This window comes from Triturus cristatus, chromosome 3_2 (assembly GCF_964204655.1).
Source record: "Triturus cristatus chromosome 3_2, aTriCri1.1, whole genome shotgun sequence".
In the NCBI taxonomy this organism is placed as follows: domain Eukaryota; kingdom Metazoa; phylum Chordata; class Amphibia; order Caudata; family Salamandridae; genus Triturus; species Triturus cristatus.
Window position 1 is genome coordinate 1,214,011,919 of NC_140584.1, and position 71,784 is coordinate 1,214,083,702.

At 48.5% G+C, this 71,784-nt stretch overlaps 1 protein-coding gene across 1 annotated transcript; it reads left to right on the plus strand.

Annotated features, from left to right (window-relative positions):
* The first annotated feature begins 13,826 nt into the window (after positions 1 to 13,826).
* On the plus strand, positions 13,827 to 39,453 carry LOC146859479 (uncharacterized). The gene is made up of 3 exons (XM_085650207.1): positions 13,827 to 14,025; positions 26,157 to 27,473; positions 38,310 to 39,453. The coding sequence occupies exons 2-3, from the start codon at positions 26,360 to 26,362 to the stop codon at positions 39,218 to 39,220; spliced, it is 2,025 nt and encodes a 674-aa protein (XP_085506333.1). The 5' UTR covers positions 13,827 to 14,025; positions 26,157 to 26,359; the 3' UTR covers positions 39,221 to 39,453.
* Positions 39,454 to 71,784: the final 32,331 nt, after the last annotated feature.

Here is a 71,784-nt window from a genome sequence, read left to right on the forward strand (position 1 = left end):
GATGCGCAAATGGGCTAGAGTTTTATTATACATGCAGCAAAAGCGTAATCCTTTCAAGCAAACAAAAGAGCTGTTTACAGCAGAGATGCTGATCTCACATATTCGAAAGTGCTCTCATATATTTAAATACAGAAAAAGGCGACTAAGTGAAATAAAATATTTGCCTAGGATCACACAGTTTGAGATGAGTTTATGGGTCACGTGCTTTATATTGAAGTCGAATAGAGTATTCAAGTCCCTAGACCTGCGTCACACTCCTAGACGCATTTACATCGTATCAGCTGCGAGCTGCTGCCCCTTCCCCCCACATTTCAGGTACCTGAGGGTACTCTCACGTGCCTCTACCTGCGCAGACTAGGATCTATGCCGGAATGCTGGAGATGGCGACGGTCCGGGCACCTGGTGCCCCACAGGCGTGAGCCAATGCTCTTGAGGTCCACATTACAGAGGGGCAATGGAGATTCTGTTGCACTCCATCCCGGGCGATCTCGCACAGTTATCACCTGCGCTTAGTACATTTTAAGTGCCGCACACCCGAGTAACTGCATAGATGGGCCTTGGTGGGGATGCGCGCCCCGTGCGCTGCGCGGCGCCTTGCGCCCATTTCCTGCCCTCGGCTTGGGATTGTCCTGCTGTGGGACACTTTCGGCTCACTGTGTGTGATCCTTCTGAAGAAAGTATTGGACACACACTGGAGCACTCCCTGAGTCACGCTGCTGGGCTATTTGAAAGAGGTTCCCTCTGAGGTGCGCAACAGCCCTTTTGCTCTGGCTTGCTCAGTGCCAGGTTGAGGTTGCTATGCATTGGGGCCGTCGCCCTGTACTGCGCAGAGCTGGATAACTCAGTGAGCCAGCCTATTATCAGGAGCTGCTGACTGCCTGCTGGGAGCTGATGCCTGCCAGATCTCGCCCAAAGGATATTTGGTCTCGTCTGGAGATGTACCTGATTGCGCATGGGTGGGAACAGGTGGATGCCGAGGAAACGGTCGGTTAATGCGCGATGTGCGCTGCCTCGAGGCGGGCCACCCCAATGGAGGTCCGTGTTTGGTCATTGGTGTGCTCACTGCTGTGCCTGCATATGAGCTTGTGGGATTCCCTCCATGGATGTTCTCCACTTGTGTCCTTCCTGCTGAGTGGCTTCTCTCCCCATTGTTTCTAGCTCCCTTCCTCGCCCTTCCTCACTTTGTTGCGGCATACAACATGTGCACTGTAGTCGTATAACCCTCGTAAACCAACTATGCTTCTTTGTCCTCATTTGTTTATGGATTTGTGTAAATCTGTGTCCTGTTTTTGTCATTCTGACTAAAACCTAATAAAAGGAATTTTTAAAAAAGTATAAATTATATGTTATTCCAGTACCTTATACCCTCATTGTCTTATGTAACATTTCCTCTACATTGACTTACACGTGTATAAACCCAGACACACAGATAAAACTTGCATTCTGACAGTGCTTCCACATCTCTTTTAGGAGGGGGTGAGGGGGTAGTTGAACAAAGTCAAAAACCTGCCTCCAAGTCCTAGATTCTCCGAAACACTTGTGAAGTGATAACATGCTGCGTGTGTTTGTTTCCTTCCATTGCATTGGCGTCTAGGTGTTAGGATCCAGATGGCTCCCAGCCAGGGAGATACTTGAACAAAAGGAGGGCTGATGGTCCTTAAATCAGACTTTTGGTTTGGGCCCAGCTACATGTTACTATAAGAATGCCTGCATGTTGCTGCTCTAAATGGAATGCAGGCAACGTGGGGGCACTGCTGAATTATGTCTTGGTGTCTGAAAATTACATCAAGACAAATTCAGCAAGTTTCCATGTGTCCCGGATCCCACATCTGGAAAAAAATAGCTGCTGGAACAGGAATCTGGTGGGATCCACCTACTTTCCAGCACTGCCCATATCCTACTTGTAGAGCTCTTGAATTACAACAGTGAGTGCTTTGATTTACTCACGGTTGGATATTTCAAACCTTGCATACACTGGACTCTCAGATCAGGGCTTTAAATGGAAATATAGGAGTGCAGGTACTCAGTATTTAGAATACTTGTGTGCTCCTGAGAATTTCCGGTACTCTACCCACTGAAAGTACTGCAGCAGTGCTGAAAAATGCTGTCACTCTCAATGGAAGTACTGTACCAGTGCTGAGAAGTGCTGGCACTCTCCCATTGAATTATTGCAGCAGTGCAGATAAGTGCTGCCACTCTCCCACTAAAAGTACTGCAGCAGTGCTGGAAAATGCTGTCACTCTCTCACTGGAAGTACTGCAGCAGTGCTGAGAAGTGCTGGCACTCTCCCATTGAATTATTGCAGCAGTGCAGATAAGTGCTGCCACTCTCCTACTAAAAGTACTGCATCAGTGCTGATAAGTGCTGCCACTCTCCCACTGAAAGTACGACAGCAGTGCTGAAAAATGCTGTCACTCTCTCACTGGAAGTACTGCAGCAGTGCTGAGAAGTGCAGGTACTCTCCCATTGAATTATTGCAGCAGTGCAGATAAGTGCTGCCACTCTCCTACTAAAAGTACTGCATCAGTGCTGATAAGTGCTGCCACTCTCCCACTGAAAGTACGACAGCAGTGCTGAAAAATGCTGTCACTCTCTCACTGGAAGTACTGCAGCAGTGCTGAGAAGTGCTGGCACTCTCCCATTGAATTATTGCAGCAGTGCAGATAAATGCTGCCACTCTCCCACTAAAAGTACTGCAGCAGTGCTGATAAGTGCTGCCACTTTCCCACTAAAAGTACTGCAGCAGTGCTGATAAGTGCTGACACTCTCCCACTAAAAGTATTGCAGCAGTGCTTAAAAGTGCTATAATTCTCCCATTGGAAGTACTGCAACAGTGCTAAAACGTGCTGGCACTCACCCACTGAAACTATTGCAGCAGTACTGCGAAGTGCAGGCATTCTCCCATTGAAGGTTTTGGAGCAGTGCGGAGAAGTGCAGAGCCTGTTTCACTGAATGCATTGCAGCAATGCTGAGAAGTACAGGCACTCTTGCGAAGTGCAGGCACTCTCCCATTGAAAGTTTTGGAGCAGTGCTGAGAAGTGCAGAGCCAATCTCACTGAATGCATTCCAGCAATGCTGAGAAGTACAGGCACTTTTGCGAAGTGCAGGCACTCTCCCATTGAAAGTACTGCAGCAGTGCTGAGATGTGCAGGGACTCCTCCACTGAATGTATTGGAGTAGTGCTGAGAAATGCAAGTACTGTCCCATGAGTAATGCATCTGTGCTATGAAGTGCCAGCACTCTCCTACATACAGTATTGCAGCAGTGCTGAGTAGTGCCGATACTATGACATTAAATGTTTTGCAGTTGTGCTGAGAAGTGCAGGAACTCTCCCTCTCAAATGAAAGAAGTGCAGGTACTCAGTACCAGAGAGCAAACTACATTTAAAGCACTGCCTGAGATAGATGTTTATTCTGTTTGGAACAAATTCAGACATTGTTGCTGGCGCCACCCCTGCCTTTACAGAGCTCAATTAACGCCAGCGCTAGGATACCCGTGGGGTGACAGTAGCGCTTTACAAGAATAAAATACAAATACAAATACAAATACAAATTAACTGACCGCCAAGGAAAGTCACTAAAGAGGCTTTGTGACCAGAAGATGATCTGCTTTCAGTGGGGTGACCGGACACCCCAGCTATGCTGGGACAGTCCTGCTTTTTCACCACCTGCCCTGGACATTTCAGCAAATGTAGCACCTTTGCCAGAAGTCGACGTGGGCGGGGTCAGAGGGGCACAATATGCACAATCATTTTTAATTTATGATAAAATCGTTCTCCTACTTTTTGTGAAAAGACAACTGTCCCGGGTTGGTTAATTCTGATAGTTTAAATGCTTCAGCTGAAGTGTCATTCAAGGAGTCTTCTGTGCTGTGAAACGGGCGGGCAGAGAGCTACATAAGAAACAAGCCTTCCTGCCAGGGTGCTGCTGCCTGAAAGAAATATATACATGTTTGCAACTTGTTAATCTGTAAAAGGAAAGGGTGCTTGAAAGCCAGAACTGTCATTAATTGATGGAATCACTTAAAGCTTTGTGATTACAAAGATTTATTCATTTTGAGGGCTCCTGGAACCCCACCACCTTCAGTCACGAACGATACACGAACCAGTCTTTCACTGGTAGTGCCACTAGAACCTGGAAATCTCCGCCTCCCTCACTCCGTCTAACCACCTGCCTAGCTATCTTCAAAAAGGCGCTCAAGCTCCTCCAATTTAAGACACTTTGGTTAATTCACCCTCGACCAGACTCAGATCCTCGCGCCACTGCGCCTGATCTGCCTTCGTTATATGATTCAACCATCTAAATCGATGCTTCAACTGTGTATGTCCTCTGCGCAATGTTTGTGGTACTCCTGTACACATCCACTGATGTAAACATCCGAGTTTAACTACTGTTAACGTAAACCTGTATCCTTATCCTGTCTGTTCTAAAATGCTCCGATGCCTTCGGGGCATGTCGGCGCTATATAAAATTGCAAAAATAAATAAAAAAGTAGTACAAGGGAGTTACCAGCTGAGCTGTGAAGTACTTGCTTTCAAGGGACAGTTATATAAAATAAATTGCATTATGTACAGACTGGGTACTACTAAAAGCTATATTTTGGAAGCACCATTTTATCTTAAACATTTTTGTGCGTTTTGAAGCACCCTATCTTATACTGTGTGTAATGCAAGGTTAAAATAATGACTTCCATACAGTGCTTTTTGCCACAGGCTGTGACCTCTTAGAAATAAAAATACATAAGCCACTATTCTCCACTGCACCAACCTAGATCTAATTTTGTGGCTCTCTGGTACACCCACACCCCTGCAGTGCATTAACTAATAGAGGCCTCATAATGTACTATAGTGCATTTCCCACTGATTAACCTTTTTTTGTTTATTTCCCATTTAAGCTGTGTGTTATTTTATACGTAGCTACCTGAAGGTGAATGGCCGTAAAACATCCAGAATATTTTTTTTTACCCACGCCACACGTTCACTGACCCCGCCCATGTCCCATCACATGCAGAGTCACAGTTCCAATACTATTTTTTATGCACCTCAGCCATTGACCTGTGACGGTTTTCAGAGAGGGCTGAGTGAACCGGGGAGAAGGGCTGACTTGACTATGTTATTGAGGCTCTGTGGTGGGAGAGGGCTCCTGGTGTCAGCATGTGGTTTTTGTGTGGGCGAAGTTGACTGTGTTACTGAGGGTCTGTGCTGGCAGAGGGCTTCTCCTGTCTGAAAGTGTGGTTTGTGTTGGGGGAGAGGGTTTATGTCATTGAGGGTCTGTGATGGTAGATGGTTCCTGTTGCCAGGAAGTGTGGTTTGTGTGGAGGTGGTGAGTATGTCACATACATTCCAATAGACCCGATTCAGGCTTTATTTTGACAGTCTCCCGCCTGGTATTGCCTCTGCTTCAATAGAAGTCAGTGGGGAAAAATACATTCTCCCGATTATGTTTTCAAAACCTCCCGCATTCCTCTTCTAAAATGTAGGCATGTATGTGGGTCTGTGCTGGTAGAGGGCTCCTGGTGTCAGTAAGGGAGCTTTGTGTGGGGGCGGATGTCTATAGCACTGAGTGTTTGTGGTAGTGGAGGGTTACTGCTGTCAGTAAGTGTGGTTTGTGTGGTGGAAGGTGACTACAGAACTGAGGGTCTGTGGTGTGCAGGGCTCCTACTGTAAGTAAGTGTTTTTTGAGGGGTGAGGGTGTCTATGTCACTGACGGTCTGTGGTGGGGGAAGGTGCCTATGCCACTGATGGTCTGTGGTAGTGGAAGGCTCCTGCTGTCAGTACGTTTGGTTTGTGTGGGGGAAGGTGTCTATGTCAATGAGAGTCTGTGTTGGTAGAGAGTTTCTGGTGTCAGCAAGTGTGGTTTGTATGGGGGAGGGTGACAGTCACTAATGGTGTGTGGTTGGAGGTGACTGCCACTGATGGTCTATGGTGCTAGATGGTTCCTGCTGTCAGTAAGTGTGGTGTGTGTGGGGGAGGTGACTATAGCACTGAGGGTCTGTGGTAATGTAAGGACCCTGCTGTCAGTAAGTGTGGTTTGTGTGGGGGAAGGTGACTATGCCTCTGATGGTCTGTGGTAATGGAGGGCTCCTGCTATCAGTAAGTTTAGTTTGTGTGGGGAAAGGTGTCTATGTCAATGAGAGTCTATGGTGGTATAGGCTTCCTGGTGACAGCAAGTGTGGTTTGTATGGGGGAGGGTGACTGTCACTGATGGTGTGTGGTGGGAAGGTGACTATGTCACTGATGGTCTATGGTGCTAGAGGGTTCCTGCTGTCAGTAAGTGTGGTGTGTGTGTGTGGGAGGTGACTATAGCACTGAGGGTCTGTGGTAATGTAAGGACCCTGCTGTCAGTAAGTGTGGCTTGTGTGGGGGAGGGTATCTATGTTAATGAGAGTCTGTTGTGGTAGTGGGCTCCAGGTGTCAACAAGTGAAGTTTGTTTGGGGGGTTGACTATGTCACTGAGGATCTGTGGTGGGGGGGGGTGGTGATTATGTCACTGATGGTCTGTGGTGTTAGAGAGTTCCTACTGTCAGGTAGTGTGGTTTGTGTCGGGGAGGGTGACTATATCACTGATGGTCTCTGGTGATAGAGGGATCCTGGTGCCAGGAAGTGTAGTTTGTGTGGGGGTGACTATGTCACTGAGGGTCTATGGTGGGGGAGGGTGACTATGGCACTGAGGGTCTGTCGTGGAGGAGAGTGACTGTGCCCGGAGGGTCTGTGGTTGGGAGGGCGACTATGGCACTAAGGGTCTGTGGAGGGGGAGGGGGACTGTGTCACTGAGGGTCTTTGGTAGGGGATGGTGACTATGGCACTAAGGGTCTGTGGTGGGGGAAGGTGACTATCACTGAGGTCTGTGGTAGGGGAGTGTGACTATGGCACTAATGGTCTGTGGTGGGGAAGGGTGACTGTGTAACTAAGGGTCTGTGATGCACTGAGGGTCTGTGGTGCACTGAGGGTCGGTGGTGGGGAAGGGCCTGTGGTGCACTAAGGGTCTGTGGTGGGGGAGGGTCTGTGGTGCACTCAGGGCCTGTGGTGGTGGGAGGGTCCGAGGTGCACTGAGCATCTGTGGTGGGGGAAGGGTCTGTGGTGGGGAAGGGTCTGTGGTGGGGAAGTGTCTTTGGTACACTGATGGTCTGTGGTGCACTGAGGGTCTGTGGTGGTGGGAGGGTCTGAGGTGCACTGAGGGTCGGTGGTGAGGTAAGGGTCTGTGGTGCACTAAGGGTCTATGGTGGAGAGGGTCTGTGGTGCACTGAGGGTCTGTGGTAGGGACAGGGTCTGTGGTGCACTGAGAGACTGTGGTGGGGTCAGGGTCTGTGGTGCACTGAGGGCTGTGATGGGGAGGGTCTGTGTTGCACTTTGGGTCTGTGGTGGGGGCAGGGCTTATCGTGGGTGCACTGAGGGCCTGTGGTGGGGCAGGGTCTGTAGTGCGCTGAGGGTCTGTAGTGGGGGAAAGTCTGTTGTTGGGAGAGAGTCTGTGGTGCAGTGAGGGTCTGTGGTGGGGGAGGGTCAGTGGTGTACTGAGGGTCTGTGGTGCAGTGAGGTTCTGTGGTGCAGTGAGGGTCTGGGGAGGGGCAGGTTCTGTGGTAAACTGAGGGTCTGTAGAGGGGGAGGGTCTGTGAAGGGGAGAGTCTGTGGTGCACCGAGGGTCTGTGGTGCACTGAGGGCCTGTGGTGGGTGAGGGTCTGTGGTGCACTGAGGGTCTGTGTTGAGGAGGGTCTGTGGTGCACTGAGGGTCTGTGATGGGGAGGGTCTGTGGTGTACAGAGGGTCTCTGGTGGTGGTTGGGTCTGTGGTGCACTGAGGGTCTGTGGTGGCGGGAGGGCCTGGCGTACAACGAGGGTGTATGGTGGGCGGGGTCTGTTGTGGTGCACTGAGGGTCTGTGGTGCACTGAAGGTCTGTGGTGGGGGAGGGTCTGTGGTGCGCTGAGGGTCCATTGTGGTGCACTGAGGGTCTGTGGTGGGGGAGGGTCTGTGGTGCACTGAGGGTCCATTGTGGTGCACCGAGGGTCTGTGGTGGGGGAGGGTCTGTGGTGCACTGAGGGCCTGTGGTGGTGGGAGGGTACGAGGTGCACTGAGCATCTGTGGTGGGGGAAGGGTCTGTGTCAGGAACTGACGGATTGCGCCTACCTTAGTGGCTAGCACAGAGGACTACGTTTCCCAGCAGACCTCCCTTATGGGAGGAGCCAAGGGCATATACTCGCGTACGGCGTTGGGAACGTTGTACGTGATTCTGACCCGTCCGTCACCGTGGCGCTGGATTCTTGCCAGGGTGTGTTCGTTGGATTGTGGTGTTTCTCGAGAGAGACGCGAAGATTGGCAACCGTCGATTACGGGCTCCTTTTCCGAAGCCTATTGACGCGCCCGCTCGGCCGAGCGAGACGCGATAGCTCCGTGCCCTAGCTGTGAGCCGTTGGCGGCTGCCGCGGACTCCATTATTTCCCACGGGTGTGAAGGACTCCGTCCGAGCCCGCACCATTGTCCCGCTTGATCGAGACGAATCGCCAGGGGGAGGCCTGTTCCCAGTGGGGGAGCGAAAACAGGGTGGTTCCTGGAACCGGTGGATTCCTGCGGAAAACCGGTAAGCCACCTGACGTCCGGTGAGGAGGTCAGGAGAAAAGACTATTCCTTCGTTTTGTTCGAACTTCCTTGCATCCCAGACTAACGACCTAAGAGGTCATTCCTGCTGATGGTGTCAGGGGCTCTGCTGCTTTGAGACAGTCGGAAAGAGGATCGTCCTGGGACTGCCCAATCCGTTTCCGCATTCCAGCGGCTAAACTTATAATTTGCATTCCGTTCTCCATCGTGGTGGGGACCTCCTTCTCCTTTCCTGGTTCACGGAGTTTGGCCATGTTCTCTTATGATTTGTAGGGGTTAGGACTGTGGTACGTATGAGGAGGAATGTGAGTCTGTCGATGCTAGGGACTTTGGAGGAACGAGTTGCTAATGTATGCTTTGGCTTTTAGGGTTGTCAGATTCCCATTGGTGAGAGACGCATCTTACCATAAGCAAGACAGAGAGAAGGGTTCACCTCCAGAGAAAGACAAACTACTTTAGGTACGAGATTGGCATAGCGAGAATTGTATGAGGGTAGACAGGGAGCTGTATATGGTTAACCTTTTGTTTATCTCGTTTCAGGTATCCCTTGCCTTGCTGTTCCTACCCTACCCTATCCCTCGCTTGATTACCTCTATGCTCTGTGTAGGTTTGCCTAGTCAGAGTGTTGGGAAATCAGGAGGTGGAACCCTCTGAGCATCACCCTGATCCTGAGGAGCTTGGATATTCGTGACAGTCTGTGGTGGGGAAGGGTCTGTGGTGGGGGAGGGTCTGTGGTGCACTGAAGGTCTGTGGTGCACTGAAGGTCTGTGGTGATGGGAGGGTCTGAGGTGCACTGAGGGTCGGTGGTGAGAGAAGGGTCTGTGGTTCACTAAGGGTCTATGGTGGAGAGGGTCTGTGGTGCACTGAGGGTCTGTGGTGGGGGCAGGGTCTGTGGTGCACTGAAAGACTGTGGTGGGGTCAGGGTCTGTGGTGCACTGAGGGCTGTGATGGGGAGGGTCTGTGTTGCACTTTGGGTCTGTGGTGGGGTAGGGCTTATGGTGGGTGCACTGAGGGCCTGTGGTGGGGCAGGGTCTGTAGTGCGCTGAGGGTCTTTGGTGGGGAGAGAGTCTGTGGTGCAGTGAGGGTCTGTGGTGGGGAGGGTCTGTGGTGTACTGAGGTTCTGTGGTGTAGTGCGGGTCTGTGGAGGGGCAGGTTCTGTGGTAAATTGAGGGTCTGTAGAGGGGAAGGGTCTTTGGTGCACTGAGGGTCTGTGGTGGCGGGGTCTGTGGTGAACTGAGTGTCTGTGGTGCACTGAGGGTCTGTGGTGGGGGACGGTCTGTGGTGCACGGAGGGTCTGTGGTGTGGAGGATCTGTGGTGCACTGAGGGTCTGTGATGCAGTGAGGGTCTGTGGTGGGTGCAGGATCTGTGGTGCACTGAAAATCTGTGGAGAGGGAGGGTCTGTGATGGAGCGTCTGTGGTGCACTAAGGGTCTGTGGTGCACTGAGGGCCTGTGGTGGGGGAGGGTCTGTGGTGCACTGAGGGTCTGTGATGGGGAGGGTCTGTGGTGCACTGAGAGTCTCTGGTGGGGGCTGGGTCTGTGGTGCACTGAGGGTCTGTTGTGGGGGAAGGATGTGGTGCACTGAGGGTCTGTGGTGGCAGGAGGGCCTGGGGTACACCGAGGGTGTGTGGTGGGCGGGTCTGTTGTGGTGCACTGAAGGTCTGTGGTGCTCTGAGCGTCTGTGGTGGGGGAGGGTGTGTGGTGCACCGAGGGTCTATTGTGGTGCACTGAGGGTCTGTGGTGCACTGAGGGCCTGTGGTGGGGGGAGTGTCTGTGGTGCACTGAGGGTCTGTGGTGGGGAGGGTCTGTGGTGTACTGGGGCTCTGTGGTGCACCGAGGGTCTGTGGTGCGGGGAGGATCTATGGTGCAGTGAGGGTCTGTGGTGCAGGGAGCGTCTGTGGTGGGGGATGGTCTGTGGTTCACTGAGGGTCTGTGGTGCAGTGAGGGTCTCTGGTGTACCGAGGGTCTGTGGTGTTCTGAGCGTCTGTGTGAGGTGGGGGAGGGTCTGTAGTGCATTGAGGGTCTGTGGTGCTCTGAGCGTCTGTGGTGGGGGAGGGTCTGTAGTGCACTGAGGGTCTGTGGTGGGGAAGGGTCTGTGGTGCACTGAGGGTCTGTGGTGGGGAGAGGGTCTGTGGTGCACTGAGGGACTGTGGTGCGGGGAGGGTCTGTGGTGCAGTGAAGGCCTGTAGTGGGGGAGGGTCTGTGGTGCACTGAGGGTCTGTAGTAGGGGAGGGTCTGTGGTTCACTGAGGGTCTGTGGTGGGGAAGGGTCTGTGGTGCACTGAGGGTCTGTGGTGGGGAGAGGGTCTGTGGTGCACCGAGGGTCTGTGGTGCGGGGAGGGTCTGCGGTTGGGGAGGGTCTGTGGTGCAGTGAAGGCCTGTAGTGGGGGAGGGTCTGTGGTGCACTGAGGGTCTGTAGTAGGGGAGGGTCTGTGGTTCACTGAGGGTCTGTGGTGGGGAGGGTCTGTGGTGCACTGAGGGTCTGTGGTGGGGGAGGGTGTGTGGTGCACCGAGAGTCTATTGTGGTGCACTGAGTGTCTGTGGTGCAGTGAGGGTCTGTGGTGCACTGAGGGCCTGTGATGGGGGCGGGTCTGTGGTACACTGAGGGTCTGTGGTGGGGGAGGGTCTGTGGTGCACTGGGGTCTGTGGTGTGGGGAAGGTCTGTGGTGCAGTGAGGGTCTGTGGTGGGGATGGTCTGTGGTGGGGATGGTCTGTGGTGCAGTGAGGGTCTGTGGTGCAGTGAGGGTCTGTGGTGGGGGAGGGTCTCAATCAATCAATCAGGTGTTTGTTAAGCGCAACTACTCACCCGTAAGGGTCTCAAGGCATTGGGGGGTGGGGTCGCAGGTTCCAGTCCATCAAGGAGGGGGTCTGTCGAAGAGCCAGGTTTTGAGGTTTCTTGAGAAGATGGGGAGCGATGTTGTCTGTCGGATGTGGAGCGGAAGGTCGTTCCAGGCTCTGGCCGCGCAGAAGGAGAAGGAGCGGCCTCCCGATCTGGTCTTTCTGGTGCGGGGGACCAGGGAGTAGGAGAGCTGGGCTGATCGTAGGGTCCTTTGGGGTGCATGGAATTTGAGTCGGCTATTCAAGTATGCTGGTCCGGTGTCGTGGAGGGCCTTGTGAGCGTGGGTTAGCATCTTGAAGGTGACTCTAGCTTCGATGGGGAGCCAGTGGAGTGTGCGCAGGTGCTGAGAAATGCAGCAGTGTCTTGGCAGGTTGAGGATCAGTGTTGCGGCGGCGTTTTGGAAGTTCTGTAGCTTGCAGGTGAGGTTTTTGTTTATTCCGGCATAGAGTGCGTTGTCTTAGTCGAGTCTGCTGGTGACCAGGGCATGAGTGACGGTCTTTCTGTGTTCGAGGGGGATCCATTTGAAGGTCTTACGTAGGAGGCGGAGGGTGTGGAAGCAGGAGGACGAGACGGAGTTGATCTGGCTGTCCATTTTGAGCTCTGAATCCAGGATGATTCCCAGGTTACGTGCGTGGTCCGTGGTGGTGGGCGGGCTTCTGAGGGCAGGGTGCCACCAGGTGTCGTTCCAGGTGTCGGGGTTTGGGCCCATGATGAGTACTTCCGTTTTGTTGGTGTTTAGTTGTAGGCAGCTGTTTTTCATCCATTTGGCGACGGCTTCCATGCCTTCTCGAAAGTTGTGTCTGGCGGTGTTGGGTTCGTTGGATAGGGAGAGGATGAGTTGGGTGTCATCTGCGTATGACACAATGTTGAGTCCGTAGGTTCTGACAATGGGGGCGAGCGGAGCCATGTAGACGTTGAAGAGCGTAGGGCTAAGGGAGGACCCCTGGAGTACTCCGTAGGTGTAGGGTCCGAGAGGAAAGGGGGGGGGAGTCTGACCCGCTGCATTCTGCCGGAGAGGAAGGAGCGGATCCAGTCGAGGGCCTTGTCCTGGATCCCTGCGTCTTGGAGTCTGCGTATTCGGGTGTGGTGAGAGACTGTGTTGAACGCCACTGAGAGGTCGAGGAGGATGAGGGCTACTGTTTCTCTTATGTCCAGTAAGGTACAGATGTCGTCTGTTGCGGCAAGGAGGGCGGTTTCTATATTGTGGTTTTTTCTAAAGCCGGATAGAGAGGAGTCGAGGATGTTGTGCTCTTCAATGAATGTGGCGAGTTGGCTGTTGATGGCTTTCACGATGACTTTTGGTGGGAACGGGAGCAGAGAGATGGGCCTGTAGTTTTTGAGTCGGTGGGTTCCGCCGAGGGTTTCTTCAGGAGGGGGTTGATCTCAGCGTGTTTCCAGTCGTCAGGGAATGAGGCGGTTGCCAGGGAGCGGTTGGTGGTGTGGCAGAGCATGGGTGTGATGGTGTTGGAGGCCCTGTTAAAAATGTGGTGGGGACAGTGGTCTGTGGGTGCCCCAGGGTGGATTGACTTCATTGTCTTCAGTGGTGAGGGCTGTCCAGTTGTCGATTGCTGGCTTCAGGGTGTTGGGTGGTTTGTGAGGGTTCAGTGTGTTGGTTATCTTCGTCGAAGTTGTCGTAGATACTCTTGATTTTGTGGTGGAAAAAGGTGCTGTAGTGCACCGAGGGTCTGTGGTCGGGGAGGGTCTGTGGTGCTCTGTGGTGGGGGGAGGGTCTGTGGTGCTGGGGAGGGTCTGTGGTGCACTGAGGGTCTGTGTTGCGGGGAGGATCTGTGGTGGGGGAGGGTCTGTAGTGCAGTGAGGGTCTGTGGTGCAGTGAGGGTCTGTGGTGGGGGAGTGTCTGTGGTGCAGAGGGTTTGTGGTGGGGGAGGGTCTGTGGTGCACTGAGGGTGTGTGGTTGGGGGAGGGTCTGTGGTGGGGAGGGTCTGTGGTGCACTGAGGGTCTGTGGTGCAGGGAGGGTCTGTGGTGCAGGGAGGGTCTGTGGTGCGGGGAGGGTCTGTGGTGCACTGAGGATCTGTGGTGCACTGAGGCCCTGTGGTGCAGTGAGGTCTATGGTGGGGGAGTGTCTGTGGTGTACCGAGGGTCTGTGGTGGGGAGTGTCTGTGGTGCACTGAAAGACTGTGGTGGGGGAGGGTTTGTGGTGCAGTGAGGGACTGTGGTGGGGAGGGTCTGTGGTGTGGGGAGGGTCTGTGGTGCAGTGAGGGTCTGTGATGCACTGAGGGTCAGTAGTGCGCAGGGCTCCTCTGCTTCCGTCCTTAGTTTCGTTCTCAGCCACTGACGTCGACAGTTCGCGGGCCCTTTGAAGGCACCGGAAGCGATGTCAGGTACTGAGTCCAGTTCCGGGTCAGGCCGGGCAGAGGCAGCACCGGGAGGTCTCCAGTTCTGTCACTTTGTAACTCGTTACTGACCTCAGACACTGGCAGGAAGAGGCTGTATTCACTTCCGATGCGAACGGCTCTTAACCCGGAAGTCCCCCCGCGCTCCTGCTCGGCTCTGAGCAAAGATTGTTCTTAACTCCCGGGTCTGGGCTGGAGTTTAACAACAGGAGGAGGAGGAGGAGGAAGAGGAGCGGAGCTCTGCCGAGAGGTACTGAATGTCACAGCAGAGACCTGTGTGTGCACTCAGTGGCATGTGCAGATCCCAGAGTGTATGTTTACAACTCCTAATGTTCTGTACACATCACTCTGTGTGTGTCTAAGGACTCTTAGTGTAATGTGCAGATACGTCTCTGTGTTTGTAACGACTCTTAGTGCCATGTACAGATCAGTGGGTGTGTGTGTGTGTGTGTACACACACACATATACTATTCGTGTCCTGTACAGATCCCAGTGTAAGTATGGGTCAGGACTCTTAGTGTAATGTGCAGATCCAAGAGTGTGTGAGAGTGTATGTTTACTACTCTTTATTTCATGTGCAGATCTGTCTCTGTCTGTGTCAGGAGTCTTTGTGTCACGTGCAGATTCCAGAGTGTACAGCTCCATGCGAGTCAGAGCTGCCAATGTAGATGTCTACTCCTTTGAGACAGCTGTAGGTGCACACCCCTGGTGTGTGGCAACACTTTATGTGCATGAACAGCTTCTCCTCAGAACCGAAAATGTATCAGTGCAGCTCCTTGTGTGACGCTCATAACCCGCAGTTTTACTTCACTCTATGAGAGAGCTCTGAAGGTGGATGTTAGTTACTTGTATGAGACAGCTCCCAAGGACGATGTTTAGTTCCTTGTATGAGAATGGTCTTAAGGTGGATTTTAGTTCCGTGCATGAGGGAGCTCACATGGTGGATGTTAGCTCCGAGTATGAGAGAGCTCTTAAGGAGGATGTTATTTCCATATATGAGAAAGCTCTTAACCCAGATGTTAGTTTCTTGTATGAGACAGCTCACAAGGTGTATGTTTAGTTCCCTGTATGAGAGAACTCTTAAAGTGGATTTTAGTTCTGTGCACGAGAGAGCTCACAAGGTGGATGTTTAGTTCCCTGTGTGAGAGAGCTCACAAGATGCATGTTTAGCTCCCTGTGTGAGAGAGATCCCAAGGTGCATGTTTAGTTTGCTGTGTGAGAGAGCTCACAATGTGCATGTTTAGCTCCCTGTGTGAGAGAGCTCACAAGGTGCATGTTTAGCTCCCTGTGTGAGAGAGCTCACAAGGTGCATGTTTAGTTCCCTGTGCGAGAAAGCTCACAAGGTGCACACTTAGTTCCCCGTGTGCGAGAAAGCTCACAAGGTGAATGTTGAGTTCCCTGCGTTAGAGAGATCTCACAAGGTGGATGTTTAGTTCCCTGTGCGAGACGGCTCACAAGGTGCATGTTTAGTTTCCCATGTGAGAGATCTCACAAGGTGGATGTTTAGTTCCCTGTGTGAGAGCTCACATGGAAGTTTACTTCATTGTGCGAGAGAGCTCACAAGGGGCATGTTTAGTTTCCTGCGTTAGAGAGAGCTCACAAGGTGGATGTTTAGTTTCCTGTGTGAGAGCTCGCACAGATGTTTACTTCCCTGTGTGAGAGAGCTCACAAGGTGCATGTTTAGTTCCCTGTGTGAGAGAGCTCACAAGGTGCATGATTAGTTCCCAGTGTGAGAGAGCTCACAAGGTGCATGTTTAGTTCCATTTGTGAGAGAGCTCACAAGGCGGATGTTTAGTTCCATTTGTGAGAGAGCTCACAAGGCGCATGTTTAGTTCCCTGTGTGAGAGAGCTCACAAGGTGCATGTTTCGTTCCATTTGTGAGAGAGCTCACAAGGTGGATGTTTAGTTACATTTGTGAGAGAGCTCACAGGGTGGATGTTTAGTTCCATTTGTGAGAGAGCTCACAAGGTGCATGTTTAGTTCCCGGTGTGAGAGAGCTCACAAGGTGCATGTTTAGTTCCCCATGTGAGAGAGCTCACAAGGTGAATGTTTAGTTCCCTGCGTTGGAGAGATCTCACAAGGTGAATGTTTAGTTCCCTGCGTTGGAGAGATCTCACAAGGTGAATGTTTAGTTCCCTGCGTTGGAGAGATCTCACAAGGTGAATGTTTAGTTCCCTGCATTGGAGAGATCTCACAAGGTGAATGTTTAGTTCCCTGCGTTGGAGAGATCTCACAAGGTGGATGTTTAGTTCCCTGTGTGAGAGCTCACACAAAAGTTTACTTCTCTGTGTGAGAAAGCTCACAAGGTGCATGTTTAGTTCCCTGTGTGAGAGATCACACTTTGGATGTTTACTTCCCTGTGTGAGAGAGCTCACAAGGTGGATGTGTAGTCCCTGTATGAGAGATCTCTTGAAGTGGATTTTAGTTCCTTGTATGAGAGAGCTCACAAGGTGGATGTTTATTTCCATTTGTCAGAGAGCTCACAAGGTGAATGTTTAGTTCTTTCAACGAGAGAGCTCACAAGGTGAATGTTTAGTTCTTTCAATGAGAGAGCTCTTGAAGTGGATTTTAGTTCAGTGCATGAGAGAGCTCACAAGGTCCATGTGTGAGGAAGCTCACAAGGTGCATGTTTAGTTCCCTGTATGAGAGAGCTCACAAGGTGGATGTTTAGTTTCCTGTGTGAGACCTCACACAGAAGTTTACTTCCCTGTGTGAGAGAGCTCACAAGGTGCATGTTTAGTACCCTGTGTGAGAGAGCTCACAAGGTGCATGTTTAGCTCCCCGTGTGAGAGAGCTCATAAGGTGCATGTTTAGTTCCCTGTGTGAGAGAGCTCACAAGGTGCATGTTTAGTTCCATTTGTGAGAGAGCTCACAAGGTGGATGTTTATTTCCATTTGTGAGAGAGCTCACAAGGTGCATGTTTAGTTCCCCGTGTGAGAGAGCTCACATGGTGAATGTTTAGTTCCCTGCGTTAGAGAGACCTCACAAGGTGGATGTTTAGTTCCCTGTGTGAGAGCTCACACGGAAGTTTACTTCTCTATGTGAGAGAGCTCAAAAGGTGGATGTTTAGTTCCCTGTCTGAGGGAGCTCACAAGGTGCATGTTTAGTTCCCTGTGTGAGAGAGCTCCTAAGGTGCATGTTTAGTTCCCTGTGTGAGAGAGCTCACAAGGTGCATGTTTAGTTCCCTGTGTGTGAGAGCTCACAAGGTGCATGTTTAGTTCCCTGTATGAGAGCTCACAAGGTGCATGCTTAGTTCCTTTGTGCAGTTGAATGTTTCTGGAGGAAACTATGTAGAACCATCGTTTGTTTCTTGCAGTCAATGGCTGCTCCAGCGCAGAGAAGGGAACTGTTTGATGAGATGTGTAATTAACCTTGCGCTCCAGGCTCCATTTCCACTCTGAAGACACAGGTATATTTAAGAAAGTTTTATTTTTGCTGACAGCATAAGCATAACTGCAGAGAGTGCCTTAGAGTTGAGGGGCTCTAAAAGTTTATTTCCCACCCGCTGGGCTGCAGACGGGTCCCGCAATTGGAGCTATGGGGGTGAGTTCCTCTGCTACTGCACTGTGTAATTCTTCTGTCCCTTCGCAGTTGGCTAATTTCTCTGCATACCTTGTCCATTACTTCTAATCTCCTGAATAGCCCTTAAGTAAACAAGGTGAGGCGGGGGCGCTGTCATGTGGTATTCGTGTATCACAAACATACATCAAACTCAATGTCTTACATGTTGAAGGGCAGATCTACAGTTCAGGAGTGTTTGGAAGGGTGGCTGAGTTCTGAGAGTACTCCACTGTGAGGCAGTGCTCGCAAAGAGGGGCATCTGTAGCCACTTCCTACATTGGATTGCGTTTGGAGAAGTCCTGATGACAACTGGATGTTGGTCCAGATCCTGGGTGTATAGATGGGGAAGCTCTGGGTCTCTTGTTTTTTCTCTTTAGATCTCATAACTCCTGGGCTGGTTCAAGCCACCACCCTCAGATCTCCATCAGCTGTGCCTTTGACGTATCCACCAGGTCAGATTGACTCCTGTCCTCTCTTTGGCAGTGCAGCAGCACATCTTCCAGGCATTAAACAGAAACAGTATCGTAGGCTTAGTTCCAGCCTTGAGAGGAGGAGCAACAAAAGGTCCTGCTCCTGGCCAAACCTGCTCTAAGTTTAGTTGCATATCACCATTTCGTGTCCAAAGCTATATGAAAGCTGGGCATTCTCCTCCTCTAGGGACAGCTCGCTCCATCATGAGCAGGGTAAGGCATCACTAGGCAGACCCCGGAGTGGGGCATCTATTCTCCTCCTCTGGAGACAGCTTGCTCCATGAGTATGGTAAGGCATCACTGGGCAGACCCCGAAGTGGGGCATCTATTCTCCTCCTCTGGGGACAGCTCGCTCCATGAGTATGGTAAGGCATCACTGGGCAGACACCGGAGTGGGGCATCTATTCTCCTCCTCTGGGGACAGCTCACTCCATCATGAGTAGGGTAAGGCATCACTGGGCAGACCCCGGAGTGGGGCATCTATTCTCCTCCTCTGGGGACAGCTCGCTCCATCATGAGCAGGGTAAGGCATCACTGGGCAGACCCCGAAGTGGGGCATCTATTCTCCTCCTCTGGGGACAGCTCGCACCATGAGTATGGTAAGGCATCACTGGGCAGACCCCGGAGTGGGGCATCTATTCTCCTCCTCTGGGGACAGCTCGCTCCATGAGTAGGGTAAGGCATCACTGGGCAGACCCCGGAGTGGGGCATCTATTCTCCTCCTCTGGGGACAGCTCGCTCCATCATGAGCAGGGTAAGGCATCACTGGGCAGACCCCGAAGTGGGGCATCTATTCTCCTCCTCTGGGGACAGCTCGCACCATGAGTATGGTAAGGCATCACTGGGCAGACCCCGGAGTGGGGCATCTATTCTCCTCCTCTGGGGACAGCTCGCTCCATGAGTAGGGTAAGGCATCACTGGGCAGACCCCGGAGTGGGGCATCTATTCTCCTCCTCTGAGGACAGCTCGCTCCATCATGAGCAGGGTAAGGCATCACTGGGCAGACACCGGAGTGGGGCATGTATTCTCCTCCTGTGGGGACAGCTCGCTCCATGAGTAGGGTAAGGCATCACTGGGCAGACCCCGGAGTGGGGCATCTATTCTCCTCCTCTGGGGACAGCTCGCTCCATGAGCAGGGTAAGGCATCACTGGGCAGACACCGGAGTGGGGCATCTATTCTCCTCCTCTGGGGACAGCTCGCTCCATCATGAGTAGGGTAAGGCATCACTGTGCAGACCCCGAAGTGAGGCATCTATTCTCCTCCTCTGGGGACAGCTCGCTCCATGAGTAGGGTAAGGCATCACTGGGCAGACACCGGAGTGGGGCATCTATTCTCCTCCTCTGGGGACAGCTCGCTCCATCATGAGTAGGGTAAGGCATCACTGGGCAGACCCCGGAGTGGGGCATCTATTCTCCTCCTCTGGGGACAGCTCGCTCCATGTGTAGGGTAAGGCATCACTGGGCTGTTCTCGGGTGGGGCATCTATACTCTTCCTCTGGGTACAGCTCACTTCATCATGAGCAAGGTAAGGCATCAATTTGCAGATCTCGGGGTGTGCCATTTATTTTCCTGCTGTGGGGACAGCTCACTCCTTCATGAGCAGGGTAAGGCATCGCTTTTATAGATCTTGGAGTGTGCCATCTATTCTTCTGCTGTTGGGAAATCTCATTCCATCATGAGCAGGGTAAGGCATCCCTAGGCAGATCTCGGAGTGTGCTATCTATTTTCCTACTCTGAGGACAGCACACTCCTTTACAAGCAGGGTAAGGCATCACCGGGCAGATCTCTGGATGTAGCTGCCAGTAAGCCAAACGGGTTTAGGTCATTCCTTCGTTTGAGGGCAGATCTCCGGCGGAATAGAGTGCAGCTGAAGAACATTCCAGGGTGAATCTATTTCGTGAGGGTGGGGGAAGAATGTATGAGGCACTGGCCATATGCATTCTGTCTTCACAATAGGCGATATACATACCACTCGTGGGACTATAAGGGGAGGAATGGGATATCCACTATAAATCGGCGAGTGCCCTGCTTTGCATCCTCAGTTTAGAGTGGGGACTCTGCTGAGTTTCCAAGAGCGAAGCATCTGTCAGGAACTCCTTGGCAGTGTCCATCTGCCACAGGGTCTTTGTAACTCCAGCTTCGAGTGCGTCACCCTATTTAGGGTTTGTTATCTGACTCTTCTTTCTGTCTGTGACCATCTTCCGTGGTGCTGTGTAGGAAGAATATTTCTGGTGAGAAGGTCCCTCCAGAGGAATGCAGATGTTTCTAGGCGATAACTGGTTAAGGATGTTATCATTGTCAGCTGTGTCTGGATGCACAGTACTGTTTGCACTGACACAAAATGACCTGGTACTCCCTTCCGGGAATTGGGTCACAGGTTAGTGGAGCGAGCAGTCAAGGTTTATTCTGGGATGTGGCATGATGTTAGAAACTGAGAAACAGTATGACAAACATACATAACACTTAAGAACCGGAACAGCCAGGCACTGCTTTACCTTACTAAAGAAAATGGCTTTAAGTAAAATGCAATATAAACCGATTCCTAAATCAAACCATAGGTGTCTAGCATCCTCTCGGCCAGAGTTACAACCCCTAAAGCCTCTGCAGCTCTTAATCTCAATGCTCTATGTTTTTAATTAATAATGAGTCCTGTGTTGAAGGTACCTGTGGTTAGGTCTTGCCTACGCAGCGCGCTGCTTAGAGAGACCTCTTGGCATCGCTCAGCACTTTTGTTAAAAATGATGCATGTTTGCACTGCTCTCTATGGGCACTCGTGCACGTTTGGCGTTTCCCTTGCTGGAGCAAGCAGCGGCGCCATCTGTTAGCAATTATCACGCCTGCTGCTCGCTCCCGCAAGGGAAACGCCAGACATGCCCTCAGTGTCTACAGGCGCAGGGGCCATATATTTTTTTAATTATCATGTCATTAGCACGATCGGTTTAGTTTATTGTTTTCTTTTTATTTTGAACATATTGCCCTAGTCTGCAGACAGCTTACAACATATATACCGGGCGTATATTCTTCAGCGCTTGTTTAACTTGCCGGAAGGAATGACTTTACAAAACGGAATGAATGACTTTACAAAAACATTGTGGAAAGCCCTCTGAACGCACTGGAGAACCATGTCCAGAGGACGCTGCCACCACCAAAAGAGGTGGAGAGGCCATCACCAGAGCCACACCCAGAGACACCCCAAATATCCTGTTGCCTCCAGCCCAGGCGAAGGCTGCGACCCCCCCCCCCACCCCCCTACACTAACCAGGGCAACCGCTCCACCCATGAAGGATGAACCCCTCTCAACTCAAATTACTCCTGGACGGAGACTTCCCGCACTACTCTAGAGGTGAGGGGGGGACAACCCTCTGACGCCCCTTCGCTACTCTTGCACCATGTAACGCACACAGCCCGACATTCACCCAACTCATCCAGGTAAAGTGAGGGCCGCCACCCACAGGCAGCAACATGTGCCCGACATGCAAAGCAAAGGCAACCAATGCTCCCGTCTGGAGCCAGGGAGTGCTGCCCCGACCCGCCCCATCTCTCCTCCACCCCCCCAGTGCAGGTGGCAACGAGAACCAATGAAAGGCAGCACCCCCCGCCTGGACAACGAATGCTCCCATCCGAAGCCAGGAAGAGCCCCCCCCTTCCCAGCAAGTACAGCTGCCAACGAGAAGCGATGAAAGGCAACACCCTCCAGCCCTGGCAACTACACCCCCCCCCCCTTCAGAACCAGTGACCGGTAACAACCCGCTCATGGGGGCCACCCAGAAGCAGTGACAGTAACAAGCCCTCCGCATTCCCCTCACACAGGACTACGCCCCCCCCCCCCCCAGCAAGGTACTGCTACCAATAGCAAGCACCACTGAAAGATAACACCCCACAGCCTGGCAACTACTACCCCCACCCAGATCCAGTGAACTGTGACAACCCCCCCAACCGCCCCCCGATAACGAGCAAACTGTCACACACCCAGCAGCTGCCAGCGCACCGGAGCAGTGCAAGGTGACCCCCGCCTGCACCCCTGTCCAGACATAGGAGCTCCAGGGCAACTGGTGCCCACAACCAGACACCGAACGTGACTAAACTGCCACCACCCCCCCCCCCCAGCAGCCCCCCCACTCTGTCCGAACCGGATGCTAGCAACGAGACTTCACATATTATACCCCTCTCTACCAGGGTCGGACAGACAAAATATAGGCCTGGGCACCAAAATAATCGTGCCCCTCCCCCCAACTGGTTAGTGAATTAGACAACTAAAAAATGGCACATGTTAGCAAAGCGGGGCAGTGTTTACTTAAAGACATTCACACACACTCTGTAGAAGTGTTTTGAGAGCTATGCAAGGCTGCATGGATTGGAGCTTGCTTCCCGTAATAATTGTTTTAAGATCAGGGCTATTCACTGTAAAAACCGACCCACAAGCTAATAAAACAGCCCCAGAAACATAAACAAGCATTGGCATAGCCAATAGGTCTCGCTTTTGGGACCTTGTAAGTATTTTGTTACGCAGCACAATATCCTTGGTGCAACAACATTAACTGTTGCATGCTTAAACACTTATAAGGTCCCAAAGGCGAGACCTATTGGCTATGCCAATGCTTGTTTATACTGTTTTTGTCCATTTGCAGCTTCTTGAACACATTCGGTATCTTTTGTCAGTCAATGGAGAAATGCAGAAAGAGGAAGATGGAAAACTGCAATATTTGCATCCGACCTATCAGTATTGATCTATGGTAGATAAACGTCCCGGTGGGTCACCAAGGATCGCTACTGCTCAGTCACGCCTTCTGCTCAGCTCAAGCCCTTCCCAATCCAGTATTGGGTGAATGACGGACTGAAAGAGAAGGGGGGAGGGGGAAGGGGATAGAAAATCCAGCCAGAGATGCAGCTGAAGGCTCGCTCATCCCTCGAATACAAATCTTGAAATAAAGATGAGGAAGGCACATAAATACTGCTCCACTAACCTATGATACTTTTACTACACCCACATGTTCTGCAAACTAGCTGTATGTAACTCCGAAAGTGTAGCTATGCTAGTAAAAGAGAAACCAAACAAAATAGAGTATATTTGTTATAGAGTAAATCATTGTTCATGCAGCTTCTTATCTCGGCCACTAACAAATATAGGGCATTCAATATGTCGTTTGAAGGTCTCCACTTACTTCACCCAGAACATAAACACACTGAGTCAAAGTGCAACATCCAAATGAAAGGAGGCAAAACCTGCAATCCCTTCCTTACGACACTCTGCGAGACATTCCGACAAAGACTAATGTTCACAGAGCAAACGGGAGGACTTCCTGCACCAGAAACAAACACTGCATATATGGGAAGAGGGCAAAGACTAGGAAATATATTGAATACTCTCCTTTCCATGACACACAGCTGAATCCATAATTCTTGACAAAAATACCACACTTTTATCCATGTTTAATTTGCTTTATTCCATGTACTCCAAATTTAATACTGCCCATTTCTTTAGTCCTGTCACAAATGAGGTATTTATATAATCCACAGTTTCGAATGCAACAGATATGCCAATCCAGGACTTTTTCTGGAGCCTGAAGTACATAGCGTGAAGTTACGCTTTTAGAGGGAAAACGCTCATAAAAGGGTTCAGTTGTAAAGCATGGCATGAATTATTTCAAGTAATTCTAGCGATTTGTATGCACAGAGGCTTTAAAATCAAATCTAATGGTATTGTTTTAAATTTGTAGTGAACCCCTGAAGAAGGGCTAAGGAAAGCCTGAAACGCATTGGGTATTAAGATCAACTAATTGAGGACCATTTATGTATACTTCATGCTCCAGAAAAAGGCCTGGATTGGCATATCTGTTGCATTCGAAACTGTGGATTATATAAATACCTCATTTGTGACAGGACTAAAGAAATGAGCAGTATTACATTTGGAGTATATGGAATAAAGCAAATTAAACATGGATAAAAGTGTGGTATTTTTGTCAAGAATTCTGGATTAAGTTGTGCGTCATGGAAAGGAGTGTTACTGCGCTCCAATATTCGATGTGTTACAAGTGCGTGATATCAGGGCAGATTACGCCTCCAGGCTGCATGCAAAGCGAAAAACCTTGGAACAAAACTTTTCACAGTGATGCATTTGGATGAAATGGGTGTGCACTTGACCACTCCTTTTTTCATAGCAATAAAAGCTTGGGTAATGCCATGCTATGAAAGATGCCGCCTAAGATGCCCAGTGTACATCGCTGCAAAGGAAACCCAGGGCATGCATTGCAGTTCCGTGATAATCTCCTTCCAGTATTGTTGCTTAAGCAGAATATGAACTGCATCATTTACTTCCTTCTAGATGTCATGGTACCACCTTTGTAACAATGTCCTGTCTGTGCCACCCGCTTTCAAGATGGCGGCAGAAACTAAATCTGGCTATGCAGAAATACACTGGAAAGCCTTGCTATGGTAAATACCTTGTTTCTTCTGTAAAACCAGTCCCAGCAACCTTAGACAGTCCTGCCTCTCTGTTGTCTGGTGCCAGATCAGGGCTTTAGAGCATATCAACGGTGGAATGCACAGGAAAGGCAGGGTGCATGAACCTGCGAGGCGGGTCCATGCCCTTGCCTGTGGTCCACGCCACTCCCAATCCACCAGATATTGCACCCCATCCCGTGATTGTTTATAATCTAGATTAGCCCTAACCTCGTATTCAGGTTCAGATCCAATCAGAATGGAGGCCTGAGATGGGTAAATGCACGTACCAGGTGTAACTGCTTCATGAGAGACCTGTGCACTACAGGGCGCACATGGAAGGAAGAAGGAGATTCAACTGAACCGACACAAGATTGATAATGACCGTGCCTGGACTATGAATTGGGGCAAATATCTGTGTTTACCTTATAAATGCAACTGTTCCATATGTTACCAAATTAAAGAGCCTTATTTATATACCAGTGTCTTTTTTTTTTTTATCCGAGTGATTCTGTTCTGCAGTTCGGCTTGTTCGATATGAGTTTGGATTTTCTTTCTTTTGTAACTGTTTAGTGCAGTTGTTAGTTGTGCCTTAATGTAAACTGGTATGAATTCTGGATGGAAGCCTTGAATATAACAGAAGGAAGAACTGTGTGTAGCTGTATGATGGGATGTGTTATCATAGCAGACTTTAGAAAACCCCCACTGATGCACCTAATCATGCTGATCGACCAGAGGACATTAGCGGGTTCTTTCTAATTAGTTGTTAACTCTGTTGAGTTCCGTCCTTAGCCTGTGGGTGATGAGCAGAAGACAAAGCATCCTCCATTTTCAATAAACTACAAATTGCTGTCCAAACGTTTGATATGAATTATGCACCTCTATCAGAAGTCATTTTCTAAGTAAATCCAAAAATCTTATTGTATGTCGAAGAGACGAAGGACTCTTCTCTTGAACTGTGGGTATTGATGGGCTGGAGTATAGCGAGCCAATGACAGGACAGAAAGGAACAAAGCCCACATTTGGGTTATCTCATTGTGGCCACCAGCTAGCAGAAGGCGGATTAGGATATCAAGATCCAGCGTATAAAAGTGTTGGACAAATCTAAGAAAAAGAGACTTGTCTAGCGTCAAGCCCTCTGGCATGCTGACCATGGTGGTTTAAAGTTATGATGTCACAGAATTCAAGATGGTTTGAAAGCCAATGTGTCTGGTCTTCCTCGTCAGTTGTGTTGATGGCCAGGAGTAGTGAAAAAGGTCTAATGGAAGTTGGGCTTTTTTTAATCGCCTCTACTTCCATTGCTGCAGAACCAGCTTAAATTGAGTTCTGTGGTCATGGGGGGATGGTTGAGGGGTGTAAGGATTGGGATACAGTCAATGGGCAGGTGTTTTTCAGAGGGCCCGATTTGAATGAGACACCAATCTCCATTTCAGAGATGCAGGCACAGTAATCCTCTCGTAAGCCCTGCGACACTTAAGCCCTAGCAAGAGCAGCTGCAGTGTGTATAAGGGAGCCTGCACCAATGACCGCGTTCTCCACATGCGAAGATCGATTTCCCCATTCATTGTTCTCTCGCCAAATAACTGCACTCTCTCTTACTCGGTCTCTCCACTCTTTTTGCGGGAATTACCCATTCTCTAAACTGCAACAATGGTAACACTGGCATGTCCTGGCACGGGGTGGCGAGGTAGGCAAAGCTACACTTGGCAAAGTGCTGCACAATCTACACTCCTTTCAAAGCACCATGGTCTGAGATGGGAATAAATACTGGGGAGCAAATTCAATAAAAACTGATGATATATTTGTATTTAATGTTTTAGTATTCAACTTGGAGACCTGGGCAATAATAGTGGTGAATGGGGATTTTGTGCATGTATCAGATCTCTAAGTGTTTATTTTTACCTCTTTTTAGGTGCCTGAGACTTTAACTCTCCAGATGTGTGGATTGGAACTAGGAAACTGGCAGAGAGCAGAAAAACTGCAATGCTCCCCTGACTGAGCCAGTGAGAAAACCACAAGCAGTCGATCCCACCAGGAACCTTTCTTTAGCATCACCTCTCGTCTGGAGGTTCTGCAAGGCTACTGTCTCTAGGGTGGTGAAAAGGTGAAGCAGGAATGCTAGCAATGTCGAGCATAGGGTTTCAGGTCTCCAGAAATGGTCAGCAGGGAGAAGCCAAGATCTCCAACGTGAGTGAAAGTGAGATATGTGCAGCACCAGCCTTGAGCTTAGATGGTCAAAGGTACCATGGCGGTGAGCCACCTACAGAAGAAGAGTCCAGCCAGGTCATCTTAGCCACATTGCGATGTTTGGGAGCCAAACTGGATAACTTACAGAATACCATGAAAGACTTACCAACGAAAGTTGCAGGGCTCATGGAGCAAATCTGGATAACAAAGGCTCATGACTACTTCAAACATGGTGGAACGTCCGTGGGGAGGATCCGTCCTGAGATCAGCAGAGACTGTGTTGGTGGCAGGTTTCCGCCAGTGCCTCTCCCAGTGCGTCAGGTGGACCCAAGCTGGTGTCTTCAGCCAGTGTTTAAAGGAGGTCAAAACAAGCGTAAAGAGCCAGTGTTTACTGATGCATGCAGACCACAACTGAGTCAGAGAACACACCCACCGTTTACTGAACAAGAAAGCCAGTGCATGCAACCAGTAAGCACTGAGAGCCGTAGCCGAGCGGTGGACCTGCGCAAACAACTCTTATTCATTCATGGGCACAAACCACAGCAGATCCTCAGCATGCCCCCAGCCTCATCTGATCTGCCGGAGGTACCCAGGAGGCCACGCGTACAGCCAGTAATTATCAAAGGGCAAAAACAAAAACAAAATAAGTGGTCAGAATTCGATTTTATTAGTCGACGCAAAGTGCAGCAGAGTTGGTGCGTTCCACCTGTGGTTACTGATGGACACGACCCAGATAACTGCTTGAAGCTAGAATCGGAGTGTCTGGATGAGCAGGGTAAAGGGGAACTCCCAGTCCTACAGCAAGTGTTACCTGAAGTACAGGGAAAGGATGGTAACTACAAGCTAGAACCACTGTCTCCTGATGCACAGTACCCAGATCAGAACTGCAAGCCAGAATCCTGGCCTCCTGCAGCACGGCATGTGCCCGAGTCCACCCTATCCACGGAAGTGGACATTCTTCTTGAAGAAGGTGCAGCCACCGTAGACCCTGTGACGAGAACAAATGCAAATCAAGGTGTTCTCCAGCTCGGAGCCACTTCAGGTACTTCTATTTTTCAAGTAATATTTATCCTGCAGGGGGTAGTTTCTGAAACTGGGCTGTTTTTCACATACTATGAGGCTGACTTAATGTAACCAAACCCAGACATTAGATAAATGAAGAAATTATTATATTATTCTAATTAGGCCCCAAAAATGATCCTATACTAAGGGCACGATTTAGATCTTGGCGGGCGGGTTACTCTGTCACAACGGTGACGGATATCCCGTCCCCGAAATATAAATCCATTAGGATGTCCTGCCTCCAAAGTGACCTCCGTTTCCATGCACTTCATAATCTGTTCAACAATTTAACTCTTGAGGGAGGATATTCTCTGCATTCCAGACAACAACTCAGACATACAGTGAATGAGGACACACAGGATACTATGGAAATCCACTTCGAAACACCCATGTGGTGAGTTTCATTGTGCAAAAACCTATAACCTCCCTAGACTGGAGCGACATGTTGAAATCATTTACCTGGTTGGGGGTTGGTCACCATTTTGTGAAATGGGTGTAGATGTTCAGACTGTAGATGGTAACGTGGGGAGGAACACAGAAGGGAAGTCTGTTATCTCTTCTGCTGTTTGCATTTGCAGTGGAGCAGTTAAAGTTCACTGGGTAAGGAACGTGGTGAATGTGGTATCAAACCAAGAACAAGCGTCAGTGCAACAGATGATGGACACTTTGAGACTTAGAATAAAATGCTGTATGTAGCTGATTGTGGCATGTAGATTAGCTGGTTGCCATGGGGGGTATGATTGTAGAATACGATGAGGGTTTGCAGTGGGACTGTTGGAAGAGGCACTGGAAATTAGACGGCTCATCCTCCTTGCTCTCTGTGTAAATGTGTTTACAACTTCACACAGCCTCATTTCTTCTAACATTGATGTATGGAGCAGGCTCTGTGGGAAGGGAAGAAGCGGGTTACCCACTGAAAGTGACAAGCCAACCTTTATATTCTGAGGGATGTAAATGGGTTCTGGCTCAGTAGAAATTCTTGTTCTTTGGTTGAGAAGAAAGTTCTGTTTGAAAAGAAAGGTATGTATGTCTGTCAAGGTAGTAAATCCTCAAGGCCGGTTTGTTGCTCAAAATGGTCCGCCTTTTGATAGCCCCAAGCCAGAACTGCTGTAAAAGCACAGGACAGTGGGATGATCAAGCGAGGGAAGGAAAGGGAGAGAACAGCAAGGAGGGAGATCTGAAATTACATCAACAAGATTCATCAACATCTAATTCCATTGAGCGCTACAGAATGTATATGCACAACATATCGCTCATGAAAAATACCTGTAACAAAACTTAAGCAAGCAATAACCAACACAATCTGTAGCTCCGTCGGGGAAGTAACATTCGTCTGTTGGGTATGCAGTTCAAATATTCTTTATTCGATGAGATTCATCATAAAAGAGCAGTTAATAACACAATACAGTATAAAATTCGGAACAAAAGATTGATAAAACACAATTGACATTAGACCATTAAGGGTAAGCACAGTCGCAACCCAACATGATGAGCATCTTAACCAAATACTCTTAACTAATAAGTGGTTCAGAACTAATAAATAGTTCAGAATGGGTTTTACAGCGCCTCATGCGGGAGCGCCAAGCGTTGCCCAAAAATTTTGCGACTCCACAGACCATGGCAATCGAAGAGGTATCGGTGGTAAGTATCCGCAAGGCCGATGCGTGGCATCTAACACCCATATTCTTACATAGTGGCTTTAGCCAGATCCTCCTAGCATCCCTATATGCTGGGCAAGCAAAAAAGAAATGTGCCACTGACTCAGTAGGGGCTGCACAGCCAGGACATGAGCTCATTTTGCCGACATTATTTTTCCACCCCGAGGTATAATCATTTACTGGGAGGATCCCGAGTCTAACCTTCAGGTAAAGAGATCGATCTAAGGGCTGCTCAATGTAATCCAAGAAGGGTTCAAAGCACCATGACCACTTAAAGGACAAGAAGCGCTCAGTAAGTGAGCCCACAGAACTACTAGAGAGTGTCTCCTGCTGTACTAGATTCCAGTAGAGCTTTTTAAGCACCATCTTGGGCGGAGGTGATTGGTTTGCCCATGAGTCGCTCAAACCCAGGAGCACCACCATCCGCTTCAAGTTGCTCAGCCACTTAATCCTATTATTGGTGTTTAGCTGGATTAATTCATCTAGGGCAGCAGCGTAATCCAGGAGCTCCCTTGTCCTGCGCAAACGAACCCAGAAGAGTAACGGGCGTAAGCGCACTAAATCCTTAAGGGGGCGCCTGCCCATGTCAGCCCTTAGAGGAATTAGGGGAGTGGAGACTGGGAGGGCTACTGCGTCTCTCAAAAACTTATTTTCAGCCCTATCCAGCTCTGCCGTATTTTCAAACCCCCATAATTCTGAGCCATATAGAGCGGACGGGAGAACTTGGCCTTCGTAAATGGTTAGGAGCGGTGAAAGGGGCTTGCTGTTAGATTTGCGATATTCACTCATAACCGCCCCAGATGTTCTTTTATAATTTAACATCATTTTAGCCAAGTGATCCTTCCAGCTCATGCGACTATTAACCCTGATGCCCAAATAGTCATATGAGTCTACCTGCTCCAAGGGCTCTCCATTAAGTAAAAGGTTATTTCTAAATCGGGGTGAAGGTGCTAGAGCCATGAGCTTGGTTTTTAGAGTATTGATAGTGAGACCTCTATCAGAGCAGAATGCACTAAATCGGTTCAAGAGCTTTTGTAAGCCAGACGGCGACTTAGAGATTAAAATAGTGTCGTCGGCGAAGAGGAGTGTGGGGATTTTGACTCCTGCCAGGGATGGAGCGTCAGCCGATTCTTCTCTTAAATAATCCACCACTCCATTCACAAAAAGAGAGAACAGCGTAGGGGCCATGACACATCCCTGGCGTACACCCCTCTTCACGGGGATCTTTTCAGTTAATTCCCCTTGGGTACCCCACCTGATCCTGGCATAATTCCCCTCATGGAGATGCACAATTAAACTTAAGAGGGGGCCAGGAAACCCCATGTTCTTCAAGACCTCCCACAGCCTCTCACGTGGTACCAGGTCAAAGGCCATCCGAAGATCTATGAACGCCAGGTATAAACTACCTTTATTGATAGTAACCGACTTCCAATAGATCGCGGAAAAGCGAAAGACCTGGTCCATCGTGCCCACCTTTTGCCGGAACCCTGCTTGGAGATGTGACAACACATGAAATTCTTCCATCCAGGTGCCTACCCTAGATATAATTACCCTGCCAACCACCTTCTGTAACACGTCAATCAAGCTGATTGGTCTGTAGTTGGCAGGGTCGTCTCTGGCACCCTTCTTAAAGACGGTGATTACCTCCGCTCCCTTCCACGAAGCTGGGACAGGGTAACCATGGGAGATGAGGTTCATTATTTTTGCAATGAGGTTGGCCCATAACTCTGGGGCCTCCATAAGGAGATCACCAGGTATCCCATCTGGGCCTGCTGCTTTCTTAGGGGTAAGATGACTAATAGCTAGCAGCACCTCAGATGTCAAAAAGGGTTCCCTAACCGGAAGCATCGGGTGGGCACTGTGGGCATAAACAGTGGGGGTATTGGTTGTTTCTGGCCCACCGTATATTGAAGAAAAATGGGAATGCCATTGCTGACCTGTTATATGGTTATCTAAGGGGCGAGAGCTATTCAACCTGGTTTTGTTAATCAGATCCCAAAACAGCGTGGAATTCTTTCCATTGGAAGCTGTCTTGAGGTCTTGCCAGTGTTGTTCTTCCCATACACGTTTTGCTTGCTCCAAGGCCCTAGCGTATTCTTTCCTGGCTACACTAACCCGGAGTTGGTTCTTTTCACGCAAGGCAATTCTAATCTCATTTCTTGAAGCTTTGCAGTACGCCGTGTACCAGGGATTATTCGATATAGCTTTGTTGTTAACTCTACCACCACTCTTGACCTTATTATTACCTTTTACGAGAAAGAATTCCCCAACTTTCTCTGTTAAACTATTGTACGCCTGGGCAAAAAACGTGCCCTGTGCAGGCGCTAGGTCCGGTTCAAACACTCCCATTTCTATACTCAGGGCTTCGACAAGCGTCCTGATTTTTATCAAATTGTGAGCCTGCGACTGAACCTTCTCCCACTTAAGTCTTCGATTGCCCTGGAAAGGTATCACCTCCTTATTAGACCTTGGGTGCAATATCCTCTCTATGGTATTCCGCCTCCCCCATATTATCGACATGCATAGGGGATTGTGGTCACTATCCTGTGAAGGAGTCACCACCATATCTACTAGGTCACACCATAATTCCACGTCTAATAAGATGTAATCAATTCTTGACGGGCTGCTTAACCTATTAAAGGTCATTGCCCCGTCAAGGTCAGAAGGAGTCCTACCATTAAGAGCCCTGAGGTTATGTTCTACGGTAAGGGAGTTAATCTGTATAACCCTAGGAGACCATTTCTTAATTGTGGGCAAAGACAGGGTCGGGATACCCCATCTGGAGTCCACTTCCTCTATACCCAAGGGATCGTCACCATCTAGTGGTTCGAAGGTACAATTAAAATCCCCTCCCACTATAATTTTAGAGGAGGGGGGGCAAGTTGCTAACGCCTGATCTAAAATAGATAAAATACTTGAGTTTGTGTCCCCTGTGGTGCCTCTTGCATAGACATTAAATAGGTCAAACCTACTAATTCCCCCCTCAAAGGAGATATGTTGGATGTCGCAACATCCGGAGTCATGGATAGATATTTTAAGGTTCAGGGCGATCTTAATCCATACATGCAGACCCCCAGCTGGTCTACCCCCGCCCTTACTCAGGGCCGGTATGAAAAAAGTGGTGTATCCCGATTTATATAATGGAGAAACACTCCATGTTTCCTGAAATATGCATACATCGAATTGTTCGATGAAGACATTCCATTCAGGCAAAACCAACTTTCTTTGTAGACCCGCCACGTTCCAAGAAACTAGGTGTAGAGCTTCATTATCTTTCAATTTTAAAACTGAGGGGGTAGCTGCAGGCCTATCCATGTCCAACATGGTTTGAATACCTATAGGTTCTGGATGGACTGGGTGGTCTATCATCAAGGGGATTACAGTACTGTTGACCAAAGGGGTAGAGAGAGGGGTGGGTACGTTGCCGCCACTAGCAAGTCCACTTATAGTTGTAAGTCCTGTATTAACAGGATCAGCTCCGTGGACTTCCATACTCCTCACACAAACGACGTTCTTAAGGCAAGATAATCCTGTTGGTCCCCCACCGCCCCGATGGGGCTTTAACCTTCAATCACAATCAGCCAGACTAGAGAAGGCTTCAAACCTGTTCGACAACACTAAAGGATTAGAAGGCTTCACTCTCACACCTCCTCTGTTAGAATTCCTATTAAAACTAGGAGGGATGTAGTGCCACCCAAAAGGATCAGTATTTTGTTGGGTGTGTGAGGGGCCCAAAAAGTGGTTCGGTCTGTATGTGCCTGGTGGAATGGGCAATAGGGAGGGTTGCTTAGATGGAGCAGAGAGGGGAAACACCGATGATCTAGGGTAAAAATAGGTTAGTGCACGGGGGACAATGCCAATACTACCTATTTCAGGAGGCCACTCCAAAATGTACTTAACTACACGAGGGTCTCTGAAATTTACTACCACGATGTCACCCGCAATATTTTTCGTCGTACTGCCCACCCAAGGGAGACGTCTCACATGTAAAATCTCACCATTAAATTTCTCCTCGCTAGGTCTATAACTATTGAGCCAGAACATGGTTTTGTTTTTTAGCTCGCTAAACCCTTCTCTTTTGTCAACTGGTAAAGGCGGAACCCCCGTCAAGACAACCACCAGTGGTACAGCTTCGGGTGGCAGATCAACTTGTGGCACGTACTTAGGTGCAAGCAAACCAATACTAGGGCATTCCCTATTATCCCGCAAAGTAATTGGGACAAGATTAATCCCCCCACCCTCTTTGTCGTCTCGTGTATACACACTCTGAGAACCCCCACTTGACGACGGCACAGGCACACACTGAGACACCGCCAACAAATTAGACGGCTCTCCCGTATCCTGAGGTAGAGTGGAGAGGTGAGGGTGACAATTAGGTACCACCGCTATAGCATCGGTACCACTACCAATACCCGCCTTTCCCTGCCCTGTTATTGGAATTGTTTTTAAGTTTATTATAGCTTCCAGGTCCACAAGTTTTTTCTCCACTCTTAATAAGCCTTCGATTAGTGGTGAAATAAGGGACTTAATCACATGGACCAGGACATCCTGGCAAGCAACCGAAGGAGAGGGGGATAACAAGGGGACGACAGGGATGAAGCCTGAAGTTAAGGAAGGCAAATCAGGTTCTAAAACAACAGGTGTCAATGGAGGAGCAGGGTTGGGAGTATTTGTTGGTACGACTCCTGGCCCTTTAGATAAGTTTAAACCTTTCAGTTCGTGCTTCCCAAACTCAGAGTAATTATACTTGGGTTTAACTGTAACTCCCCCTTTCTTGCATCTTCTTTTAATGGGGGGTGGCCCAAATGACTTAGCCACTTTAAGTGGCTTAGTGACCTTCTTTACCTGTTTACCAAGTACTTGCACACTTCTAATTACATCTATAGGGGGGTCGGGATGAACGCTTGCAAGTTTCTCTTGTATGGGCAACTCTAAGGGTGATGAAACTGAGATATGAGCAGATACCTTTTGCAAGCAGGGATCACGCTGTGGTGTAGGAGTGTCACCTACGGCACCACCACTATCCACTGACCGGGGAGGGACCTGCGACATCGTGTTATCAGAAGACCTAAGCTTCAAGCTTTCTATTGAGCGACGACGCTCTGATCTCCTTTTGTCCAAGCTGTTAACTAATTCATCCACTCTTAGCGCCTTTTTAAAATAAGTGTCCAGAGGGCCAGCTGGCAACACTTTCGTCTTCTCCTCGTCGATGCAATTGGGGGTATCAGCCATATTAGCCAATTTGATGATTACGCGTTAAGCGCACACGAGTACGAGTGCTACCACAACCACCTGTTCAGTAGCCAGGCCCAGCCCGGCCTCACTCGGCCTCTGAGGGCCTAAGAGGGCCCACCCTTTGCCCAGGCTTAGCCCCGGGCTATGTCCCGCGCGCGTCCCGCTTGCGCGTGGAACAGTTTCACAGTTTTATGGGAGGAGAATGTTGAGGGGGAGGGGCCGGGAAGAGGAGACAGCTGGTGCGGCCGCCAAGCAGCCTGGTCCTCGCAGTCCCGGAGTAGAAGTTCAAAGGTTAAAAAAGCACCCCCACTCAGCGCGGCGTCTTTAGTGTCCGTAAAATCCTTGTAATCCAGAGCCCAGGTAAGGTGAAGTTGATTGCGAGCCTCCGAGCGGCTCCCGCGAAGCGGGGGCCGCGAGGCGTTATGTACCTGCAGGGGGGAGGGGCCGGGAAGAGGAGACAGCTGGTGCGGCCGCCAAGCAGCCTGGTCCTCGCAGTCCCGGAGTAGAAGTTCAAAGGTTAAAAAAGCACCCCCACTCAGCGCGGCGTCTTTAGTGTCCGTAAAATCCTTGTAATCCAGAGCCCAGGTAAGGTGAAGTTGATTGCGAGCCTCCGAGCGGCTCCCGCGAAGCGGGGGCCGCGAGGCGTTATGTACCTGCAGGGGGGAGGGGCCGGGAAGAGGAGACAGCTGGTGCGGCCGCCAAGCAGCCTGGTCCTCGCAGTCCCGGAGTAGAAGTTCAAAGGTTAAAAAAGCACCCCCACTCAGCGCGGCGTCTTTAGTGTCCGTAAAATCCTTGTAATCCAGAGCCCAGGTAAGGTGAAGTTGATTGCGAGCCTCCGAGCGGCACCATCAACAAGATTCATCAACATCTAATTCCATTGAGCGCTACAGAATGTATATGCACAACATATCGCTCATGAAAAATACCTGTAACAAAACTTAAGCAAGCAATAACCAACACAATCCGTAGCTCCGTCGGGGAAGTAACATTCGTCTGTTGGGTATGCTGTATTAGGATATAGACATAGATAAATAATTTCCATGACACCATAAACTCAAACGCATGCTCTCAGCGTTAATGCTAAGGAATCAGTGCTTCTTCCAACATAGTGACATACCCTTCATTGACTCCGCTTGTCGTCACAGGGGTTGAGTGTGGACCTCTCCCGCTCTAGTAACCACCCCTGTTAAATAGAGTGAAAGAGACAGCAAACCTATATGAGTAATCTGATCCCCAAATATACCTCTTACGTAAAGTACATCCAGTGGAACAAAGTGCTTTTATACAACATCCTTCGGTAACTGGAAAAAGATCCTTTAATTATTTGCAGAGTACCTGCTCTCTGGAGAGCTAAAGAAAATGTCTTGAACAGCCTAAGACGAACCACTTAGTGGCCAATGAAGCAGGCTGTAAGCAGGAAAACCAAAACACAAGGCAGCCTGAAAGAGACGTATCCTAAAGGCTCTGCAATGGGAAATCGGGCAGAAATCAAAGGTGCATGAATAGAACTGCAGTCGGACTTCAGGTCCCCTGCGCAGCCAGCACGGAGAAAGCCTGTCCAAGTACAAGTAAAAATGGTCCAGGAAGAAGGCAAGGGGTGCAGAGCACCCTCACCAGACCAGCGGAACCCGCTACTTCTTCATCTGACCTCCATTTCAGGAGGTCCCAATTACGCACGACGTGGCTTCGCCGAGGCCAATGGGAAACGGATTTCCCGATGGTTTGCAGCCCGCGAGAGACTCACGCTGCCGGATTCCTAGCGTGTGCTCTGCCCTCCCGGAACAGAAAAGGTGCCCTCGACGAGTGATCTATAACAATGTCATATTTGTGTATCGTGTCCAGTGCGAAAGGTAAAGAAACGGTCAGCGAGTGATTGCAGGGGTATCTGGGTTCTGAGAACAGAAGCAGGCTGTTACTAGTTTGTGATGTAATGCTCTTTTAAGGGGTACATCTTCAGCTGTTTGCTAATCGATGCAGGGTCTAAGTGGCCCTGATGGAACTGAGAGTGTTGTTTCAGATCCTGGGTGCATACAGAAAGAAATCCTATTAACCTGTTTCTTTCTCTGCACTTCTTTCTAATCCAATAGTATCCGAGCTGCAGATGCGCAAAGGCCACCAGAGGTGGCGAGCTTGTTAACTTGTTGGCCAGACAGTCACTGGAGTTTGGCTGGGTGTTATGGCCTTGAGATGATGCATTTGGGTTTGAAGGTGGTGAAGGCTCAAAAGGGGAACCAATGGAGTTCTATCAGGATGGGGTGTTCCCTTTAGAAATGTGCCCTGTTCTGTTAGACTCTGCTAGTCTCACTGATAGGCAAGACGGCATTTATAAGAAAATAGTAATCTTGCCAAGACTACAGTATTTATTCTAAAATATGCTGACGTATACCCTGAAGAAAACCCTAGGAAGCATGTATATGGAGAGAATGGATATGTAAAAGCAGGAAAAAGGAAGGACATGAACTGGAAGGAGGGATGAACAAGAGGTAGTGGATGAGAAAGAAAGGTGAAAATGCAGCAGAGGTGAAAATGCAAAAGGGGTAAAGTGTCAACGACCTTGATGACGCTAACAATCCGTCTAGAAGGGCCCCCGTGAGAAAGTGCTCTTTGCTTAGGCTGTTGGTGCCTTGCTGTTGGGTTTCAATACTTTTGCAAACGTTTTGCCTGAAACTTGCAGCAGAAGCCTCCTTGTTACCGAAATCCTCAAGGTAAAGAAAGAGTAGATCAGGAAACAATCCCCTTCCTCCTACAGGTCTACCCTGTGGCATGATTTCTAATACCACTCAAGGCCGGTACCTTCATCCTCTCTTCCAGGGGAAAACCTGAGACTATCCGCTTCCAACCCTGCCCCCACCATCCCAGTTGATCTGACGACATCCCTTGACTAATGCTGAACCTAAACTATGAATGTCTGTGTAATTATTCGCTTGTGCTACTGATACTAAGATCGGGTATATGTAACATGTGCAGAAATGTTTGGATCTACCCACCTTGTGCAAATATATATATATATAATATACACAAAACGAAGATCGCCGCCGTCGCTCCACATGCCCTGGGTGCCTTTCTCTAGCGGTGGTGAGCCGCTTACATTTAGAAGCACAGCAGCAGACGAATATTGTGTCGGCCGACACAAAAGAGAGCACTCACAAGAATTCATACATGTATTCTCTTTAATAGTGCAAAACCTCCCCAGCACTGTCGGACATCGAGAAAGCCGGAATGGCGAAACGCATCTGTCAGTGCTAGGAGGTAGGTTCTGCACTATAACAGAAAATACACGTATGAATTCTCGTGAGTGCTCTCTTTTGTGTCGGCCGACACAATATTCGTCTGCTGCTGTGTGTATATATATATATCACAATAATTACCTGACGTGTAAAGCTCTTTGCTACACTCTCGAGCCACAACCATGCTACATGAATAGCCCCACTATGATGCTGTGTGTCTGACCCTCTGTATGTAATACAACATTTGTCCTAAGTTCACATTGTAAACATGCTTGCTTGGCACTGTATCCTGGCATGTTGGCTAAGTATCCAGATGCCATTTAGTGTGCTGCACTGCCCTCCAGAGCCAGTGCTACACGAACACTCCAGTCCAAGAAACAAATACCATGAATTCACCGTTCTGAACCGAAATGCATCTGTGGATGTCACAGCAATTATTCATAGTCTGTTAAAAAAGATAGATAGATTGCACAATAGACGTTTGAAGCCTGTGTATGTTGTTTTTGTTCCATTTAGCTTTAAATTTAGATTTTTTTGTAGTGGACTCCAGTTTTAAATGGATTCAGTTTCAGTAACTCAGTGTGTTGATGGGGGCGACAAGGAACCAGAAGTCAGATCCGCACGGGGCACCTCTAGGCTTAAGGTTTCACCAAAACATAAAATAATATTTGAATCATGTATTATTTTTTTCAACAGATAATGGAGCTATTAACAGAACTGAGAGACAACAAATAGCCCTTACAGGATGGAATGTTCAAACTAAGAGTCGATGTTCTGAAGATGATGGACAAGACCCATCTACTGAACCAGTAATGAAATTGTCACACAGACCAAAGGAGGAAATGTCAGCCATGCCTACCAAACTTGGAGACCGGATTAATGACCCATCTAGCTCCCAGGAGCACCAGAACTGTCATGCTGAACGTAAGCACTATAAATGTCCTGACTGTGGAATGAGCTTCACTGAGCACTCACATTTCCTGGCACACTGCAGGATCCATGACAAGTCAAAAGCGTTTTCTTGCAGTGTTTGTGGGAAGTGTTTCACAAATATGTCAAGTCTAATCTTGCACAAGAGATTTCACATGGACGACAGACTCTATAAATGTCCAGACTGTGAGAAAAGCTTTGCTCAGAGATCAGACTTGTGCCGCCATCAGATGATTCACACTGGAGAGAAGCCTTATGGATGCTCAGAATGTGGAAAGCGCTTTAGGGTGGCATCCACCCTGAGAGTCCATCAGATATCCCATATGGGGCAGGGACCATATCAATGCACAGAGTGTGAGAAGACCTTCCCTCACAGAGCGCGTTTGCGCAGTCACCAGCGAATCCATAATGACGACAAGCCCTTTGAGTGCCCAGACTGTGGTAAACATTTCCGGATGATGTCACAGCTGAGAGTACATGAGAGATCCCATACAGGGGAGAGACCGTACCAGTGCACGGAATGTGATAAAAGCTTTGCACAGAGTTCAAATTTGTACAGCCATCAGAGGATACACTCTGGGGAAAAACCATATGAGTGCTCAGAGTGCGGGAGACGATTTAGGCGGAAAACGCATCTCCGGAAGCATCAGAGGTTCCACACGGGGTCTTTTGTCTGAGACCGATGCCGTCCTGAACCTTGATAAACCAAAAACATCGGTTCTAGTCCATTGCGGCCACAGGACGATATGTCTTTTGGAACCAAAGAAAAAGCACAGTTTGCAGCAGATGTAGGATAGAGAATTGTGGCTCGTGTTCAGAAGGTTGTGGCGTTGCTGTCTGCAGTGCGGAATATTGTACCGGCATGTCCTTACTTAATGTGGAGACACCAAGCTTGGGGAAAAAATAAAAATAAGTAGAGAAAGAGACCTGTGTTGCAGAACAAATTGAGTAATTCAGCAAATAACCATAAAGAAGCTGTTTAAGCAGAAGGCGTGGCAAACGTGAAAGTACCACTACAGTTACTATCCACGGAGTGAAATTTAATCCATGGAAAGTCACAACAAAAGGGAATCTGTATCTAAACATTAGATATTAACAATGAAATCCATGCGTCCCGGGGGTGAGAAAGTGGACCTGTAAGTACTGAGAAAAATAAGAAAATCAGAAAGTGGTGTGTGACTAGCCTGGGTGAGATGTTGTAATGGGAGAGTATTGTACACAGAAAGACAAAACCAGGCAGCCTGACTGATGTATTGGAACCTGTGTGAGCATAGATAATTACACCATATGACGCAGTGATCAAATGGGATACTACGTTAGCAAGTGCCAGCAACAATCCTTAACCCTCTACTCACAAAGCACTTGGTTGTTTCTGTGGCAATTTATTGCTTTAGCAGTACACATGTCCTAAAATACAAAACCAGACAGTGGCCTAAGAGAAACACAAAGCTATGGCTAGAATCCTAGAAGGGTTGTTTTCTCATTCTTTAGAGGGTTCCAAGAAAGATTGTGCAAATACGAAAAATATAATCCAAAGTTATCATCTTGTAGAAGAAACACCACTTGGTGCCACTAGTCCTGTAAACAAAAACCTCAGAATGAAATGACATTCCTTATGAAGGCGTCACTGTCTACACTCCCAACAAGAAGCTTTATTGGAGAATTTAGGCTCAAACAACGACCACACTCAGGATTATGGTGAATTGCTGTCATGATGTGCAAAAAACAACTTTTTTGGAGACTCGAGCCAAAGCCAGACTCTGTACCATTGTACAGAGAATATTAAACACTCAATCCTTATCTAACTGCCTAGAAATGTCATCTCATGTAACTCTCTGTAAGGACTGAGACTGTGAGCATCAAAGATGCTATGCGGGGCTAATGCCTTCTTTAATCAAACGCAAAGCGAGATTGATAGTGAGACAAAGCCCGGCAAACACCTGAAGACCCATGCAGGTTCTGCAGTAACAAGAGGAAATTAATACCATCGAAGATTCCTACAGAGGACACATGACAGCACAAAATTCTCTACAGTTTCTACACAAGCCTGCTAAGGTTCATATCTACATCCACATGAAAGAAATATGACCCATTTGTATGTATAAATAATAAAAAGAGCACCAATGATTAGGAGAATACTTATTAATATATAAATGATGTAAAATGCAATATGAATGTTGTAGAATGGATGGTCTTTGCAAACCCTACCTGGAGGGAAAGAGATAAAAGGTAAGTTGTGAGGTGATGGAGGAATAGAGGAGAATGCAAGCTGGTGTAAGCAACAAAGGTTGGGAGTGGGTTCCACAGTTTGGGATCATTGAGGGAGGAGGAAGGGGAATATATGCAAGGGTGAGCAGTTTGAATTGGCATCGCTTCTGTATCGGTAGCCAGTGTAGCTCTCTGAGGTGGGGCGTGATGTGTGTGCTGCCAGGGATATTGAGGGTGAGTCTGGCAGCGACGTTCTGTACTGATTGTATAAGTTGATTTGTAATGTTGGCATAGAGTGTGTTGCCGTAGTCTTGTCTGCTGGTGGTGAGGGCCTGGATGACTGTGCGTCTGGTGTCAGTAACAAGCAATAAAAATATTTTGTGGAGCATACGTAGGATGAAGAAGTAGGAGGAGGTGACGGCATTCACATGGGATTTATTTTGTTGTTTTTAATTGGGATTTATAAATAGTGTATCATGGATACTAAAATGTATCATCATTAGAGGAACATAGCTTCATGTCAGCAAGTAAAGGACAACACAAATCATTGTTCTTGTGACACAGCCAGCCCCTCTCATATATATATATATACCATGAGAAATGCCAAGCACCCTGTGATCTAGTCTGTGGTTGCCTTTCAAATATGGCTGACAAAGAAGACTCCGGAAAATCCATGCAGAATGCTCCAGACGCTCTGACGCCTTCGTTACTGACGTCCGAGCCGGGAAGTAGAATGGGAGGCAGCCTGGAAATAGTGCTAGAGCTGCCAAGGAAGCGTCGGATTGGAGGCACGAGCGACGTGGAGGAGGAGGAAACGTGCCAAGAACCGGGAGAGCGAGACACCATGGAGCAGGGGCCCAGGAGGTGGCCTATGGAAGGAGCCGGAACTCCACTCTTGGGCCCGCAGGACCGAGTGGGGACGCAGAAGAGCGCCGAGGTTACATGGAGGTTCAAGCCAAGCAGCTCCAGGATGCCACGGCTTCAAGCCTGAGCCCTAGCCACAGGCACGTCCTGCGTTGGGATTTCTTGGGTCGGTGGTGGGGCCCTGGGTGATTGACTGAACCCCATATGGTGGAGGGAGGGAGGGAGAGCTGTGGAGAGAGACGAGCGCACAGTGCCGCGCTCCCCTCTTATCTCGTGCATGGACTTCACGGGTGTCGGCGGAGGTGTTGACCACACACAGGAGACAGAATCTCAACAAGTCTTTTCTCTCTCTTTATTTCCGAGGCACACCAGTGGCAGAACCACGAGTCTCCCATCCAGGAAAAGATGGAAATTAACCCTGCTCCCGGACCTCTGTGCAACTGGGGACCCTACTAAAGACTTTGTCTTCTTAAGGCATTTCTAGGTCTACAAGAGCGTTAATTTTTGTTTCTTTTTTGGTAACTTATCTAATTTATAATAAAACACTGTAAGCCCCATAAATAAAAAGCCCTGTGGACATCCTTACTCTCTTTACACACCCCAATCAGGTTCACGGTAGCATCGCCGGAGGCTATCATTGACTATCCTCGGCACAACACACCTGGGGCCATATGTAGGTAAATTACATTTACCGATTCTTAAATACCGAATTTTACCGATTCGGTATTTATGAATCGGTAAATGTAATGTAGGTAAATAATTACCGATTCGGTAAGTGTCGGTATTTTAGAATCGGTATTTACCGATTCGGTAATGGTAACTGGCTTCCCATTGATTCCTATGGGCCTGGAGGCCCATAGGAATGAATGGGAAGCCAGTTGCCATTACCGATTCGGTAAATACCGAATCGGTAATGGGGGAGGCATCATCATGGGTGGCAGGGTGTCACATTGACACCCTGTTGCACCCCTGATTCGTCCATGTGTGCACATGTGGCGCACATACATGCCCTAAGGGCATGTATGTCTGCCACATTGCACACTTCAAATTGCAAAAAAATGCTTTTTTACAGGTATTCGTCATTTACCATCAACTTTTAGTTGGTGGTAAATAACGAATCCCCACATCAACGACACACTCCCCCTACATATCATTTCAGGATTCGGTATTTACCGAATCGGTAAAATTACCGATTCGGTAAATTACCGAATCCTGAAATATGCCCCCTACATACCAAAAGCCTAAATACCGGTCGGTAACGGGATATTTACCGAAAATCGTCCGTTACCGACCGGTATTTGGCTTCCTACATATGGCCCCTGATGTCCAGTTTATCACGGTGTCCCCTTTCTGCCACAACACAGCCTAGCCACGCACTTTGTCAATGGTGCACCCAAATGCACTATAAGTACATCCAGACTTAGGTGTGACTTAGGAAAAAACTCCAAAAATAAAACAACCTGTTCAGGGCCTGTCACCAGATGTAGTATAGTATGGTCTACCCTACCAAGGGCTCAGTCTGTTGTGTTCAGGGACCCATGGGGCGGGGGGGAGGGAGGGAGGCCCAGCTGCCGTGCCCAACCGTGGTAGGAGGAAGGGTGGCAGATGTAGAGGAGAGGGGCCGGGCCCACACGCAAGCCCAGATTCTGTCCCCTTGGACGATGTGCACTTCCCTAAGATATTGCAGTCAGTCGTACTTCTTCAGTGTGCGCCTGCCCCCTTAAAGGTGTACCCCAGCATTGTTGTGTCCCGCCTCACCTGTCTGAGTGCCCCGGACCTCCACCTCACTTTCTCTACAGGCCTTGAAAAATCTACTCGCCCACTTGCTATGGCGAATCGGATGTTATCAAGTCGAGCTATTTTTATTACCTACTCGTCCATTCCGGCGAGTGAACTTAAGCTGAAAGGAACAGGTGTTTTCTGTTCATTCAGAAAGTGAATGAGCAATAAAGACTCCTTCAAATCTTAGTTTTATCTTGGCATATTTGCTGTCTGTTCAAAGATAGAGGTCAAAGGTCAGTTTTTTTTCGTGCTATTTGTTTCTTTTCCTGGGGGTTTTGCCAAGTGAGCTGTCCTGCAATCATTGTGGAAAAAAGGCTGAAAGATGTCAGGTTTGTTTTTTAACACACAACATTTAAACAGCTTGTACATTATTAGTACAAGTATTACCAAATTACATCAAGAAGTGTGATGCAAACAATGATTTAAGTAGGAGCAAAACATATCGGAACACTTTACTTGGTGATGTGCAAATGACAAATATTTGCAGAAACTCGATTTCCAAACATTGTACACTGTATAGCTTCATCAGTAAAACCACGTCAGCGGGAAATGTTGTGGCCATTTCAATGGAAAATCGCTGACTGCTAATAAGTTTGCTACCACTTCATGCTACAGGTATGTATTTATTAAAAGTGATAGTTTCTAAACATGGTTTGAGAAACATTTCTGTCTCGCCCTGATGACAATGTGGTTAATGAACTAAAAGGCAGGTCAGGGGTCATGTGTATTATATATGTGGCTAGATTTGTATTGTATATGGAGGAAAGGTTTAGTCTATTAAATCAAAGAATATTTATTTTTGTGCCACAGATATGCTGAACTAGCATAATTGAAGGTGCTCTCTTAAAGAATAAAGAAAATGTTCGTCCAGGATCACAGAATTTGAAGCCAGTTAATGAGTCAAAAGCATTATGATTAGGTTGAGTAGATTATTTAAGTCACTAGACCTGCAGGTCTAGTGACATTTTTATGATTTTTCGAGGCCTGCTGTACCCTTCCCTCCAGTATCAAGGCCCACAGTCCTGCAATTGGTCGTCATCGGACACCTCGCGCATCCTCCATAATCAGGGCCTTCTTCTCTGCTGTAGCTCAGGCGTAACCTCCCTTACCCATGGCACGACCCCTGAGGCTGACGCAGCTTTCCACTTCAGTGCTACATGCCTCTTGGTCAGAGCCAACACTAGGTCTATGAATCTAGACCCGACATTCCGTTTCCGGGATCTAGGAAACAGCCCCAATGGGCAGGCGTGACTGCGTTCACTTCTTGGGCCATCGTGAGTCTGTTTTCCAAGATGATGCAGAGGTTTTTGGTGTAGTCCGTGAGGTCGAGCATGGGTCCCAGGTCTGTTGTCCACCAAGAGGAGTCCCACGGAAAGCTAAGATCAGGACTTCTCTTTTATCCGTGTTGAGTTTTAGGCAGTTCTGTTTCATCTAGTTTGCTACGTTTGCAATGCAGGTTGTGAAGTAGGTTGTTGTCTGTGAGGAAGAGGATGCGCTGGGTGTTGTCTGCATGGGAGACAATGTTTATTCTGTGGGATCTCATAATGTAGATGAGTGGTACCATGAGTATGTTGAAGATAGTAGGGCTCTGCGAGGATTCTTCAGGGACTCCGCAGATGGGATGCTTGTGTTAGGAAGTGTAGCGCGGGGTCCCGACTCGCTGTGTCCTGTCGGAGAGAAAAGAAGCCAGCCACCTCAGGGCAGGTCCTTGAACTGCGGAGTTGTGGAGTCTTGTGATTAGGGAGCTGGGGGAGACTGTCGAAGGCTGCAGAGAGGTCGAGAAGTATGACTGCTGCGGTTTCCCCTTTGTCCATGCTGGTCTGGATGTCGTCAGTTGCTGCAAGGAGTGCTGTGGTTGCTGCAGAATCCAGACTGCGAGATGTCTAATAGGGGGTGTTCTTCAAGATGGTTGTACAGTTGTTTCTTCTATGATAATTCTTTATTGGGAGTTTTAAGGTTGTATTTGTATACATATCACATAACATGGAGACAGCAAGTCACAGGCATTTATAGACCATGCCGGCAGGAGGAGTGAACAGGATTACCCAAACCCGTTAGCACATACTGGATGATTTACTAACCTGCATCTTGTATAAGGATGGGTACTTGCTCCCTTCCGCTCCTAAGTGCCAGTAAGTTGCCCTGCAGAGTAAACCAATTGTAACTAATGTAAGCAAACAGAGGCATGTGGCTGCGGGGCATAGCCCTGTGAGAGCGGGGTTATGAGATCCAAGGATCCCGCCAGGTTAAGTCCACAGTGCCAGGAGGGGTGACCCCTATCAAGTTGGGGGAGAACCCAGCAGGCAGGAGAGAGCTAGGGGCAGGCATCGCAAACAAGTGGCGGTGGGCCCTGCCCACTGGAGTGCAGCACCTGGGTGAGCTGGGGCAGGATCACCCCTTGTGTGGGAGCAGCACACAATGGAGCAGGAAGAGTCCCCAAGAGTTAATAACCGACTGTGGTGGGCGCTGGTCCTGGGGATTCAGGGCGGGTTCTTGTCGGATTTGGCCTCCGTTACATTCAGATATTTTTCCCAGTCTGGGTGCATGCTAAGCCCACGACCAGCATCAGGTTTATGCAATACGTCCTGTTCCGCTGGTATCCTGAATGTAAGTCAGAGAGCCACAATGGTATGGAGGGGCAAGAGCTGACTTCCAAGTCAAAGCTATACGCCATTTGACAAGAATCAGGGCCTGGTCAATGCGCTTGTTAGAGGGTTTACGTTCGGCTGTGCATGTAGTGAGCCCTAGCAGACGGTGCAGAGCGTCTTTTGGCAGGGGGATCCCAAGGTGAGTATGTCCTCCCGGAAAGAACTAATAGGGGGACAATTCCAAACCATATGAAAGAAGTCCGCCTCCTCAGTAAAACAACGAGAACAAATGTCCCCGTTGCTTGGATACATAAGTGCTATCCGCTTTGGGGTGAGGTATGTGTGGTGGAAATAATTGAACTGGGTGTACTTAAGCCTTGCATTAGTGGAAACAATTTTAGCCATCCTGCACACTGTGCCCATTGCTGGTCATTAAGTGCAGTAGACCGCGTGGTCTCCCAATAAGTCCGTAGTGTTTGGAGCGGTACACCCCTATCTGCACGCAGAGAGTTATGGAGGCAAGTGACGCCCGCCTGGCTTCACTGTGCGTGAGTAGCACCCACAAAAACTGCAGGACCTCTGGTTCGCTGTGGATCCTGTGCCAAATCTGATGCGAGTGGCGTAAAGTAGGAACGACCCCGGCGGGATACGAAAATCATCTACCAGGTCTTCAAAATGACATAAGACTTTATTGGTAAAAAGATCACCCCTCACGGCAAGGCCTGCTTCTGTCCACTGGGTCACTTCTTGCCTTGTGCGAAATGCAGAACACCCCTGCACTGGCCAAAGAGGCAGTTCTGGCGCATAAGGAGTATGGGTGCGATGTTTGATGGTAGAGGTGCCCCCGCAGGCCCCTTCAACTTGCATGGGGGGGTGTCCATTCTCTTTGGGAACCACCTCCTTCGAGCTCAACAACCACCACTGTACAGCGGGAGGAGCTGTTCCTTTAAACCAATGCCGCAATTCCGACATGTTACTCCTGGCTAGCCAGCTTGTTGGCCACTGTAACTGGGCTGCAGCTTAGCAATACTCGTAGTTCGGAGCCGCCAGGCCGGCCTCAGACAGCGGGGCATACAGTTTGGATATCGATATCCATCACCTTCCCAGGGCAATCAATAGTGAATGTAGCCTTGCGCAGAACATCTGGCCAGCAGGACAGGAGTGGCTGAAAACAATCCAACCGCCGTGGGAGTACCAGCATGTTGTAGATGTCTACGCTCCCCATAGGCGAGAGTGGCAGGCTTGTGTAAAAAGGCCAGGAACTGCGCACCTCACTCCACTCCCTCCCTATATTCCCATTCACTTGGTTTTGTCCATATGGTAAACCCTGATCCCCAGATAATTAATGGTGTCACAGCTTGAGGGGAGGGGGGCCATAGGAGCCAGAGGCCACACCAAAAAGACGCAATAGGTTCATAATTCGAGGGATGTTATCCACATCTTCGCGGAGATACATCAGCGCATTGTCAGCATATAGTGACATTTTATGCCATCTGCCTTCCACCCAAATGCCCCAATCTGGGGCCCTAGTGCGGAGCACACAGCCAAGGGGCTCCATGGCCAGCGCAAACATGATCAGAGAGAGGGCACAGCCCTGTTGTGTGTCACGCAAGGTGTAGATCGGATCAGGGATAGTAGCGTATTGTACAGCAATGCGATCCATTTCAGAAACGTCTGCCCCACACCGAGCCGGTGAATGAATTCTGAAAGTATTCTCAGCCCAGTGTATCAAATGCTTTCTCTGTATCGAGAGGCAACCCAGGGAGCGGGGACAGAGTTCTTCTCCCAGTCCCTCAGCATGAAGAGTTCAAGAAGGTGTTTCTACCGGGTATGAAACCATTCTGGTTGGGACCTGTGGTATGTTGTGTTATCGGTATCAGCCAGTTAGCCAGCACCTTCCAGAGGATCTTGTAATCCGTGTTTAAGAGGGACAAGGGGTGACACGATCCCAGCAACAAGGAGTCCCTGCTCTGTTTGGGAAGACTGCTCGTATCCCCTCCCTTAAAGATGGGGGAAGTATGTCCACCGACTATGCCAATTCAAAGACCTGGAGAAGGCGCGGGGTAAGCTGTGAGGCGTAGCTTGTGAAGAACTTCACAGGCCAACCATCTGCTCCAGGGGAAGTGCTGCACGCCATTTGTTTAGTCATGTGAGATTTATCCAGTCCTATGTTATGGGGGCTTCGAGTTCTACTCGGTGGAATGCTTGCCATCTAGGGAAGTGTAGCACATCCAAGAACGTCCAAGCGTAGTGGCAGCTGCTGGCACCGGTGCTGTGTACAATGCGCTAAAGTAGGCGCAGAAGGCGAGGTTAATCGTCCCCTGGCAGTTAACAGTGTTACCAGATCTGTCCCAAAGGGCGGCGAAGGGGGTTCTGGAGTCCTTGTTACAGGCGTGCCAGGTCAGAAGTCTTGGCCGCCTTGTCGCCCCTCCGTGTGTTTCCTAGCCGTATATATTTCTGTAGTCCAGAGAACCCAACTTAGTCAAGGTGACCCGATGGTCAAGCTTGGCTGTGCCAAGGGGAGAGCAGCCAACTGATCAGTGGGTAATTTTAATTCTATCATTCGTATATCTGTTTCCAAATGCTGCAACTCCCTCTGCAACAGTATCTTGGTGCCGTAGACCGTTTTAATGGTCAGACCCCTGAGGACCGCCTTGAAAGCATCTCATTCCAACCTGGGCATCATTCTCCTTAAAGCTCGATTCAAAATGTTCAGAGAGAATAATGCATAACACTTCCTCCTGTAGGGCATCCATGGGGAAGCACCAGATCAGTATGCGTGGCCGACCATGGCCCCATCCCAAGAACAGCTGGAGCGGGCTGTGGCCAGAGCAGGTTCGGCCCAGGTATTCAGCTTGGGACACTCTGGAGAGTGCAGCGACTGTACAGTAAAAGAGTTCAATTCTAGTGTGCAAGTCATGCAGGCTGGAGTAGTAAGAGTGTCCCCTGGCAGTGGGGTGTAAGCGGTGCCAGGTGTCCAGCGCCTGAGTGTGAGACACCCATTGCTTCAGGTGTTTGGACTGGGCAAGGTACTGCGCGCCAGTTACCAGCGTATGGCAATGGTCCTATCTCTCATCCGGGACACAATAATAGACTCCCCCCCCACCCCCCAATAGCATGGGGCCAGGGTGTTGTGTAGTATAGCTGGGGTTTAGGTGTTCATAAAGAGTGCCTGGTTGGAGTCCGGGGCGTGCAACTAGATTAGGGACACAGGAAGTTCATCCAACAACCCTTCCACCACCACGTACTTCCCCTCAGGTTCAATCTTGATATATGATAATGCAAGAGGAGGACCCATATTAAAACTCCTCTGGAATACGTGGTAGCTACCACCGTACCCGTCCATCTCTTACGCACCCCTTCCAGATCAAAGGAGGAGAGATGGGTCGCCTGGAGAAAGGTCACATGTACTCCTCTCCTTCGTATATATTGGTAGATACGATACCCATTAACATAGCTGGCTATACTCCTAACACTCCGGGACATAATCTGGTATGCTGTCCCAGCTATCGATCACTGCCTTCATGATCAAAGCGATATAACCTGGGCCCCAGGCATAAAGACATAAAAACAGCATCCTGGAGCATCTGGGCATAGTGGACAAGACATATAGAATAAGGCTAAAGCAGATTAAATAAGGACCACACAAAACCACTCTGGCCTTGTATTAGAGGGTGACGGTCATGGCTGATAGGTGGTTGAAGTCGGTACATGCTACTAAAGAGGAGATCTTCGAGAAGATTTATTTAGAACAGCTCCTTTTCTCTCTATATTCCTCTGTGCAAAAGTGGGTCAGACAGCACAGCTGGTTGATTGGATGTGGCAGTAGAAAATGCTAGTTTGTATAATCAAGCCCAAGAGACATGGGGAGGCTGAGAAGAAACCTACTCAAGGGGAAGAACCAGTGGCTCTGACAAGTCCACTAGACATGGGACCCCTAGAAAGATTGATACCGTAACTCTTCCTCTGGGAGCCGGAGGGAGATCCAGTATGCCGCAATGCTTCCTTTGTGGAGGATTAGGACACATAGCCCATTACTGTTTTCAGAAGGTGGAGCTGATGGAAAAAGGGCTAGCCAAACAGTCCTATGTGAGCCCGGGTTACCCATCACCCTATCATTATATCGTAAGGGTAAATGGCCATCTGGCAACCCTCTTAGTGGACACAAAATGCAAGCAAAGTGTGATGAGAACCCATATCCTACCCGGGCAACCCTTGGAACAGACTGGGGTAGTTGATCTACTTTCTGTACACCGCTAGGGCCGCTGACACCAGCAATCTTCACCGGCACCAGCATCAGGAGGGAGCACAGGGGGACTGCAAGCCCCAGCAGCCCCAGCACAAGGCCGACGCCGCTTTCCCGCGCCCAGAGGTGCGTAAATCCATCCTGCGGCTCCCGCTGCGCGGGGGCCGCTGACACCAGCAATCTTCACCGGCAACAGCATCAGGAGGGAGCACAGGGGGACTGCAAGCCCCAGCACCAGACCGATGCCGCTTTCCCGTGACCGGAGGCGCGTAAATCCATCTCGCGGCTCCTGCAGTGCGGGACGCACCCGGGCCATGGGCGGGCCCATCCAAGCCGGTCCGAGACTGGGGTAGTTGATCTACTTTCTGTACACCGCTAGGGCCGCTGACACCAGCAATCTTCACCGGCACCAGCATCAGGAGGGAGCACAGGGGGACTGCAAGCCCCAGCAGCCCCAGCACCAGGCCGATGCCGCTTTCCCGTGACCGGAGGTGCGTAAATCCATCTCGCGGCTCCCGCTGCGCGGGGGCCGCCGACACCAGCAATCTTCACTGGCACCAGCATCAGGAGGGAGCACGGGGGATTGCAAGCCCCAGCAGCCCCAACACCAGGCCGAAGCCGCTTTACCGCGCCCGAAGGCGCGCAAATCCATCTCGCGGCTCCTGCAGCGCGGGACGCACCCGGGCCAAGGGCGGGCCCATCCAAGCCGGTCAGAGACCGGAAGAGGCTGGGCTGGGCCATTCCTCTAACATCAACTATGGGTAAGCGGAAACAATTATGCAGCCAAGACCAGGGGGGTCTATAAGCAAAAATCCCAAGAAAGTCTGCATCCATCATCTCCTATTTAACCTCAGCGGTCGGAGCTTTAAACAAGGAGATAGCTAACGCAGAACAAGAACTGGGTTTGGGTACGAGTCAAGAGTCTGCCCACTCAATGACACCTCATTTTGAGCACACGCAACAGGGGGAGGCTCTGGAGGACCTTTTTGCTGGAGCTGACCTTTTTGAACCCAGCTTTAATAAGCGATCTGAGCGGTTTCCTATGTTTAAGGCTAAGGAGAGGGACACTGTTATAGACTATATATTTTTGTCTCCTATGATGTTAGCCAAGGTAGTGTTCTATAACGCCAGGTTGTCTCCCTTTAGTGATCACAACCCAGTAATCCTAGAGCTAGAGAAAGAGAAAGATTGTGGTCTTCTGGGAACAACGGGTAAGAATCTGGGAGCTAATTGTGTGGCAACAAGTGATCAGGGGAGGAGGCTCAAATGGTCTAAGGTAATACCTGAATTTTTCTTTGCAGATTTATGTGAGAAGGCCAAAGAAAACATCGCAAAATGTGTAGATTATACCACCCCAAGTGCAAAGGTTCTTGGAGCTTTTGAAGGTATTTGTGGCCAGATAGCATCTGACCTGACTGTTATAACTAAACCCAGATTAAATACAGGTGAAATGTGGTTTGATAACAACTGTTCAAGGGCCCACCGAAACCTAGTACAGGCCATGAAAAATATACCTCGAGACAGGGAACAGATAGTCAGTTTAAGGAAGCAGTATAAGCTAGCGGTACTTATACGGAAAAATGAGATTAAAGAAGAGGCCTGGAACGCACTTATGTCTGTTGAAGTCTTAAAGGACAGCTCGAGTTTCTGGGCTGTTGTTAATTCACCTTTTTTTCTGGCACAGAGAATGATGCCCTGGAAAGTAACATCACAGAGGTGCAGTGGCTTGCTCACTTTGAGGCAATTTATGGATCAAGTGTGGCCCCGGACCCCCTCCCTTGTATAGAAACTTATTGTGACTTGCACTTGTTGGTTTTTAAAGAGGAGGATATTGAAAGGGCGATAATAGAGACATCTAGTAATAAAGCACCTGCCCTGACTGTGTCCCTGCAGACCTTTATAAATGTGATCCTAAATTTTGGGCTTAGATATTAACAAACGTCTTTAATGCCTCAGGTGCTCAGGGGTTTCCTGCATCCTGGTCCCTGTCAACAATCATACCAGTTTTTAAAAAGGGACAGAGAGGGGATCCACGGTGTTATAGAGCAATATCATTGATTGATTCTTCAGTTAAAATACCAGACAAAGTGATCTTAGCTAAAGTCACGGACTGGGTGAATGATAATGAGGTTTTATCCAATCTACAGTATGGTTTTAGACAAGGCAGAAGCACCATGGATCAGTGCCTCAATCTATACTTATTAATAGGCAAATATACCGTAGCCAAAGAAGGTTCTTTGCAGATGGCCTTTATGGACCTCACCTCAGCGTTCGATCTGGTTAACAGATCGAAGCTGTGGTCTATTTTGCTTGACATGGGCATTCATCCCTGCCTAGTTTATTTTTTAGCAGCTCTACATCGAGATCTCTCAGCTACATCAGGGTCACTCAGGAAGGTAAATGCACAAGGCACTTTAAATCGGGTAGAGGCGTCCGCCAAGGTTGCATACTGGCGCCACTACTTTTTACCCTTTATATTGATGCATTGGATAAAACCTTAGATCAGGCAAGCTTGGACATTCCGCATGTAGGAGAGAGGACTATTCCAGTTCTCCTATACGCGGATGACACTGTGTTAATATCCCGTACTGCTATAGGCCTCCAGAGGCTTCGGGATGCCCTCGGGGCCTACATGAAATCCCTGGACCTGATAGTGAACATCTCAAAATCACATGTCATGACAATGGGCCAAAGAAACAGAAAAGTAAAATCTTTTGCTGTAATGAGGTCGAGGTGTCCAGGGTGACCTCTTTTACATATCTGGGGGTCCTATTTGATGATAGATGCTCTTGGGTCCCCCAACACAAAGCTAAAGAAAATGCAGTAGTTAGAGCAACAACAGCTCTACTAGGGTTTTCACAGCGCATGGGGGCTAGGCCTTCTGAAGCCATTCTTAATATTTATAGATGCTGGCTATTGCTACATATGGCTCAGCCATTTGGGGTTATAAACAGCTGGCAGGGGTGCAGACGGCTGAAAACAGATTTCTACGTACCCTTCTGTGCGTACCCTAGTCAACCCCAACTTTTGCAATCCATCAGGAACTGGGGCTGGGTTATGTGACTGATTCGCTGAGAATAGCCCCATTGGTCTGCTGGCTTAAAACCTGGCTTAATCCAGATATAACCCTGAATCATCAGATCTTGCGGGATTGTGTTTCTCTGGATAAAGCAAGCAGCATTCCGTGGTTGTCCTACGTTAAGCTTATGTTCTTTAAATTGGGGCGTCCCGAACTTTTTAATGTTCCGGAAGGGATTATGTGAAATGGGTTAAATCTCAACTCCTGAATATACTGATGATGGAACGGGAAGAGCTGGAGCTACAAAACCCTCGGTTAGGGCTCATTATTTGACAAAATCTTCTCTATTAATGGAGCCTTACCTGAGAATTGTGACCAAGCCTTTCCTCCTGACCAGGTTCCGTTTCAATTTAATTCATTTCTCGCTGGGTAACCTGCCGGGGTGGTGTAAACCAGAGGATATAGGCCCGTGTCAGTGTGACAACTTCTCACCACAGGATACACTTCACTTTATGATGTTTTGTGACTATTACAATGAAATTCGCAGGAGGTTTTTAGTTTTGAGGGGTAAGGGCTTTTTACAGGTCACACCAGCATTATTTTATCTTCAACTGCTTGATAATAAACGGAACATTTTTAATATTGGTAGTTTCCTTGTCGCAGCTGTACGCCTCAGGAAAAAGAGATATTCTACTCTTAATGATATATGAAATCCTCTATTTTATATCTCATTGAAATTTTGTTTTTATCTGACATTTCTTTTTAGCCCTGATGAATTATATAACTGATGTAGATGTTTTTATTCCTTTTTTAACATTGCTCATTTGTATTTAATGATAATAAGACTTTGTTTATTGTATTGTACTTTCATGAATTTAAATAATCAAATAAAGTGGTTTGACTGACTGACTGTCTACTATCTGTACATGGCGACAAGAAAACCTACCCAGTGGTGGAAGGATCCCTTCAACACCAGGGTGGGAACACCATTCCTCTTAAAGTAGGGGAAACTCCAATTTTTCCTGAGTCCTTTATCATCGGTACTGTCCATCCTTGGTTAGGGAGCCTGATTAGCGAACCCAGGAGGGACCAAACCTCCTGGTGGGAGGAGGTCGCTTTTCGAGAGGTACCGGATGATGATTGGCTCCCTCCTAAACCCTCGAAAAGCAAGAGACAAAGAAGGGAAGATAAACGTGGGGGTTGTATCACTTCACTGTCCTACTCTTTGGTTTGCATGGGGCTCCAGCCACCTTTCAGCGTATGATGAATACAGTTTTACGCAAATCAAATTAAATCAAAATTTACTTTATTTCGAATTTAAAATATAAATTCATAAAAAGTCACAGGCAAGCACCAGTTTAAATTCACGTCCAGATAAAAGGATCAAGTTCCATCATTATATTTAACAGTCCATATCCATTCTGGATTTCAAGGTAGATTTTAAAAAACGGACAATAAAATATATACAATCCATATTCAATAATTGTAAAAACATTAAAGCAGGTTTGACTTGAGTAAAATTCATTTTCTTTAAAATTGGAATCAAGAAAGATTTTCTTGGAACTGAATAAAAATTGCAAAAAAACATAAAATGTTCTAGGTTTTGCGGCGATTGTCCATTACAAACACATACTGGTAACAGCTGACCTCTGTTTCCCCCTTTTGGTCTAGCCAATAAAAAATTAAATGTGTTACATCTAAACCTGGTTTACAGAAATTTTTCATGTGAGGTCAAGTTGGACAACAGGTAAGGCTCGGTTGTGGGAGTCGTAATTAAGGTGAAATAGGTCCGGACACTGGGTTTCATAACCTCAATCCCCTCCCTCTCTTGCCTCCTATGATTCAAAAAAGAGGTTTTGATTAATGGGATGTCGCTCTTAAGGACTTCTTCAGGTTTGGTAAATAAAGAACCTCTTCCCAATAAATCAAATCCTTTTTTAATGTAATTGAACCAAGGGATTCGTGCCATATTCTCTAAGGCCAAGCAATCCCTAAGTATAGCTCAGGTCAGGGGGATATCCGGATTGAGCCAACACTGTAGCCAGAAGATCATAGGGCGCAGTGTTAATTGGTCGGCTATGTAAGGTACTCCTAGTTCTTCATGAGCCACCAAGTTCGGAGGACTTTGCGGAACACATAGTAATCTTTTAAGAAACGTATTTTCCTCGACCTGTAAAGGTTTAATCACACCGCGTCCCCACAACTCACTACCATAGGAGGCTATGGCAACGCTCTTGGCTCTATAAACCTGAAGCATGGCCCCCGTCGGTTTCTTCCCAATTTTTGAAGCAAAATTAAAAATTGCTGCATTTGCCCGGGCCAACTCCCCCTTTTTTTTTATGCATCACGGCCTCCCGAATTTAACTTGTCATCAAATAGAACTTCTAAGTAAGAGAACACCTTAGTACTAGGAATTATGTCACCCCCTGTTTTAAACTGAAATGCCTTTCTAGTACATTTACCAAGTCTCATGGTGTAGGACTTGGTACTGTTGATCTTTAGATCTATATTATTCATAAACTCATAAAAAGAGTTTAACAGAGTTTGAAGGCCGTTTTCTGTCCTAGCTATTAGGACAGCATCATCCGCGTATAGCAGAAAGGGGATACCCCGTCTAGCTATACGCGGGAAGTCTACACCGGTCTTTATCAGGGTGCTCTCAAGTTCATTTATATAGAAGTTAAATAAAAACGGAGCCATGATGCAGCCCTGCCTTACACCTTTCTTAATTGGAAAGTCATTCGTTGCCTTCAAATCCTTACTGTAACTAACATTTGCCCGGGTTGAGGAGTGTAGATCCCGAAGGAAATTTATCAACCCCGCATCTACCCCTCTCGCCTCCATGGACTCCCAGAGCTTAGATCTGTTAACACAGTCAAACGCTGAAGAGAGGTCCATGAAGGCGAGATGGATTGTACCGGGGTACACCACAGTGTATTTATTAAGCAACAAATACAAATTGAGGTACTGAGTAATGGTTGACCGCCCTGAGTGAAAGCCATATTGACAATCTGATAACATCTTATTGTTGTCTGCCCAGTCCTTCAGTCTGTTTAAAATGGCCCGCCCCATTACCTTCACGACCGAATCAATAAGTGATATTGGTCTGTAGCAACTAGTGTCACTTCTATTGCCCTTCTTGAATACGGGCACTATAGTTGACAGTGCCCAAGTATTCGGACACCCTTCTGTGGCGGCCGCATTAAATACAGGGCAAAGAATAGATGCCCAGAAGTTGGGGTCTGATTTGAATAAATCTGGTGGAATCCCATCAGGACCGGGAGCGTTGTTACTTGTCAAGCCCGTGATTCCCTCTAGAATCTCCGATTCGGTAAAGGATATAGCTGGTATATCCCCGTGACTTGATATCACAATACCAGAATCGTTCGGGCTATCAAACATTATCTTAAAATGGTTAACCCAGTCCCCTTCTCCTATATGAGCCACCAGACCATCCCCCCCCTCCTGTTGAAATAAAGGACCATTAACAACTTTCCAGAATCTGGCGCTGTCATTCAAGGTACTGCTATCTATTAACTCTTCCCAAGCTTTGTCTTTTAATGAAGCCTTACGGGTTGCAAGGGCATCCCTATACTCCCTTCTCAGGGAGCGCACTACAGTCAAATTTCTAGGGGTTTTTGCCAGTGCTTCTCTTAACCGTTTGGCTGCTTTGATACAGTTGGTATCAAACCATTTGGGCCCCAAATTAACGCGATTTCCTGCCTTCCCTGTCAATAACTCAGTAATTTTCCCGGACATTTTAGAAAATGCATCCAGGACACTTCTCGCGGTCACTCCATCTGTGGTGCAGGTAACTATTTCTACCGAGCAGTGGGCCTTTACGTTTTCATTAAAGGCAATGAGTGATATTTGAGACCACCTCAATCTCCTCTTTCCGTCTGTAGTACTGAGCAATCCTGTTACTGGGGTGTTACAGGTAAGATCAGTCAGGATACCACCGAGATGAACTGACAACGGGTTATGGTCACTATGTTCATTAGGTATGATGGAAAAAAAAACCTAAAAGGGGGGCTAGGGAAGCCGAAATAAGGATATAATCAATAAAGGTGCCCTCCCCCTTGCCTATAAATGTTGGAATCGGAAACATTGTGGCAGGGCTCATATAGCAAAAACCAAAGGAAATGATGGACGGAGTGTTGAACATTGCAAGCACTCACCCCCAGTCAACTGATCTGGGTTTAATCCATCACCGTTCTTTAGCCCACTCTGCCACCCCAGTTCAGACATGGCCATATGCAAATCAGTCTGACCCTGTGCCTCATGGGAACAGTCCAGCCCAAACTGCCAAGCCATGTCTTCCCTGGACCGGAAACAAGCTTCCTAGGACCGGTTTCTGGCATTTCAGCCGTCTTCAGCCAGGCTTGCTTGAATCCAGTGGCAAAGTGAGCAAGGGACTCATATAGGACATAGCTACCCCCATGGGCCCCCATGTCAGTCTCACTCAGGAGATCATTAAGTTCTTCTCCCTGCAACGTATGTTCAAAATGCCGGCCTGTCAAACGCGGACATCCTAAGTTTGCTAGGCAAGTGGTAGTGGGGTTACCACACGGGTGAATGTTAAAATCCCCCATTATTATCAAACTGTGTTGTTTATTGCCCATATGTTTTTTTATAAAATTAGCCAAGAACTTAATGTTACCTCCTTCAGCTGGAGTAGTTGGGGAATTATAGAAGTTAATTAGACCCCATTCAAACTGCCCCCTCCTTAATGTCATAGCCAGAATTCCCAAGTAAGAGTGAGAAATCATACGAGCCTCACATTTAATGTCAAGTGAAACATAGGTTGCCAGGCCTCCCTTAGGCCTGCCACTGGCTGAGGGGGAGGCCGGGACAAAAAAGGCCTTGTAACCATCCAAATAATGGTTACAGTCCGTAGCCCATGTTTCCTGGAGGCTAATAATCTTGTACTGTTTGACAAAGGTAAGCCATAGTGGGTCACTACTTTTCCTGGCCAACCCTGCAATATTCCATGATAAAATATTATTGCTAGGAGTTGGCGATCTGTCTTTTACTACTTCTTTAATAGGGTCCCGTGGGGAAGTGTGTAGACTTATTCCACTTATTGCCTTAGAACTTAGTCAGTCACACTCTTCTATATCTGATAACGGTAAGTATCTATTTCTTAATTCTAGTCTTGGGGGGAGATGAGCGCTAACCAAATCCCTGGAGGAGTGAGGATGGGTAGGAAATCGATGTTGAAGATTCTGTTCCATGGTATCCCTTGTATGAGTGTAAGCTATACGACCAGTGTCAGTCTTAAGCATCCGGGGCTTTTGGATGTAAAAGTAGCCCAGGGGTAAAATGACTGTATTTGAACTAGATCTCAGATGACGTTTTTGGGTCTCCTGCAATATTTTCTCAGCAGTGTACGGGTTATCAAAATTGACAACGATACAGTCACCGTGATATGATTTTGCCCTATTGCCAATCCAGCTAATTCTACGAGCCATTATTATGTATCTGTTGACGTCGTGACCCATATATAGATTATTGGTGAACCATTGATTCAGTTTGTTTTTAAGTTGATCAAAATCCTCTGTAACCCCTTCCTTTAGTTGGGGGACATTTCCCAAAATTATTGAGTATGACGTAGACTCCAGTGGTAAATCGATTATCTGGGTTCCCTGAAGATGTTGAGCAGGCACGTCCCCCTCCCGATTTCTCCCTGAATTATCAGAGATACTATTGAGCTTTCTAGGTTCTGGTGGCCCCAGGGAGGATATAGTTTCAGTAGGTAGGTTTTGATGAGAAACTAGATCAACAGGTACTTCTCTAGGTTTACAAGTGTCGCCATTATGTGCCCCATTCTGATCCTTCTTAGAAACCCTGGGAGTGTCACTTATCATCACTTCTGCTATATTATTAATCTGATTGGCAGGCCTGACATTAGTTTTACATCCACAACTTCCCTCTAGTAGTCCTAGCCTCTCTTCTATGTTGTTAAGCTTCTTTAAAATTGGATCCAGTAGCTTTATTAACATGGTTTCAAGATTTACTAAACTACATTCATTCACCTGACCCATGGGCGGGACACACTTAGATGCTTGTTTTCCCCTGGGACTACTTTCAAATTCGATTGACTCTGAACACTGATCATTGTGTATTGTCACAACCTCACTATCCTGACCACCCATTTGCTTTTTTTCCCGTCGTCCTTTCGTTTTAGGGGGGTTAACCTTAGCTGTTTTAGCTTTAACCTGTTTCCCCCTGGTCATCATCCCTTTTTCCTCTACCGTGGATTCCTTTATAAGTAAGTTATCCTTCTCTATCGAAGGCTGGGATATCGATGTGATGGCGGGACAGTCTTCTGCGACACTAGGTTGTGATAAGGAGAGAAGTTCATGGGTTAAGGATAACCTGTTGATTGAGCTCTGGAGGTCTAAGGAGAGTCTGCGTTCTGTTTCAATTATTTTCTGAGTCAACACCGTATTAGCCCTGGTGATAAAAGCATCCAAAGTACCCGCCACCCTGTTCCCCAGTTTAGCCTTGGCTTTGTTCATTATTTGCTATTGTTTGTCAAGATATTATTTAACAATGATACACTTATGAGAGAAAAATAATTAAAATAGTGAATCTTCCGGGAGGTCTTACTGCTGGAGATTACTCCCTGAGAAGGAGTTGAATGAGCCCTCTGTGTTCGCGTTTTACGCTCTTTAATGCCTATGCTGCTGCTTACATTGACAATATAATCATACATAGCCCCACATGAGAGAAAGATATAGTACATGTAAAAGCTGGCTTAAAGACCTTGAACCAAGAAGGGCTCAAAGTGAATCCAGGGAGAAGCCATTTGGCCAATAAAACAACTTAAATATTTAGGACACCTCCCAATGAAGGGAGTGCTTCAACCCCAGACAGAAAAAGTAGCAGCTATCCTGCAATCACCCTTTCCTCAGACCAAAAAAGATCCCCGAGCCTTCCTTGTGTTAGTGGGCTATTATCGGCAGCTCATACCCCAATTTTCCCAGATGGCTGAGACCCCCCACCCCGCCCCCAGCTGATTTACTGAAAGCCCATAGATAAACAGATCAAGAGCTGAAAAATCCCTCCCTAGAGTTACTGAACTCCTTCAGACTGCTTCATACAACCCCTACCACCAGTCCCATACTTTGCATACCAGATATTCCAAGTGCTTTATATTACAAATAGAGTTGGGTTAGGTGCGGTCCTATCCCAGAAAGACGAGGAGAGAATGGAGAGACTAATACTATATGTTAGCCAGAAACTTTTTCCATGAGAAAGGAATTACGCTACCATAGAAAAAGAGAGACAACCTATTAAGTGGGCTATCGAAACCCTTGGGTATTATTTGGATGGTTGGGAGTTCGATCTTTATGCCGATCATGCTCCCTTGCAATAGATGACTAAGAATAAAGGAAACAAAGCTAGGGTGTTCAGGTGGTTTTTATCCCTTAAGCCCTTTGGATTTGCAACTTGTCACCAAAAAGGAAGTGAACAAACTAAAGCAGATTTTCTATCTAGCTACCCACAATAACCGATTCTTCCTAGAAGAAAATAAGGAAGAAGGGATGTGGCGAGAGGTCCATCCTCTACGGGTGTGTACCTGGAATCAGGTTGGTAGACCTATCCGATTCGGGTCATCCATGCTGGCTCCACCTGCATAAGAAAAGAAACCAAAACTTCAGAGGGGGAAAAGGGGCTTTTGAAATTCCTGGCAACGACCACTGTTGCCTGAAAGCCTCCAGGCCATCAGGGGAAGCTGCCCCAAGAGAACTAGAGGGTGCTATTCTCCATGAGGGCCCTGGAGCATCATCTGGGATCACAGAAGAAGAAGAGGGAAGTCGCACGTCAGCTCCAGCAGAACCGGAAACCAGGGTTGGGCCTTCCATGCCGGGGTGATTAGTACGATCTCCGCTCTCTGCAGAACAATTAGGTTCGCTACTCTGGGAATCAAGGTAAAAGGAGGGAATGCCTAATTGAATGTCTTCGACCAATCCTGTGTGAAGGCATCCATGGCTTTCACCAGAGGGTCCGGTCTCCAACTGAAGAACGTCTCCAGTTGACAATTTAGCCTGGAGGCAAAGAGGTCTATGTGGTAACGGCCCCAAATCGCTTGAGTCATCTGGAAGAGAGACGGATGGAGTTTCCAGTCGCTGTAATCCTTCAAGTGACTGGAGTTCCAATCTGCTATTGTGTTGTCTTGCCCCAGAAGGTACTCCGCTACCACCGTTATTTGGTGAGCCAGGCAGTAATGCCAAAAGTCTTTGGTAATCTCCGACTACATCGGGGATCTCTGGTCTGAATAAAAAAGACTCTTCTGCAGGTGTCGGATTTTCAGACATTGAAGGGCCCGGTAATTTAACTGCCCCGGAAAGATTGCTTGTATGGAAGAGGCTAGAAGGCCCACTAAACGCTCAATCGCCCGTAGGGACATGACCTGTTTGGTTAGGGTTGTCTTCAATTCCTTTTTCAGATCTTTCAATTTGGATTTGGGCAACTGGAGTTGTGCTGTCTGAGAGATGATTACGAAACTCAAGAACTCCAGTGATTGTGTTGGGACCAGAACAGATTTCATCTTGTTTATCACAAAACCCAGATTCTCTAACAGGTGCATTGTTATCTGCAGATGTTGGACTGCTAGGGAGATGGAGGGAGCCAGTATCAGAATGTCATCCAGATAAATTATTAGATGAATTTCCTGCTCCCGGAGGTGTGCGGTCACTGGCTTCACCAGCTTGTTAAAGCACCAAGGAGCCGATTAAAGACCGAAAGGCAGGACCAAATATTCCAGCCATCTGCCTCGCCATTGGAACTGCAAGAAGCGCCTGTGAGGGGGAAATATCGGAACTGTTAGGTAGGCGTCCTTGAGATGAAGACAGACCATCCAGTCTCCTTGCCTCAGAATGTCTGTCAGAAGGTGTATCCCCACCATTTTGAAATGCCTGTACAGGACGACTTGATTGAAACCCTTCAGGTTTAGGACTAGTCTGTGGCCCCACCTTTTTTCTGAACTAGAAAGACGTTGCTGCAGAAACCGCCGGGTTTGTCGTCGCAATAAGTTATTGCGCCTTCCTCCAGCAAGTCTCCTATTTCTTGATCTATAAAAATTATGTCTTGAGGAGGAGTAGCGCTTTGCATAGGGGTTTGAAAGAAATCCATGCAAAATCCCTGTACCATTTGCAACACTCAAGCATCCTGAGTAATGACTGACCAATTGTCCCGGAAATGGCGAATGCGACCCCCCCGGAGGACATTGAGTTAGAGTCAATGTTCTTACCTGATGTAATCTGGGATTGGAAGTATCCCCTCTGTCCTCCACGGTGGTATCGGCGACAACTAAAGCATCTTGTGGGGTAGAAAGTGCCGCCTATGGTGCTGTCTGGGTACTCCCCTCTACCCCGACCGTATCCTCCTCTGGGAGGGTCCTGATGGTACTGGCGGCCTGGCAAGCAGCCGCTGCTTGGCCCGGCCAAAAAGGCCAGCTTGGAAGACCTTCCTAATGTTTGCTTGGGCCTTGTCTAAGGAGGTGAAGGTTCCGACGTATTTGGCGACGTCCTTGACAAACCTATTGCCAAAAACTAATCCTCTGCCAGGGGGCCAGCCTCCCCAGAAGCCAGTTTGGTGAGGTTGTTGTCCATCCTCATGAGAAGGGACTTCCTAGCTCAGTCGAGATTGCACAGTTTGCGTTTCCCAGGAAACAAAAGGGCACGCTGTGTCCATCCTGCGAGGATATCTGGGTCTATTAGAGCACCCGTGTCCTTGGCCACTAAGGCCATTTACAAGATCTTCGCTAGGGGGCCAGTGAGGTCCAGGAGCTTATCCTGGCAACCACGCCACGCATGGCCAATGCCCTTCTTGGGATCCTTCGTAAATTCTTTCAAAAATGTCAACATGTTGGGATCGATGTCAGGCGTGTCCACCCTGCTATCCGGGACGTCCGGGCAAGGGTATTTGGACCTCAACCTACTCCGCACTTCCTTGTCAAAATTCCTCCTCAGGTTCTGGTGTTAGTAATCCGCTACCTCCGGGGCAGAGCCCAGTCCCAATATCTTGGGTGGACAATGTCCTGCGAATTAAAATCGAAAGGCGTTGCGCCTGGAAGATTGAGGGAGTCGGCGGTTCCAAATGCGCCTTCTTAGTTTTCTTCTTTTTGGGGATGCGGTATGCCCAGTAGCGTCTGTGTCAGTGCCCGTATTGGTGTCCTGAGCTCTATTGGAAGATGGGGTCGGATCTAGATTAACCGAATACTGGTGGTCCCTAGAAGAGGATGGAGGTAACTCAGCTAAAGCCTGCGTGTCTGGCCAGTTTGAGGACTTGGTCCTAGATGAAGCTTTTCCCCCTGATGTGGTCAAGGCTGGTCCTACCGGCATGCATTCCATGCCTCTTTGCGAAATTTTCAAGTTGCGCCGTTATGGGCTTGAGGGCAGCTGCTAGCGCTTTACTGACCATCTGGGGAACAGCCACCTCCACCTTCTTATTGATGGATTGTTGAACTGATGCATCCAGGGCGTCAACTAGATTGTCCTCGAGGAGAGGACCTTGGACCAGATGTAGGTAACTTCAACTTAGCAAGTCCTTAATAGCGATTTTTACCGAATCGCTATTAAGGAATGTAGGTAGGAATCGCTAAAATATTAGCGATTCCTTAACATTCCTTAATAACGAATCGGTAATTGAGATTCGTTATTAAGGAATACCTACCCATTCATTCCTATGGGCTAGGAGGCCCATAGGAATGAATGGGAAGATATTCCTGATTAGCGGGAGCTATTTCAAGGGTGCCAGGGTGTCCAAAGGACACCCTGTTGCACCCCTGAAATGTGTATGTGTGCACATGTGGCGCACATACATGCCCTAAGGGCATGGATGTGTGCCACATGGCACATTTAAAAAAGCAAAAAAGTGCTTTTTCAAAGGAAATCGCTACTTACCACCAACTTGAAGTTGGTGGTAATTAGCGATTCCTTAAGGCTGAAGTGCACTATTTTTAGTGCTACGTATATTGCATTTAAGGAATCGGTATTTCCGATTCCTTAAATGAAAGAGCAGAATAAGGAATCGCTATTTTGCGATTCCTTATTTTGCAAGTAGGTTTCAACTCACCTACATTGCACTCAACCAAATACCGGTCGGTAACGCAGAAATTCTGCGAATTTCTGCATTACCGCTCGGTATTTGGCCACCTACATCTGGCCCCTTGTTCCTCCTCGTAGTATCCGTATTCGTCCTCCTCAAAATAGGCCCAGTCTTCCATCGCTACCGACTTGCAGCGATCTAGACACTTACTTAGCCAAGTCCAATAATTCCAAAGAAATCGGTCAAGGGGGTTCAACTGGTTCTGGTTCAACTGCTCCTCAGCCCGGCTGTAGTCACTGTTGTTACAGCCTCACAAGAGGGCGTCAGGGAGCCAAACTTATATTGAGCCTGCACCTGGCTTAGGGCCGTCCTTGTTATGCAGCCTAGGAAAGGCGTCTTCGCACACAGCAGTAACCAGGACTGGAGCTGTGTGCAGTTCCGCTTTGAAAATTGCCAATTGGACTACGTGACATGAGGCTCCAAAAACCAACGCGGGCCCGATCAGTGAAGGCACTGCGGACAGCAACTGAAGTGCGGTGAACTGTGGAAAGCGTGCACAGGGACTGAGGCACTCCGGTGGGGGCGAGACGCGAACCTAAACTGCTGTAGTCGCTCTCGCCACCACCCGACCACCACAACAGCGAATGTTAGCACTCGCGCTGCCACTGAAACACGGCTGAGGTAATTAAGCAGTTTTCCTTTCAATATCCGCACCTAGACCCTTAACTATGCCACATCAATTAATAAAACATCCATAATAAGTGAATACAATAAGCTACTAATTAAAGCAAAGGCACTATGAAGTGTATCAACACTAATGAATAACGTAAAGCACTTAACTCAGTTGCGAGCAGCAATGAAAGAGAAAGTGCTTGTAAGAAGAGCGTCATTTATAGGGCTAGTCTCTTTGGTTATTGATAGTGTACCATGACATTTTGGCAAATGTAGTTTTTCTTTATATGTTAAAAACTTTTTTATTGGCTGCTGTATACTTGCAGTAAAGAAAGAGAAAGCATAATCCGCAGCCTCCGGTCCTGTAATAGAATTCCAAAGAAACTGATGCCACTGCCCTGATGACCATCGCACAAGGCCACAACCCCGCAAGCCTTGAGGAATCGGCGACAGGAGAGCACGGAGACATGGGAGGACCTCGATGAATGGAGTGAGGACTGATGGACTTCGCCAGCCTTTGCCTGCCAGCCGCAACAACTCAGGAGAGTTGTGGCTACTTGGGCGAGTGACTCGAGGGAAGACTCCTGGGGGCATTACAATACCTGGGCCCAATTTTGCACACCTATTTCCCTTTTCTGGCACTAGATTCTTTCTTCATGGTGATTATAATATACATATTTTCGTTACAAAATGTATATACACTTTGTGGGTTTCTAATTTTTGTTGTGATACCCATGAGCACCAGACTAGAGAGAAAAAAATGCACGATTGACACCCATCCCCTCTTGCCTTCTAGTTGGGTTTTAGGGGAAAGAGCCTTATACACAGAACTAGGAGCTTAACCTTGTCTCCCTTTGAGCTGGGAGTCCTTTCCCTCGTTTTCTCACCTATGACTCGTGACGGGTTCCACTTCCTGCTTAGTTAAAAGAGAAGTTGGACATTCGTTACTCATACTTACCTCTTCCGGTTTCTTGGAGGATGCTGGCGGTAACGATCCAGAGAACTTAGGAGATGAAAGAAAAAGATCAGACCTGGGCTACTGCTTTCCTCACTGTTTCCACCATTAAAGAAGCTGGACATATATTAAGTGAAACACGGACTGTCCATGGGCGTTACCATAACGTTAATCTTCTGTTTCATCTGTCATTGGTGTTCCAAATAAAAGTCAACATTAAACAAAACGGAAAAGCCTCCAAAGCCATATTTACACCTTTCCCTCCACTGGGGTAATGCAGCAGCAGTATATCCACTCGATAAGAAGTCCGACTCAACCAGTCTTCTGCTGAAGTTAAATGCCCCACCACTGACTCACCAAGAAGAAGTACCTACAGAAACTCCAGCGAGCTCGTACCCCAAACAACCATCACAGGCATCTGGGGGACCAGGCGACCCATGTGTCACAAGTACAGTACAAGCCATCTCATATCAAGTCATCTGCGGACATGGGGTTGATAAGCGGATGCCCTCACAACAAGAACTCTGCCAGTGCCAGGTTCGCCTCTGAATGAGCACTGTCGAGTCTTTCAGCTTCAGCTAAGGAAAAGGAAGGAGTTGCGTTTTGCCACTCAGCCGCGGTGATTGCCTGGGCTCTCTCCCTCGTTGCTTGCTCTTTCGAGGGGCCTGCCTTCCTACCTTTGTGATGGGGTCTCTGGTGGCGCTGCATCCCCAGACCAGCTTGTGCTCCCTCTGTCTGATGCGGAGAGACAATACGTTGATCCAGCCAAGCCCAGGCATCCGTGGGAGTCGCACAGAAGGTGGTGTGGCCATTGTGTATGATCTTCAAAGTGCCAACGAACTGCAAGGCATATTTAATGTCAAGAGCTTGGAACTTCCTCCTTACCTTCAGAAAGGAAGTTTGCTTCCTTTGTACTTCCACAGTGTAGTCGGCGAATCTGTTCACCTGTGAGTTATCAACACCTTTGCCTGCGCCACCTGCAGTATGTGGTCCCTGTATCTGTAGTTGAAGAGATGCACAACCACCAGTCTCGGAGAAGTGGCATACCTGGCCCTCTGTGAGCCCATTCCACACAGAAGAAGGTTGACAGTTTGCCCCTTAATACAGTCTGTGCAAACCACTCCTCAAGATAGCGCTTCATACTTGAATCTTCGGTGGGCTCTGACAAACCTATGATTTGCATGTTATTGGGACGGGATCGCCCTTCCTGGTCTTCAACTCATTTCCTGAGGTAGTGTACCTCCTCCTATGCCTTTTTGTGAGAGTCCGCTTCTGCGACCGCTGGCTGGAGTGTTGCTAACAAAGATTTCGAAACTTCCAACCGCTCCCTCAACTTCTTGCGGCCTTCCTGAAAAAGGCCCATGTCAATCTCTGGGGTGTTGATTTTGGGTTCTAGGTAAGATTTAATGTCCAGGACCGTCTGCAGGATCTCATTGAACTTGCTAGAGTGATCCCACAGCCTACTCTCCAGTGTGACATTCGGGAACACTGGATACCCCCATCTGCTCCCCTACTCTCCACTCTGGTTATGTCTTCAGAGGCCTTGTCTTGTTTAGGGCAAACCATTGGGGCGACCTGAGGAGTGGACCGATGCACCTGCAGTCAGGGATCAACAGAGCTCCAGGTTCCCAGCTGTGTCTAGGTGCACGTTCACAAAGAGACTCTGAGAACCTGTGTTAGTTCCCACATATACTGTAGTCTCTCCTTCAGGCCACGTATGGATGGGGGTGGACAGAAGCAGGCTGCACCACAGGATGCTGTTATCTAAATAAAGGTAAGGGGGCCTGCGAGGCAGCGTGTCGAGGCACAATCCAAGTTGAATGCAGGTGGGGGTAGGGAGGGGAGGGTCAACGCCGAGACCAAACCATGTACTGGCTTGGCACCAGGTGGGCCATAACCACTATTGCATAGAGAAATGAAAGGCTGCCTATCACCGGGACCCCATCGTCGCAGTCATTAGTCTTTCAGGGGAATATAGGAGCCACCCTTCCCTTGCTTCTAAGGGCCTGGGGAGGAAAAAACACTTTCAGAACAGGAGGTCACAGCTCTAACGTTCAGTCCCCCACTTGCAGTAGGCTGCCCAGAAGGCACAGTGATGTTGAAAGGGGGGCTAGGGGCTTCAGGTGCGTAGGCCTCGCCATAGATACTGGTGTAGCAGGTACCTCTGATGCAGGTGACACTCGCTGGGTCGTCAGACTTCATCTGCGCCCTGCAGGTCATAAAAGGAAGACACTTCGGACGGCCGCACTCGTTGCTGGTAGCGCTGTGGCCTCCAAGGTGTCGGCGATACTGGAGTACATGCAGGGGGGTTCAAACAAAAGTTTGGCGCACTCTCACAGTGATGGGGAGGTGTTCCTGGAAGGAGACAGGCCCTGTCCGTGCTGGAGTCTGTGGCACGGTGGATGCTAATAGGCCTCACCCCGGAGCTCCACAACTTGCAACTCACCAGGTTGCCATCTTGGCAATGCCCCCTGTTATAGTTGTTTGTTGTTAGGTTTCTCCACTACTTTGGATGGGAAGGGCAGGGGTGAGATGGGTCTGTAGTGGCTGAGCTCTTATGGGTCCTCCATGGGTTTTTAAAGGATATCTGTGATATCTACGGGTTTCCTATTTTCCGGGAAGGTTCCACTTTGGATGGAGATGTTGATGATTGTGGTGAGGTGGGAGCTGCTCAGAGTTCCTCCTAGATTGTAGAAATTCTTGGGGGTAACGGTCAGTGGGGGCCCGGAGAGGATAGTTCTCATGATTTTGGCTTTGTCTTCTGGAGTGAGGGGTTTCCAATTTGTGATCTGCTGGTCCAATTTGGTGGTGGTGGGCAGCTGGTTGATGAGTTCTTGGGTCTGGCGTTGCGGGTCAAAGTTGCTGTAGATCTTGAAGATTTTGTTGTGAAAGAAATCTGAGAGGTTGCCGCAGAGGTCTTGCGAAGGGTGTGATGGAGTTGTTGGTGACTGTGGGGTTGGAGAATTTGTTTGATGATATTGAAGAGCTCTTCGCAGTTGTTGGAGCTGTTTTCTAGTCTGAGAGCTGGAGCTGTTTTTCTTGCCTCGTTGACTTGGGTGTGGTATTACCTGAAGGCGGACTTGTGTTTCTTGCAGTGGTATCTCGTCTGGTTCTCCATTTTCTCCTCAGCTGTTTGCAGTGGTGTTTGGAGTTTCTAAGGTCTTCGGTGTACCAGCCTGATGGGTTGGGGTGCATCCATGAAGAAGTGGACGACAGAGTAGTCTTTCCAAGTGAGCGGACTGAGGTGACTGAACTTGCTGGCTGTGAAGAACAGGGTTGAGGGCGTGTCCTGTGTTGTAGGTAGTGCTTTTGACGATCTGGGCGAGTCCTAGGATCTCGAGGCTCTCGAGTGGGGCAGTCGAATTGTTATATTTCTGGTCGTTGAGATGGAAGTTGAGGTCTCCAAGTAAGATGAAGTTGTTCGAGCCGATGGCAAGAGGGGCTATGAAATCTGTGAGGCGATTGCTGATGGTGGTGCATGGTCCAGCGGGGTCAGTAAGCTAAAGTGCCTTTGATAGTGGTGTGGTTTCTGGTCTGTAGTCATAAGTGCACATGTTCCATGAAGGTTGCATTCTCGTTGGTGGAGGAGGTGTCGGCGATGGAGTCCTTGTGGATGATGGCGAGCCCTCTGCCTGGCTTGTTCACTCTGTCTTGGCGGGTGATCTTGTAGCCTTGTGGAATGGCTGTGGCAATGGTGGTTGTCGATGAGGGGTTTAGCCAGGTCTCTGTCAGGAAGAGGATGTCTGATGAGTGCGTACCTATGGTGTCCCAGATCTCTGTAGCGTGTTTGCTGAGGGATCTGGTGTTGAGGAACATGCATTCCAGACAGGTGAGTCATGTTTGGTGTGTGGGATGGGTGTGTTGGCGCATGTGAAATAGCAGTGAGTGCACAAGAAAGGTCCTGCTGAAGAACAAGACGAGGAGCGCAAGCAGCTGTTATGGCAGCGTCTTGTGTTGAGTGGATGCATGCTTGTTTAGGAGGGCTAGGCATCACCATGTATATGTTGAAGAAACAATATGACAAAATTAAATTTAGGGCTACTGGAAAAATTATATCTGGCTAGGTGAGACCAATGGAGGAGAGATGATAGCGGCAGGTTGAGGAGGAAAATAATGTAAGCACTAAAGACAGACTGCAGAGTAGCAAGAGTACACACCTGTAACACCATGTAACACCATGAAGCGTTCAGCCATAATCCAGACAAGAAGCAATAAAGCCAAGCAGATGAAGTTGCATTCTTATGAATTAAACAATATGTGCCTTGATCTTTAGAAACTTAGGCTTACAAAGTAAATGCTTCCTTTGACAGGCTCCTGAACATGAGTACTCCAAAGAAAAATGTCTTCAACGAATAGGGACTAGCCAGCTACTCCAATCCAGTGTTTAAACCCCAATACATCTAACTGTCCATAGCAACTCTATGCACTACTACTCAACACCCGCTCAGTCCACAAGCTTGCTGTCGAACTCTGGGACCTTCTCGACTCATCCTCCACGGACGTCGCCTTCCTGACAGAGACCTGGATGAACGCCTCCTCGGCGTCCGACTTAGCCATCCCAGACGGCTACAAGATCACCCACAGGGACCGAAACATCAAACCAGGAGGAGGAATCGCCATCGTCCACAGGAACACCATCAGAATTTCAACCAATATCGAAGACTCCCTCAGCATGGCCGAACACCTACACTTCCAGATCCATGTCGATCACAACACCACCCTCAGAGGAACCCTTGTCTACAGACCCCCGGGACCCCGACCACAGTTCAGCGATTCCATCACAGACCTCATCGGCACGCACGCCCTCGCCTCCAGAGACTACATCCTCCTTGGAGACCTGAACTTCCACCTCGAGAACCCCAACGACAGCAACCCCACAACCCTGATCGACAACCTAGCCAACCTTGGACTCAAACAGCTCGTCAAAACACCCATCCACTCTGCCGGACACATGCTCAACACCATCTTCTCTGCCAGCAATCAGGTCGCCTTCAGCCACAACACCGAACTCCACTGGACCGACCACCACTGCATCCACTTCTCGTTTGAGAAATACACAGCGCACATCCAACTGCAACGAATCCCACACCACAGCTGGAACAGTCACCGAAGACCAGCTCCTCGCCTGAGACCCTCCTTCTGAGCCCTCTGACACCAACGCAGCGGCCCACAACTTCAGACAATGGATCGACGACAGTGCCAACACCCTCACCCCGATCAGGAAACCCTCTAACAGGCGCACCGACACGAGAGCCATCTAGTTCAACGCCGACCTCCAGAATTCCAAACAAACCTGCCGAAGAATCGAGAAGCAGTGGCGCCAATTCCAGACAACCATGCAGCACTTAAGACCGCCAGACACAAGCACCGCCAACTTATCCGATCCGCCAAAAGGACCTTCTTCAAGGAACGCATCGACAACAATGCACACAACAGCAAAGAGCTCTTCAGCATCGTGAAAGAACTTGCCTCCCCCAGCTCCAGCAAGGATGACATCCCGCCGACGCAAGAACTCTGCGACTCTCTGGACACCCTCTTTCACCGAAAGATCGCAGACATCCATGACAGCTTCGACACCCAGACACCGACGACAGACGCCGACACCCCCGACTCAACACCCACCAAACACACCAACCTCCTGCTCTCCTGGAACCACATTAACGATGAAGACACCATCAAAATCATTAACACCATCCACTGCGGCTCTCCTTCCGACCCCTGCCTCCACCACATCTTCAACAAAGCAAGCTCCATCATCGCACCCCAACTCCGAAAGATCATCAACAGCTCCTTTCGAGACAGCCACCTTTCCGGAGAGCTGGAAACACGCCAAGATCAATGCCCTTCTC

What these genes read in the sequence shown, in the direction of transcription:
- LOC146859479 (XM_085650207.1), top strand. Translation starts at nt 26,360, where the DNA reads ATGCTAGCAATGTCGAGCATAGGGTTTCAGGTCTCCAGAAATGGTCAG. An exon ending in CCAGCTCGGAGCCACTTCAG is followed by an intron (nt 27,474 to 38,309) that starts GTACTTCTATTT and finishes TTTTTTCAACAG; the next exon opens with ATAATGGAGCTATTAACAGA.